This window comes from Panthera onca, chromosome E2, assembly GCF_046562875.1.
Source record: "Panthera onca isolate mPanOnc1 chromosome E2, mPanOnc1 haplotype 2, whole genome shotgun sequence".
NCBI classification, from domain to species: domain Eukaryota; kingdom Metazoa; phylum Chordata; class Mammalia; order Carnivora; family Felidae; genus Panthera; species Panthera onca.
The window spans coordinates 12,248,603-12,320,348 of record NC_138353.1 but is presented as its reverse complement, the minus strand read 5'-3'; the positions used below and the strand labels follow the sequence as shown (position 1 = coordinate 12,320,348).

Here is a 71,746-nt window from a genome sequence, read left to right as displayed (position 1 = left end):
GCTCCTCTCATTCCTGTCCTATATCCAATACATACTATATGGCCACCCAATTGAACTTTCTAAGACACAAGGCTAGTGTAACTGAGAAATTGATTTAAACTTTATCTAATTGTAGTTAATTTAAATATACAAACAAAAGCAGTGTAGGGGCAACTGGCTGGCTCAAAGAGTGTGCAACTCTTGATCTCTGGGTCATAAGGTCAAGCCCCACGTTGGGTGTAGAGATTACTTAAATGAATGAATAAATAAAACTTTTTTAAAAAGCAGTGTTGACATATTTTGCCATTACTGACAACTTTATTGTTTTGGAAGGACTACATTTCACTTCAACCACTGCATAGATCTTATTTTTGTATTATAATGTACATGTCCTGTGTAGATGTTGTTTCTAGTGTTACACGTAATCACATCACTGATGTAGCTGATGTCAAGCCATCGATGGGTTTATTTGGGTATCTTATGAAGACAACGTGAGTTGCAGTGATATGAAGGAAATAATAATTGGCAATTAAATATAAATACTTATTACTTTAATCATAATTAAATTATTCTAGGTTAAATAAATATGTACGAATTTTAAATTTTTTTTTTTTCAACTTTTTTTTATTTATTTTTGGGACAGAGAGAGACAGAGCATGAACCGGGGAGGGGCAGAGAGAGAGGGAGACACAGAATCGGAAACAGGCTCCAGGCTCCGAGCCATCAGCCCAGAGCCTGACGCGGGGCTCGAACTCACGGACCGCGAGATCGTGACCTGGCTGAAGTCGGACGCTTAACCGACTGCGCCACCCAGGCGCCCCACGAATTTTAAAAGTTAAAATGAAAGCATACTAACGGCCTGTAGTCAAGAGGAAGCCAGTACTCTGGCCAGAGTAGTAAAAAATAAGAGGCTGGAAGAAGTGCTATGAATTTCACCATAAATGCCAATTGCAATTTGCTGTGAACAGAGCAAACAAACAAAAAATTTTTGAAAATTTTTTGGAAAAAGAATTGATGAAAATTTTCCTTTCAATAACCAAAAAGGAATAGATAAAATCACTTACCTGAAAGCAGCATTAAATGGGCAACCGAAATATTTACATAACTTTGAAACATAATCTGAGCTTATAACTGTGTGTAGCTATAAAATGGCTTTGTGTCTTACACACAAAATATCAATTTTCAGATGGAAATATAGAAAGATAAATTATTTTAGTTATGGAGTTTTGTTAGGATATGAAGACTAAACATTGTATTTTATAAAAAAAGGGGCACCTGAGTGGCTCAGTTGGTTAAGCATCAACTTCTGCTTAGGTCATGATCTCACAGTTCGTAGGTTTGAGCCCCATGTTGGGCTCTGTGCTGACAGCTCAGAGCCTGGAGCCTGCTTCGGATTCTGTGTGTCCCCCTCTTTGCCCCTCCCTGGCTCACACTCTGTCTCTCTCTCAATAATAAATAAAAACATTTAAAAAAATTTTAAGTAAAAAAAAATTTTTTTAATTAAGCCACCAGTCAACTGCTCATAAAAGATCTTTCTAACAATATTAAAGATTAATTCAAAATTAGTAAAGCTACATATATTCTTCGTTAGTATTTAGGTGAGTTGTACAATATGAAATATTGCCAAATTAACACTCTGGGTACATTTTGTTTCAAAGACTTCCAAATCAAATAGAAATGTTGTCAATTTTCAGCCTACAAAATTAGATTCATACCATAGATAATTAAAAATCTTCTATATATGTCAAAAAAAGAATTTCCTCTAGACATGAAAAAAAAAATTTTCTATTACAATAGGTGGTGCTCCAGCCATGCTGTTAAAATGTGGATTCCTTGGAATTTTAAGGTAAGAGCCTAATGTCTCCCTAATTGACTTGCTTTCCAGTATGGAAAGTATGATGGCTTGGTATATACATGTAAATGTTATGAATCATTGTCATTTATGGAGCTGTTGAAAGAAACAGAAAACAATGAATTTATTTATGTTTTTTGCCAGTGCTCATTGGTTGAATGGTGGAAGAGTTATACAAAGATTTACGGTACTTTCAACTCTGAGGCTTTCTTAAAAACAAAAACAAAAACAAAAACCTTGGGGCGCCTGGGTGGCTCAGTCGGTTAAGCATCCGACTTCAGCTCAGGTCAGGATCTCGCGGTCCGCGAGTTCGAGCCCCGCGTCGGGCTCTGGGCTGATGGCTCAGAGCCTGGAGCCTGCTTCCGATTCTGTGTCTCCCTCTCTCTCTCTGCCCCTCCCCCGTTCATGCTCTGTCTCTTTCTGTCTCAAAAATAAATAAAAACGTTAAAAAAAAAAAAAACTTGGTGGGGTGCCTGGGTGGCTTAGTCGGTTAAGTGTCTGACTTTGGCTCAGGTCATGATCTTGTGGTTTGTGACTTTGAGCCCCTCGTCGGGCTCTGTGCTCTCTCGGTCTCTCTCTCTCTCTCTGCCCCTTCCCCACTTGTGCTCTTTCTCTCTCTCAAAAATAAATATTTAAAAAAATTTAAAAATACTTGGCAAATATTTCATAATCAAGACCCCCAAAATGACAGTGTGATTTGCTTTCTCACAAGTATCACACTGCATTTGAACAAACAAAATCTGAAATTCCAAGGAAAGGAAAAACTGTTTTTATGACTTAGCTAAAAGGGTAGGAATATTTCCTGAAAGTGACACTTTTCATAAGTTAATACTAATTTTACTAATTTTCCTATCATGAATCGATATATGAAAGATTTTCTTCAGAATCAAAAGCATTGTCAAAATATGCAATTAAGAAACAGGAAATCTTAGTAAGGAAATAGAAGCTATAAAAAAAGCACTAAATGAGGACTATAGGACTAAAAAGTGCAACATCTCAAATTTAAGACTTGATAGATAAGCTTAACAGCATAATTGAAATGACGGGAAAAAGAATCAGTGAATTTGAAGATAGAGTAATAGAAATTATCCAATCTGAAAAACAGAAAAACAGTTGAAGAAAACAGAACAAGTGACCTGTGGAATAATATCAAAAGATTTAACATGAGTACTTGGAATCCCAGAAGGAGAGGCCAGGGCAGAAAAAAAAATCTGAATATGGATAAAAGTTTCTGGAATTTGGGGAAAGGCATACAGATTTCAGAGGCTCAGAGAACTCCAAACAGGATTAACATAAAACCACACCTAGACCAGCAGAGTCAAACAGATGAAAAACAGAGATAATGACAAAATCTTGAAAACATGCAAAGAGAAATGACACAGAAGGAAAATAATTCAAATGACTTCTCATCATAATCTATGGAGGCCAGAAGTCAGCGTTACAATATCTTTTTCAAAATACACAATAAAACCCATAAGTCTATTTTAAGAAAAATACTCCCTTCAAGAACAAAGGCATTCAGTAAAAGAAACTGAAAATTCATCACCGGCAGATGTGCACTCCAAGAAATGCTAAAGTTCTTTAAGGTGAAGGAAAATGATACCACATGGAAATTCAGACCATTGGGAATTGGTAACTGGGAATAATGAAGAGCATGGGGAAAAGTAAATATATGGATAAATATAAAATATGAGGAGTTTTGGGGGGGGTCTTAATTTCTTTAAAATAATAACCAATTTAAATTTCAAGTGGAATGCCAATGTGACTTTCCGTGGATTACTAATTGCAAAGAAAAAATGTACCAGTACAACGGAGAGAAATGGTGATCAATACATGAACCAAGAGACCAAACATAGTTTCACTGGTATGCCAACTGATATTGTATAATATTAAGTACACTATTACCTATGAAGTTGTCTTGTAAAAAATATGTAATCTGAAACCTAATCAAGCCTCTAGACATAACCTTCAGTTCAAAATAAATACAAAGGAAAGAGGAAAAGTTAAGCCCACCTTGAGAAAAAGGACAAATATGGAATTAACAATATTATGTAGGTTACTTCTTCTGAGTCTTCAAAAAAGGTAAGGAGGTGGAGAGTAAATTCTTGACCAATTCTTATCAGACTCAATAAGCCAGTCATATAACATATATGAGCTTAGTTTGGTTTTTGACTTTTTAAAAATCCAGCACTTTTAGAAGATGTTCATTAAACAATCAGAGAAATTTGTAAATGGGCTGAATACTGTAAAACAATATAGGGTTATTGTTAATGTCTTTTTAGGTAACAGTGGGTTAATGGTCATCTAGAAGATTATCCTTAATTCTAAGAATTGTATGTTGACTTTTTAGAGGTGAAGTGATATCTAAAACATTCACTGAAAAACACAGCAAAATGATATATGTAAAATACATTCAATATGCAATAAGAATGATATATGGTATTTGTGCATCTGTATATATACATGTTCATACATAGAGAGAGAAATATTAGATATTGAATTTAGGTGGAGGGCAAAAAAACATCATTGTAACACTGCTGTACCTTTTACGTAAGTTTGGAAACTTTCAAAAACTTGAGGAAAACTTTTCCAAGTCAACGTATGTCTTTGGCTACCAAATTATTAGTTTTTAATTTATTTCAATTGTAGGGAATGTGGATTGTATGTTATCTGTATTACAGAATTTATTGTAAGAAAAGTTTCTGCAAACTACTTTTTAATTTTTCAACAGCTAAATTCTCAATATTCAATAAAGGCACAGGGTTTCTTCTTATTAACCTTCAAGGGTTGAGCTTTGAATAAAAAAGGGACTTGTTTAATATAGTCTATGGGATTTTGTCCAGAATGAATTATCTGAAAAAAATATGCTTATAGAGTCCTCCTTCCACATGAATTTATATACAGTAATACTAGTGATTATCATTTAAAAACCACAATACTTAGTAAACAAACACTATGTGCCAAATGCCTTTCTAAGCATTTATATTTTTATGTTAAATAACTTAATCTTTACCATAACATCATTAGGTGGTGGAATAGTGATAATGGTAAAGGATGTGCCATGGCTAAAAGGCTTTCTGACTCTCACTACATCAAGAGTTTCTCACCACTATGAAATCTTTGATGTTGGGTAAGTTGATAGCAATGAGTAAAGGCCTTTCCACAGTCCTTACATTTGTGTGGTTTCACACCAGTATGAATTCTCTGATGCTGAGTCAGACGATCACTACGATTAAAGGCCTTACCACATTCTTTACACTCATAGGGTTTTTCACCAGTATGAATTCTCTTATGTTGAGAAAGACCTGAGATAGAACGAAAGGCCTTTTTACATTCTTTACATACATATGGTTTCAAACCAGTATGAACTGTCTGATGATAAATCAGTTGAGAATTAAGTCTAAAGGTTTTTCCACATTCCTTACATTCGTATGGTTTCTCCCCTGCATGAATTGACTGATGTGTTTTAAGGTCTCCAACACGACTGAAGGCTTTCCCACATTGTTTACATTCATGTGGTTTCAAATTAGTATGAATTATCTGATGTTGAATAAGGTATGAATGAAGCTTAAATGTCTTCCCACATTCTTTGCATTCATGTGGCTTCTCACCAGTATGAATTCTTTGATGTTGTGTAAGTTGAGAGCCTCTACAGAAGGCCTTCCCGCATTCCTTACAATCATAGAGCTTCTCACTACTATGAATTCTCTTATGTTTAAGAAGGCTTGAGCCCCTACTAAAGGCCTTTCCACAGTCCTTACATTCATGAGGCTTCTCGCCAGTATGACTTCTCTGATGTTCAATAAGTAGATAGCTGCGAACAAAGGCCTTTCCGCATTGTTTACATTTATATGGTTTCTCACCAGAATGAATTTTCTTATGTTGATAAAGACTTGAGCGATGACCAAAAGCCTTCCCACATTCCTTGCATATATAGGGTTTCACACCATGATGCATTTTCTGATGTAGGCACATATGTCGGTACAATCTAAAAGTTTCCCCACATTCATTACATTCATAGGGTTTCAAACCAATATGAATTTTCTGATGTTCAGTAACGTGAGAATAACGTCTAAAAGACTTCCCACATTGCTTACATTCATAAGGTTTTACACCAGTATGAATTATCTGATGTTGAATAAGCTGTGAATAAAACCTAAAGGCCTTCTCACATCCATTACATCCATAGGGTTTCAAATCAGTGTGCATTTTTTTATGTCTAATAAAATGCTGGAGAACTATAAAGGCCTTTCCACATTCTTTACATTCATATGGTCTCACACCCTTATGGTCTCTCAAATGTTCAGTAAAGTGTGATTTTTTTCTAAAGCCCCTCCTACATTCCTTACATTCATAGGATTTCTCTCTAGAGTGAATTCTCTGATGTAGAGGAAGAGATATATGTTTTATAAATGTCATTTGACTAAAACATCCCATGTTGGGTCCCTGTTCTCTCCCAAATTCAATTCTGCACTGTGGGTCATTTCTGAAAATAAACCTCATTAGGTTGAAGGTTTTACTTCTTTTCATTGTCTCCCGATGGTATGAATTTACTTCATAACTGCTTTTTTCTGAAGATAACTTGTTGGTCTCAGTTGTAAAATCAAAGTCTGAAAGAAAATGAGAAAATAAATGCTATTTTCCTGTACTGGGGGTGAGGAGGGGCCTTCTAGAGTAAAAATAGGGATAAATTGAGAAGTATACTCACTGGAAGTAAAAGGGTTATAAAATCCTAAAATCGTGTCATTAAATTTTTAAGAGGCAAGAAGGCCTCAGGAAATTGTAAAAGTTCATACGAGAATTTTAAGGTTTGTGAGAAGACAAAGAGAAAAAGTCAGTAGTTCTCACATTTAGTGTGGGTCAAAATTACAGAGAGAGCTTTTTATATATAGTGCCTTTTAGAGATCCACTGAGACTGAATCAGATTCTGTAGGAGTAGGTTCTGGTTATCTACACTTCTAACATTATCTATCAGAGGCTCTATGTAATTTTTTCGGTGGGTTGTCTTTATCTTAGCATGAAACCTAAATACACAATCATGAATAAGAGGGATGTCTTATTTACACAAATTCATTTCAAGCCCTTGGCATCTTCGTTCCCCATATACTATCCCAACGCATCTCTTCAGCTACTAAGATGTCCCATGACCTTTCCCATTCCCTGGGGCTCCACCTTTCAGAAATCCTCTCACCTCACCCCTTTAAATTACTATCTTCAGGTGTTGCAGGTTAGAAATCACTTCTTCAGAAAGGCTGCCTCCGCTAACTCTAAGTAAATTCATATCCTTTATCCTGTACTCCAACACCTAACTTTTTGTCTTCAAAATACTTTTCTCTATTACATACTTATTTTCTCATTTGTTTTACTACTTAGTTTCTTACTGTAAAACTCAAAAATTCTTGCAACTATTACTGCAAAACAAGTCCTTACTTGTAGAATAAAGTACTGAATTTTAAAAAATAACTTGGATGAAAATAAAGGTAAATAAGGATGAAAATCAAGGTCACTGGGGAAGACAGCCAAGCAAAATAACCATTTAGTTTCTGAAAATGATGCAACAGTTATCAACTATCTCTCGCTGATCCTAATCTCTCATGCCTTATTATAGTAAAGCATGCTTTCCTCTATCATTTACCTTACAGGTGAGAAAAATGTACATCCAAACTAGCTTAGTCAAAAATATAAATGGAAAGAGGTGATACCTGATCGTTCTCCACCTGCTTATCCCCTTAAATTGACGTACATTGTTCCATCCTTCCTGTGCCGAGTCATGATTGTTTTTCTGCTTTATCTCAATCAAGATAATCAGATGGTGTATTAGCTTCGTCAGTAGAACTTTAACATTGTTTATCCATCCTACTGATGCTAACTGTGTTTTGTTTCTCTAATGACTTTCCCAAATCCTCCCTTCCATTCCTTTATAGGCAAGGCAAATTGTCCTTGAATTTCACAGAAATGCATTTCAGGAATTGCAACAGTTAATATTATTTTTAAATGCTTATGAACATCTGAGAAATTAAACTTGAGGATGTCGGGGAAAAATAAAGTAACTAAATACCATGGGAACAGACCCTGGGAAACCAAATGCCTGGGACTCTGCAACAAAGACTACGTTGAATGTAGGCTAAAAATGGGCTGTCTGGATGGTGGAGCAGCCTGAAAGACTCTCATGTGCTAAATGGGTCGAGTATGAGGTGAAGACAAGTGGGATTCTTCTATGAATGAAGTACGATATGTTCACAAAGTTGAAGTAAAGCAAACAATATTCTCTGAATCAATGAAAAATGAGTAGCAATCTCAAAAAGCCAAAGCCCTTTCTCTGGATAAATAAAAACCAACAACTACTGTTAGAGAATGATAACATACAAACTGAAACCACAGAACATCTTGAAAAGAATGATAGTAAAGATACAACACATCAGAATCTATGGCCTTCAACTGTATTGCTGCAAACACATGGACCAAAAGGCGTACATCTAATGAAAAATTAAAGAATTAAAATGAATAAATTAAATATGAAATCCAAAATTAGGAAAAGACAAAAATTAGAAAAAGAATGATAAAATATATTGAAGGAAAGCAGAAAAGGAAAATCAACAAAAACAAATTTTAAATAAAAGTGTACAATTAACACATACGAACAAACCACTAGCCTACCTATTCAAGGAACAAAAGATAGGAGGACAATCCAAACGCAATGACAACGGGCAGTCAGTCATCAATAAAGAAATAGAGAATGTTTAAGAAATCCTTAAAGACAACTATGCAAATACATTTGAGATGTACATGATGACGTTTTTTTCTGAAAATATTATTTATAAAAACTGACCCCAGTGAGATTTACTGACTTGGTCCTAACAAATAGAATATGAAAAGGAAACAAAAATAATAACTTTTCAGTGAAGAAAACTGACAGACACCACTTTATACAAGTTTTTAAGGTTAACAGCACACTGATAAATCATATCGATATCATGTACTCCCGTTATACAATGAGAAGGGTACTTCTCTGGTATTCTTCCCCCAAATCCATAATCTCAGTTTGATCATAAGAAAACAAACAGCCCAAAATGTGGAGGCACTCTACTAAATACCTGACCAAACTGTATCTTCAAAAGTATCAAGGTCAAGAAAGAGAAGGAAAAACTGAGAAACTGTCACATTTGGAGGAAACTAAGGACACGTGATGACTAAAAGTAATGTGGTATCCTGGATTGGATCCTGAAACAGAAAAAAAGACATTAGTGCAAAAACTGGTGAAATCTACATAAAATATTTAGTTTATAGTAATTGTAAAATGTTAATTTGGTAGTTTTCACAAATGTACCATGGTTATGTAAGATGTTCTCATCATTATGGGAATGGTATACTAGAACTCTTTGTACCACATTTATAACTCTTCTGTGAATCTAAAATTATTTCAAAATAAAACGTAAGACAATAACAGAAATAGACCCCAGAAGAGATGGAAAATCTAAACAAACCAATTTCCATAGAAGAAATAATTTTAAAAATGTGTATTTATGCCCACAAAAAGGTGATTACAATTAGCTTCCCTGTTGGCCAGGTTTCAGTCTCTGTAAACTATTTCCCACTAATGTGAACTAGGGTGCCTTGGAGAAATAGCTAATTCCTGGTCCAGGGCAGGGAAGATATAAGGTGAGTCTAAAACCTCTTGTATTAAAGTGCAAAGAAGCTCTCAAAGACAGAGTGAATAATTTGTGATTTTGGTCATGTAACATTAAGAGGGATCAAATTTACCCTCCTACCTTAAATAACTAGAAAACCCACCAAAACAGATGAAACAATATCTTTCAAATATTGGAAAACAGCACCAGACAGAAATCTCCTGAGAGAAGGGAAACAAATGAAGTGTGCCCCACAAGTACCACATCTGACTGCCTAAAGAGAATTTCCAGAACAAAGCACAAGGAGGGGAAACTAAAACAGTGCAGCTATATCCCTGAGTTGAGAAGACAGAGTAGAGAATGAAGGGAAAGAAAGAGATGCAGAATTTGCAAGCTGGAGTACTAGAAAGGAGGAAGAGAGATCTCTAGAGATCTGCAGAGGAATCTCCTTGAAGCTGGATGAGTATGAATCTGGACATCTGTGAGGAAACAAATAACAAAGAATGTACTACCAGATAGAAGTAGGCAGAACATCCCCTGGAAGTCAGAAAGGGCCTGGGAAGTTCCTGTTTCCACCAACCAGAATGGAAAGACCCCATAACACATGAGGCCTCAAACAGAGTCCACAGAAGGATATGGCCTCAGTGGGGTGGGGGTGAGGGTGGGGCAAGTTATCCCTAGACTGAAAGCTGTTCTGGACCCACCCTAACAAAACTTAAAAGCAAACCACAAAAGGATCAACAGATTCCAAATTACATAACTGTGTCCCAGACCAAAGCCCAAAAATGTGTAAAAGAATATTAGAAATCCAGCATCCCAACACAGTCAACTTCACAATGTCTGGCATCTAATAAAAAATGATCAGGCATGCAAATAGCAGGAAAATGTGACCCTTACTAGGAGAAAAATGAATCAAAAGAAACAGACCAAGGAATGATGCAGATAATATAATTAGTAGGCAAGGATACTGGAAAAAGCTATTGTAAGTATATCCCATGTTTTAAAAAGATGGCTACTCTTCTCATCTTTTAATGTTCTTTTTTTTTTTTGTTTCAAGTTTTTATTTAAATGCTAGCTAGTCAACATACAGTGAAATATTACAGGAACAGAAAGTGATGCATCAGTTACCTACAACACCCAGTGCTTATCACAGCCAGTGCCCTCCTTAATACCCATCACCCATTGAGCCCATCCCCCACCTCCCTCCTCCCCTCAACCCTGTTTGTTCTCTGTCGTTAAGAGTCTATTTTATGGTTTGTCCCTCTCTCCATAGTTTATTCTTTGTTAGACTCAACATGCAAAAGCATTTATGGGGAATATTTTCCCAAAATTCTTACATGTTCAAACTGTTGCACCTATACTTTAATGACAGATGATTTAGGCCTGAATCTTCTAATTTTGGGGGAGACTCTTGATGACTGATTCAGTTCCTTTAGTGCTTATGAGACTTTTCAGGTTTTTTTCTTGAGTGGAAATTTTTGTAGATTAAATTTTTGTAATCATTTATTTCATTTGATTTTTCGTTTCTTTTTGGCAGGATGATTTTCAAAATACTGTATTTCACGGCTTCAAGGTTTGTAATGAGGTGGCTTTTTTCCTTACACAGATTTTTTTTTCTGGATTCATGTTGAGAGAGAAGCAAATTGATTTGACTTGCTCTTTTGTGTTTGGCTTTCATTTCATTACTTTCTACTTTCTTTTACTATTTCCTTTCTTCTACTTTCTTTAAGTCTGTCATGCTCTTCTTTTCCTGGCATGCCAAGCGGATGATTCACTTATTAATTCTCAACAATTCTTCTGGAATCAAAAAAATCCATTCAGAGGGGCACTTGGGTGACTCAGTCGGTTGAACGTCTGACTCTCGATTTTGGTTCAGGTCATGATCTCACAGCCGTGAGATTGAACCCTGCATCAGGCTCTATGATTGGGATTCTCTCTCTCTGCTCCTCCCCTGCTCCCTCTCTCTCTCATATAAATAAACATTAAAAAGAATTTTTTTTTTTAAAGATCGTTTGGGAGAAGCAGCTTAAAATCGAAACAGATAAGCAATAAGAGCCATGAAGAAGTGATGATTTGGTCCTGAGGATCCACTACTCTTCCCCTGTAGAAACTCATTGATTCCGAGTGCAGCTAGCAGTAAAGTGATAAAAAAGAGGTAGCTGACCATTACCCAAACTGAAAACTAGCACTGACCCAGCTCATTCCCTGATTGTATTATAGTGATCAGCCTGCCATCCTATCAATTAATAGAGGAAAATGTAAATACTCTGGTGGAAGATCCCATCATATGGAAACTGTTCAGTTCTTGTGAACACGATGTCCAGCATACAATCACAATTCCAGGTGACTTAAAGAGGAATTACCAGATGACGAATAATGAGAGAAAAAAAGAAAGAGAATCATACCCAAGGATAGTACAAAAAATGAAGGCCTTCAAGAATTCCATAATAACTTTGATTAAAATGTTTAAGAAAACAGATGAGAAAACAGTAATGAAAAGAAAGTAAATAAAAGGATGAAGAATTTCAACAGATAATTAGATGCCATAAAAGACCACCAAATTGAATTTCTAGAACTGAAAAAGACCACATCTGATATGAAAAATCCATCTTTAAGAGCAGACTCATCATAGCAGAATATGGGATAAATGAGCTGAAATACACGTCAACAGAAAATAATAGAAAGGGAAATGAATACATGATACAACTGTGCGATACACTCAAAATATCTAACATCACCATAACTGGCATCCCAGGAGAAATAACGGTCAAGCATTTTCCAAAAACTGAACAAAGCCTTTCACTTCTCAGTAGAATCTATAAAAGCACTGCAAACCAACTTTTCTCCTGCTGTAAATGCAAAAATAATACGAAGCAGATAATACTCTTGATTCATTCTACACTGTAGAAATTACCATGGTTCTTTTGTAGCAAAGAGAAAACCAGGACCCTATGTTATCTGTTCTCCATGTAGGTGGACCAGCAACTAAAGTGGAATATTTGTAGATATTCTGGACATACACCTAATATGAAATTTGTTTCCTTTGCATTGGTTATGCAGGAAAAAGTCCAATAATTCAAACCTTTATTGATTTAGAAAAAGAAGGAATTGTAGGATGGGGCGGAGGGAGGTAAATGAAAGACAGAAAAGATTCAGCTGCTGAAGAGAGATGCCCATTTCCACCTAATAAAGGTCAAACTAGGCCTTGGAGAATATGAATATGGAGACATTTATCTGGTTTCTCGCTATAGAACATAAAATACACAGTGGAGAAAGCAGCTATTTCAGACAGCAGATTCTACATCACTTCAGGCAGATGTCCTTACCCAGTGAGACCAAGTTAGTATAATTCTCCAACATCACATCTCTGTACAAATCCCTCTGATCAGAATTTAGGCATTCCCACTCCTCCTGAGAAAAGTCTATGGCAACATCACTGAATGTCAATGGCACCTGAAATGACAAACCCACGTATTATTTGTAACAGTAAAGAAAAATGTTCAAGATGGAATGACTGAATTGCAGTAAGGGGGCAATACAGAAAAACAAGTAAGCTGAGTTACAAGGTCATGACACGATCAGACGAAGATAAATAAATTAGCTTCTGAAGTAGAGTGCCAACACAGTCTTGAAGAATCCTGTTGGAGTGCAACAAATTTCTTTAAAAATAGAGGAAAACTTTAAATGTACAAAAATGAATTAAGTAACCAAGACTTTCCCAATTAAACGAAACAGTATATATAAGCACATTACCTACTATGTACCTAAATCAGACACTATTAGTAAATGCACGTTCTGACATTTTTTCTCCTCGGTGTATATGTAAGGAGCATTGTTCACTTTCTTCCCCAAAATGAATTAAAAAATCTATCCCAGCAAAAATGGAGTAACAGGGATTGGATTTACCTTCCCATGTGAAATAACCAAAAACATGGACAAAATGTATGAGACAATAGTTTTCAAAACAGAAAATATTAGGTAGTGATCCTTGAGAGATAAGTAACAAATGAAGTGAACTCTATGATTGCCCTAGCTTACTGCTAGGAGACAGTATTCTACATAATTATTAGAATGGCTAAAATTTAATAGACTGTGGTAGGTGTTGCCAGGGATGTGGAAAGAAATGGAACTCTCAAATACTGATGGTGGGAATGTAAAATGGTACAATCACTTTGAAAAACGGCTTACTTCTTTTAAAAAAATTGTTTTAATGTTTACTTATTTTTGAGAGAGAGACAGCGCAAGTGGGGGAGGGACATAGAGAGAGGGAGACACAGAATCTGAAGCAGTCAGCACAGAGCCTGATGCGGGGCTCGAACTCATGGACTGCGAGATCATGACCTGAGTCGAAGTCAGACACTTAACTGACTGAGCCACCCAGGTGTCCCAGTTTATTTCTTAAAAAGTTAAACATCCACGTTACCCAGTCATTCCACTCCTGGTGTTCACCCAAGATAAATGAAAGCATATGTCCACACAAAGATTTTGGCATGAAGCATTTTGGCATAGCAGCTTTACTTGTAGTAGTCAAAAAGTGGAAAGAACTTAGGGGCACCTGTGTGGCTCAGTCGGTTAAGCCTCCGACTTCAGCTCAGGTCACGATCTCACGGTTTGTGGGTTCAGGCCCCGCATCGGGCTCTGGGCTGACAGCTCAGAGCCTGGAGACTGCTTTGGATTCTGTGTCTCCCACTCTCTCTGCTCCTCCCCTGCTCACGCTCTGTCTCTCTCTCTCAAAAGTAAAATAAAATAAAATAAAAATTTGTTTTTAAGTGGAAAGAACTCAAATATCCATCAACAGAAGAATGGATGGAAAATTTTGGTATATCCTGAGACGAGAATACTAATCAGTAATTAAATGGAATATACTACTGGAATGGAATATATACTGGAATAAGATATGCAACAATATGGATGAATCTCAACATAAATATGCTGAATGAAATAAGCTAATGAAAGAGCACATGATGTAGGATTACATTTATACAAAATTCTAGAAAAATGCAAACTAACCTATAGTGACAGAAAGGAAGACAGCAGTTGCCTGGACACAAAGCGCAAGGTTGGGAGCAGGTAAGGAGGGGGCGATTATAAAGGGACATGAGAAAAATTTTTATTATCTTGATAATGGTAAGAGTTTCACAGGTATATACATAGGTCAAAACTCATTAAATTCCACACTTTAGATATGAGCAATTTATTGTAAATCAAATTTCAATAAAGCTACTCTAAAGAGACAAAATACACTCAATTATATGTCAGTTATACTTCAAAAAGCTGATAAAGTTTCTATCTTCGGAAATAGTTTCTATAAAATTAAGTAATTTTATCAAGATGTAATATATGTCAGGTTGTGTATCATAAGCATCTCCTTTATTTTCACAAGTTAAAGTTTTCATTTAGTCCCTCTTAAAGACATCAGATACAATTTTTCTTAAAGTCTTAAGGTGTTATTAATGTTATTAAAATAATATTAAATGTAAAGTATTATGCTATTATGATATTTAGAGTGGACCCAAATCCTAAGCTCTTCCCCACTGTTCAGTATCATCTAGGACATGTAGTTCTAGATGATCTTCCTTTCTACAATCCCTTACTGAATTCCTGTTCCTGAGTTAGAACACACTAATATAGGATGATCAGACCAACACTGATTGACTCAAGACCAGCTATTTATCTTCCAATACAAAATGGACCTTACTACCTTATTCAGTTCTCAGTGATTCCTTAGCCAGGGCCCTGATGTCTGTCTGTCTGTCTGTCTGTCTGTCTGTCTCTCGGCACCAATACCATTTCTACCCAAACTGAAAAGCTTTTCAAAGCTGAGGTTTCATCTCACACCTGACCCTGAGAACATTCATCACCCAATTCTCCCTTACCTCCCTGGAAAACTATGGAGAAAGTGTACCCTCCTGTGATCAAATAGGACCATCACTTCTATCTCATGAAACCACAAACCTGATAAGGGAAGCTCAAATACTTCCTTCCAGGTACTTTACTCTTTCACTCCTTTAACAATGCTCTCGAGAGAAGACTGAACGCATAGAAGATAAATGAATTATTTGATGAATAACTGAAAATCAGTTCTAAAAAAACAAGGAGCAAATGAGGAGGAACATCATCCTTCTCTGTAAGGGGAGAAACCATGAAATAGGGTCAGAGATACAACCTTCCTAGATAGGGGGCTTGGGGATAAAGAATGAAAGTTTTATATGAGCTAAAAATCACAGTATTTCGGGATAGAGACACCTACCTGGGCCATGGTTTTCAAACCACCTGTCTTCCTCAGGTTTCCTCTATTAGGGAAGCTGAGTTCAGAGAAGCCAGAGCTGAGAGAGGAAAAAGAGGCCTTGAGACCTTGTGTATCTCGGAACTCCAAAAATTATTTAAGGTAGGAGAAACCTTTCTTTTTTCTTCTTTATTTCTGCTTCCCACTGTTCTCTCCCACTCTCCACCCTCCCAAACACATTAACGCACATCAGGGGATATGAGAAGTCCAGAGAAACCCAAGCCCTTCCCCATACCTACAGATACAAGCCACACAAGAGTGGATACAGAACAGGGGCACTCTTGCACCAAAGCTCGATCCAGGCACCCACGGTGCCTTATTTTTCATTCTTACCAAGCCAACTGAACCCTGCCTGGGTTGTTCAGTGATACCGAATAGATCCTCCCCCATCCAGGCCTATGTTCCAGGGTAAAGACCAAGTCATACAACACAAACTGCAACAACCTTTATCCTTCATGGACCTGGACATAAAATCTTTTGCACCAAAGACAGAAAACAGTAGAGACAAACCTGGAAACCTTGACCACCGTAAAACTGCCTGCCCATGTGAAGTCTTTCCCCTAAGCCAAAACTTTGACTTCTAAGATCCTCTGGGTTAACCAACCTGGATTTCCCTATCAGGATCTACTTTGCTGGCACGAGTCCTTGCCTGTGCCCGCAGCTCCCAACCCACCCAGTACCCACAAGAGAGGAGTGAATTCCTGCTTACTGAAACCACACAGCAACATACAGATGTTTGCAACCTTACGTGATAGGTAGTGTATACACATTAACATTTAATTAAAGACTTTTCCCTATATCACGAACAATAAGTAGAAGTGATATGTTTTGAATTTAATTTCTATAATTATAGGGCCAACTTTTTCCCCCAACTATTGCCTTTGAGACCCAGATTTTTTGTTCCCTTGTGTGAAACCTAAGAATAGGTAATTAAAACTTCACCTATCAAAAGACTTACTAAAGAGATGTTTTTTAAGCAATAAGGTACTAACATTTACAGGTATTCAATTGTTGGATTTCAAAGGTTGATGATGTACCACATACAGTAAGGTTGTGGGGAAAAGAACATTTTTTTTTTTAATTAGAGAGAGAGAGAGCGAGAGAGAGAGAGAGAACGTGCAAGCACAGGAGAGGAGCAGAGGAAGAGAGAGAGAATCCCAAGCAGGGATTCTCTGTTCAGTGAGGAGCCTGATATAGCACTCAATCCCATGACAGTGGGATCATAACCTGAGCCGAAATCAAGAGTCAGATGCTCAATAGCCACCCAGGTGCCCCAAGAACATTCTTATGGTGTCCTGTGGACTTCTGAAAACATAGTGCAGTTGAGACATGTAAGTAGAATTTTCCATAAGAATTTAGCCATGAAAGACCATTTCTGAGTTTCCATCCAAAGGAAATAACTGTAAAATTTGCCTAGAGATGTATAAAGGAATATTATAGATACTAGTTAAAATTAAAAGAAAAAACTGGAGAGAAATCTAAAAGTACTAAATCTAAAGGTACTTAGATAGATGGTCAATTAAATAAATTATAGTGCGTTCATGCAATGGAAAGTGAAGCAGACTTTGAAAATGACTGTACAGACCATTGGTTCTCAACAGGGGAACATTTAGCAATGTCTGAAGACATATTTGGTTGTCAAAATATGGAAAGGGCTGCTATTGTTTCTAGTGAGTAGAGAACCAGAGGTGCTGTGAAACATCCTGTAATGTACAGGAAAGCCCCCTCCTCCCCACAACAAAGAATTATCTAGCTGAAAATATCAACAGCATTAAGACTGAGAAACCCTTGGGGCACCTGGATGGCTTAGTCGGTTAAGTGTCTGACTTAGGCTCAGGTCATGATCTTGTGGTCCGTGAGTTCAAGCCCTGCATCGGGCTCTGTGCTGACAGCTCAGAGCCTGGAGCCTGTTTTAGATTCTGTGTCTCCCTCTCTCTCTGCCCCTCCCCTGCTCATGCTCTGTCCCCCTCTGTCTCAAAAATAAATAAACAGTAAAAAAAAAATTTTTAATGAGAAACCCTTAAGTAAACTCATTAAAGGAAGATAACCTAATCCAGAATCTGTATATTATCCACAATGCCAGCATACAATAAAAATTATTAAACATGCAAAGAAACAGGAGAAGGCTACTGATAATCAACAGAAAAAAATCTCAGTATAAACAGATCCAGAGATTATCTACATAGTGAAGCTAATAGACAAGGACTTAAAAACATATTAAGATGCTCAAAAAAATAAAGAAAAATATGGGCAAAATGGGATGCAAAATGGGTTCAACTGGTAGATCACATGACTACTGATATCAGGGTTGTGAATTCAAGCTCCATGTTGAGTGTAGAGCTTACTTAAAAAAAGTGGGGGAGGGGGGTTCACCTGGCTGGCTCAGTCAGACTGCAAAATGAAGCATATCAATAGAGATTTAGAATCTTAAGAGATTCACACGAACATTTTATAAGAATAGAATACTGAAAATTAAGAATGTATTGAATTGTCAATGTAAAGTCAAATTAACAATAATCTTACGCAGAGAGAAAAAAGGAAAGAACAGAGCAGAACGTAAGAGAAATACAAGAGATAGTCAAGACATGAGATTGAACACCTAAAAAACTAAGACAGGAAATTTACTTGAAGAAGCAATGGACAAAAACATCACAAATCTCGTGAAATGCTTTGATGTATGAATCAAAAAACTCATCAAACCTAACCAGATAAAATGCGCAAATCCATACCTAGGCACAGCATGGCCAAACAACTGAAAAACAAAGTTTAAAAACATATCTTAATAGTATGTTGTTACAGGATATCAGTTATAAGAACACAACAAGAGAAAGAGTTCATTTCTCAACAGAAATTATACTAGCCTAAGAATGGAATCAGATCTTTAAAGTGTTGAAAGAAAAATATGACAACTGTGAATTTTATACCCGAAGAAAATACTGTTCAGAAATGAAAGTGAGGGGCGCCTAGGTGGATCAGTCAATTAAGCATCTAACTCTTGATTCTGGCTCAGATCATGATCTCATGGTTCGTGGGATGGAGCCCTGCATGGGGCTCTGCGCTCACAGCGTGGAGCCTGCTTGGGATTTTTCTCTCTCCCTCTCTTCTGCCCCTTCCCCCTTGCTTGTTCTCTCTCTCTCAAAATAAATAGATAAACAGTTAAAAAAGAAATGAAAGTGAAAGAAAGAACTTTTCTAACAAAAGCTTGCAGAATTTCTTATTAACAGACCCACAATACAAGAAATACTAAAGGACAGCAATCGGGCTAAAGGCAAGTAATCCCGGATGGAAGTGGGGATGTACAAAAAGTTAGGACAGTATATATATGAATAATATGACTAAACAGATGGACCGTTTTAAAGCAACAAAAATAATAACACTTGTGGGGCTTGTGATGAAGAAGAAATGACAGTAACACCATAAATGGAGTTAAACTTAAAATGGTCTCACATTATTTGGTATGTAGTAAAAGCCCTAATCTAAAGGAGACTATGTTAAAGATGCAGTCAAAAATAGCTCAGTTAAAGAATTATAGAATTATACAAAGAATTAAAGAATTATACAAAGATGTACAACCAGAAAAACCTAACAGAGAGATAAAATGAAATAATAAAAAATACTTGATTAATTGAAAATAAGACAGGAAATGAGAATGAATAGGACAAACAAAATATATCCCAAGATTACAGACTTAAATCAAACTCTGTCAGTAATTACAGTGAAATATAAATGTACTAAACATTGCATTTAAAAGCTAAGATTGTCAGATTAGATTGAAAAGAACAACAGGATCAATTATGCTGCTTATAAGAGATACATTTGAAACATAAAGACACAGACATATTAAAGATAAAAGAGTGGAAAAATGTATTAGACATTAATTAGAAGAATGCTGATGTTAGTATATTAATAACAGATACAATGGGCTTCAATGCAAGCAGCATTATAAGTGACATGTTGTACAATTCAACAAGAACAAAATGGGAGTCTTACATTTCTTATGTACCTAATAACACAGCTTTAAAATATATAAAGCGAGGGGCGCCTGGGTGGCTCAGTCGGTAAGTGTTCAACTCTTCGTTTCAGCTCAGGTCATGATCTCACGGTTTGTGAGTTCGAGCCCCACATTGGGCTCTGTGCTGACAGTGCAGAGCCTGCCTGTGGTTCTCTCTCTCCCTCTCTCTCTGCCCCTCCCTTGCTCGCTCACTCTCTCAAAATAAATAAATAAACTTAAAAGATTAAAATAAATAAAATATGTATAGGAAAGCCAACAGAATTAAAGGATAGTTTAAGATTTTAATACCCTTTCAAAAGTTTGAGATTTTAATACCCTCCATTGGTAACCAATGACAGGAAGAGAAAAAAAATAAACAAGGCCGTAAAACTTTGAACAGGAGTAATCAAATTGACCTAATTGAACATTGTACTCCCAAACTATAGACTATATACACATTCTTTTCAAATGCTCACAGTGTATTTATCAGAATATTCTGGGCCATAAAACAAGCATCTATAAATTTCAAATGATTAATATCAAAAAAGAATGCATATATTCTGAAGCCTCTGGAATTAACTTAGAACTTAAAAACAGGTATTTCTCAAATGTTTCCAAATATAAAAAGTTCACTTCTAAATAAATACAGGTCAAAAAACAAATCATAATGGAAACCAGACCTGAATGACCCTGAGAGTATGATATAACACAACTTGTCAGATGCAACCAAACCAATACTTACAAAGATATTTTTTACCTTAAAAATATTTTTTTAATGTTTATTTATTTTTTTTTTTTTAAATTTTTTTTTCAACGTTTTTTATTTATTTTTGGGACAGAGAGAGACAGAGCATGAATGGGGGAGGGGCAGAGAGAGAGGGAGACACAGAATCGGAAACAGGCTCCAGGCTCCGAGCCATCAGCCCAGAGCCTGACGCGGGGCTCGAACTCACGGACCGTGAGATCGTGACCTGGCTGAAGTCGGACGCTTAACCGACTGCGCCACCCAGGCGCCCCAATGTTTATTTATTTTTAAGAGAGAGAGAGAGAGAGAGAGAGAGAGACAGAGCGTGAATGGGGGAGGGGCAGGGAGAGGGAGACACAGAATCCAAAGCAGGCTCCAGGCTCTGGGTTGTCAGCATAGAGCCTGATGCGAGGTTTCGAACCCACGAACCATGAGATCGTGACCTAAGTGAGCTGAGGTCAGACATTTAACTGACTGAGCCACCCAGACGCCCAACATTTTTTACCTATAGTTTTTTTTTTTAATAAATGCTGCAGATAAATGCCACTCATTGTTTAATCTCCATCATAGTTGTTAGATGTACTACAGATATGTTGACAAAGCAAGTAAATTAGTAGTGAAATTACGATGGAAACCCTGTGTCAAATTATGTCAATGCTAATAAATCTGGAATTTATTTTCTCCCAGTGGACAGAGTGAGCATTTGTAATAATTGTCCACTTAGCTTATTCCTTCTTTACACTCTTTGACCCCCTTCAGCTAAACATAAATGTATGTATTATCAAAGTATAAAGGTTAAAAATCAATGATCTACCTTTGGAAGCTAGAAAAAGAAAAGCAAATTTAGAAACCAGTGACATAAAAAACCCACATATACAATAGAGAAAAATGAATAAAGCCAAAAACTATTTCATTGAAGAGATAATATTGATAAGCCTCTAGCTATACTGGTCTAGAATATAAATGCCAATATCAGGAATATGAAAGGAGGTATCACTACATATATTATAGACATTAAATTGATGACAGAATTTCATGAACAACTTTATGCCAATAAACTTGAAAATGTAGATGACATTTTAAAATTCCTTGAAATAAATTTAACTGAACTGATATAGGAAATGGAAATTCTGAATATTGTTGTATTTACTAAAGAAAGAAAATCTTTGGGGCACCTGGCTGGCTCAGTCAGTCAAGCGTCCGACTTTGGCTCAGGTCATGATCTCACTGGGTTCATGAGTTTGAGCCCCGTGTTGGGCTCTGTACTGACAGCTCAGACCCTGGAGCCTGCTTCGGATTCTGTGTCTCCCTCTCTCTCTGTCCCTCCCCAGAGAGAGTATCTCTCTCTCTCTCTCTCTCTCTCAGAAATAAACAAACATTAAAAAAAAAAAAGAAATAAAACCTTTATTAAGGAACTTCCCATAAAATGTCAGGCCCAGAGGCTTCAGTGGCAAATTCTCCCAAACACTGAAGGAATTAAAAATACTAGTAAAACTCAGTATCTTCTAGAAAACAGAAAAAAAATGGACCATATCATGAGGCATAACTGTAGTATCAAAACCTGACAGGGATATTAATCACAAGAAATGAAAATTACAGCATATCTCTCTCATGAACATAGATGGAAGCATATTAAACCAAATATTAGGAAGCATAGTAAACCAAATAGTACCAGTGATAATAGATGATGATAAGGATTTAATGTAGAAATACAAAGGTCACTTAATTTTCAAAAAATCAATGCAACCTTCCAAACTTAAAAAATAAAGGAGGAAGCCATTCATACATTTTGTCAGATGGAGAATCTTTGATAATATTCAACCACAGTTCACGATAAAAAGTCTCGGCAAACTAGAAAAAGAAGGGAACTTCTTTAATTTGATAAAGGGAATCTACAGAATAAAACTACAGCTACCATTACAGGAGAGGTGAAATATGGGTCGCTGGCCTTCTGAGTTCAGAAACAAGGTAAGGTTGTCCATTCTTACCAGTTCCATTAAATTTTATACTATAAGACCTATCCAGTACCGTAAAGAAAAAAAAAAGTGAAATGAAAGGTAAGATTGGGAAAAAAAAGTAAAGCCATCTTTATTTGCAGATAACATGATTTTGAACACTGAAAAAAAAATTCAGTTCTACAAACTGTTAGGATAAATGAATTCATTAGCAAGATCGTTGAATAAAAGGTCAAAGTATAAAACAATTAATTGTATTAAAGCAAAGTTACTGGAAAATGAAATTTCAAAATCCCAACAGTTTATGAAAAACACTAAAAAATACAACACTTTGGAAAAACCTAACAAAAGAGGTACAAGACTTTTAGACTGAAAACAACAAAACATTGAGACATTAACAATTAAACAAATGGACACATATTCTATGTTCAAGAATTGCAAGACTCAATTTTAACTTTTAATTCTCTCTAAATTGATCTAATGATTCAATGCAACTCCAACAATATCAGCAGGATATTTTTTTAAAGAAAATTAACAGCCAATTTGACAAGTTATATTAAAAAAAAAAAAGACAGAAAATGAACAAACTTGTTCTACATTTATATGGAAATGCAAAGAACCCAGAATAGTCCAGGCAATTCTGAAGAACAAAGTTGTCAAAACCACATTACTAGATATCAAGACATGACAGAAAGCTACTGTAATTAAAACAGTGATAGTGACACAGGATTGACAAACAGACCAATAGAACAGATTCCAGACAGAGACTTGCACATATATAGTCACATTTTTCAAAAAAGTCTGATTGCAATATAAGTCAGAAAGGATAGTCTTTTTCAACAAATGGTGCCTGAGCAATTGAGTGTCTGTGTGCAAAAAAATGATTTTGACCCTGATTCTACTACATAGAGATATAAATTCAAGATGGATCATACGCCTAAGTTTGAAAACTGAAACAATAGCCCTTCTGGAAGAATAGGAAAATATCTTCAAGATTATGGATGTGCAAAATTTCCCCCGTTTTTAGTTTAATTTCTATTTTTACTTATTTTAGACTTAGCGAAAAGTTCCAATAGTACAGAGTGTTCTTTTTACCCCTCACCCCAATGTTAACGTCTTACATAGGACAGTAATCAAAACCGGGAGACTAACAGTGGGACAATACTAGAAATGGCACATCTTATTCAAATATCACCAGTTTTTCACACTATTGTCCTTTTCTTTTCCAGGATCCTATACGTGATCCCACATTGCATTTAGCTACTATTTGTCCTTAGTCTCTTCAAATCTCCATGGTCTCCTCACGGTAATAGTTTTCAACTGCTGCCATAACAAACCACCACAAGTTTAGCTTACAACAACACATATTTGTCATCTCACAATTTCTGTGGACCCAGAGTTTGCACACAGTTTAGCAGGATGCTCTCCTTAGGCTGATCTCATAAATTGCAAACAAGGTGTTGGCTGGGCTGTGTTCTCATTCAGAGGTTCACCTGGGGAAGAACCCACTTCAGAGTTCATTCGGATTGTTGGCCGAATTCATTTCTTTGCAGCTATACGACTGAGGGCCCCAGCTTTTTGCTGGCTGTCACCTGGTGGACACCCTCAGGTCCTAGAGGCCACCTGCAGTTTCTGGCAATATGGGCTTCTCCCGCATGGCCGCTTACTACATCAAGCCCTCAAGGAGAGTCTAGCTCTAGTCTGCTATAACGGAGTCTTCCACGACACAATATAACCACAACAGTGACATACCATGACTTTGACCATAATGTAACTTTATCACAGGAGTGACATCCCCTCACATTTGCCATTTTCTCTTGGTTGAAAGCAAGTCAGACGCTCAGCTTGTACTCCCGGGGTGGGGATTATGCAATGGCACAGACACCAGCAGGCAGGAATCGAGCGGTCACCATGGAGTCTGTCTACCGCACTTATCTTCATGACCTTGCCATCTTGGGGGGGATACCAGTCATTTTGTCAAATGTCCCCCCACTTGGTTTTTCTAATATTTTCATGATTGGAGTGAGGTCACGTATTTTTGGCAGTACCACAATGATGTTGTGTCCTTCTCTTCGCACCATGAGAAAGGGCCCATGATGCCAATGCCTTATTACTGGTGAGGTTAACCTTGAACACTTGATTAGACTGCTTTCTGCTGGGCTTCCCCACTGTAAAGTTACTATCTTTCCCTTTGTAGTCAATAGGCAGCGTGGGGAATATTTTGACACTACAAATCCTTTCTCTCCTCAAATTTTCACCCACTAGTTTCAGCATCTATCAGTTGATTGTGTCTGAAACAACTATTTCTCTGGTGTTTGCCTAATTGCCATTTTCTATCTCCCTCTTCCCTTCTACACTCAACACCTGGAATTCTACCATAAGGAAGAGCTGTCCCTTCTTTCCCAGGAAAAGATGTTTTAAACAGAACAAAGATGTTGGGGCGCCTGGGTGGCTCAGTCGGTTAAGCGTCCGACTTCGGCTCAGGTCACGATCTCGCGGTCCGTGAGTTCCAGCCCCGCGTCGGGCTCTGTGCTGACTGCTCAGAGCCTGGAGCCTGTTTCAGATTCTGTGTCTCCCTCTCTCTCTCTGACCCTCCCCCGTTCATGCTCTGGCTCTGTCTCAAAAATAAGTAAATGTTAAAAAAAAAAAAAATTAAAAAAAAAAAAAAAAAACAGAACAAAGATGCAATAACCGTAAAGAAAAAGACTGGTTAAAATTAAGAACTTCTCTTCGTTATAAGATATCATTAATAAAGTGAGTAAGAAGCTCTAGGCTAATGAAAGATATTCTTTCTTTTTCTGTCTCTGTACACACACACACACACACACAGGCATGCATATGCTTACATACACACACAAAGGACTTGTATTCAATATGTATATAATTCCTACAAATCAACAGGAAAATGGCAAAAAAACAGACCAAAAAATGGACAAAAGATTTGAATACTTAATAAGAGTATATCAAAATGGACAGTATCATATGAAAAGATATTACATAACCACTTATCAGAAAATGCTAATTAAAATCACAATGAGATACTACTGTGCATCTATCAGAATGGACTAAAATGAAAACGATTAACAATATCAAGTGATGGCCAGTTTGAAAAGTAACTATACTTTGCAGTGGAGAGTAAATGAAGTCAATCACTTCCGCCCATAAGCACATACCCAGGAAAACCAAGAACAGATGTCCACGTGAAGCCTTGTACAAGAGTGTTCATAGAAGGTTTACTCCTAACAGTCAAATGCGGAGAACGACCCATTGTCACAAGAAAGAATAAACAAAGTGTGGTATGGTGACACAAGGGAGTTGGCATAATGTGATCATATTGTGACAGGGCTGCTAGAGACAGAATGGTGTCTCTTCCTGTGAACTCCTAAAGCAGATCACCTGAATTTCTCCTAGTGGCCTCTCACATAGTCTATCTTATTCCTACTTTGATTTCATTTCCTTACTGGATGACAAGTAATTTGAGGATAGCAACTATATCTTTTTGTCATTGTATTCCAACGAGTACAAGCATATGGATATATTGCAAATATCTGGTATCTGACTCAAATTTCAAAACTAGAAATTTATCCTTAGGGAATGACTGTAAAAGGACATAAAGATCTATGCATAATGATGTTCACTATAGACTAATCTAGTTGGTGATCAAAAATTAGAAACATAATAGCTAACGGTAGGCAACAGATTAAATTATGGGAGAAGGGCTGGGGGGTCCCGAGAAGGATGATTCACCTGCATGACCTCACACACAATTCACAGATAATGTCACTGGTAGGCAGGACATTTCAGAAGAAGGAAAAGAAAGGGTCTCATAACTTTACAATTAAAGTGCATTTTATGAATAATGAGGCTATACAAACTCACCTGAACTTTAACTTTTACATGTGTAACAAAAATTCTTTTTGTTCTCAGTATCTTTTTTTTTTTTTTTTTAAGAGACTGGCAGCCCTGGGAAAAGAGAAAGCAATCATGAGACATCAGGATTTTCTTGGATAGCACAGTAACTTCTAACACCAGTCCCCCCCACACAACCAGACTGGGAGTAGAAAGGCCACTAGAGCAGTGTTGACCTTCCCGGTATGAGAGAGGCCAGGATCACTGACGTCTCGGGTGGAATCTATCTCCAATTCACAGCATGTTCCTGGGGCCGGAGTTCTGGAAACGCTGTGGTTAGGAAACATGTAGGTGACCTCTAGGAGCTTCCAGGGGGGGATCCTACTCCTACTCCTGGGGCCTCATCAGGTCTTCCCAAAAGCCTGCCTTGGGGCCACATCGAGCTTCCAAAAAAAAAAAAAAAAAAAAAAATCTCATCTCAAGATCAAGTCTGTGTGATCTTGCTATAATTCTCCATTCTTCCATTCTAAGGCCCCGAATCTGGCTTCCCTCTTTTATCTGCGGCCGTCCCCAAGTGGCTGTGAGGACACAGGGCGGAGGATCCGCGGAGCCTAGAGCCGCGCGTTCCAATGACAACCCACACGGCCACACAACCGTCGGTCACCCATAAGCCATGAAGTTAAATAGGCACAAATCAAGTATCTGTCACTGGCATACAAACGCAGACGACGTCACGGAGACACGCTGTCACAACACACACACACACGCACGCACGCATGCATCTCGGGGGCACACAAATCTCTGCTGCTCGCGCAGACACAGGCCTGAGACTCCTGGCTCTACACGCCCTGTCATCTCCCGGATTGTTCTCTTCCAGAGTGCCTCTCATCCCCTCCGCGGGTTGCGTCCCGCTCTGGTCAGACTGCGGAAGCCTCCGCTGATTTTTATCTTTGGATAGGTCTTACTCACCACGTAGGGACCACAGCTGCTTGGACACCGGAAAAGGACTCAGGGGTCGAGGGGGAATGCGAGCCCGGTGGCTTCTGGGAAATGCAGTCCAGCGGGAGCAGCCCAGGCAGCAGGGAGCGGGCGGTGCCGGCGCCTGTGCTCAGAGTGCGCAGGCGCAGGCGTGCGCCTGCGCGCGGCGGAAGAGAAGGGGACCCGTGGAGGGCGGTGATCTCAGGTGGTCCCGCGTGGGTGGAGAAGGCGAGTGGGATGCAAGTCCAGGCTGTAGGACGCGGAGCAAGGGCATGCGGACTCCGGGGCCTCGACCCTGCAGGCGGGAAGTGGAGGTAGCAGGCTCCTGGGTACCGTAGTTCCCTAGGTGCGAGCTCTGTGAGGGGGCCTGGACTTTCGTCCTTCGCGCCCCAAGGGTGGCACCTGCGCCTGCAGTAGAGCCAGGACCACCGCGGGTGTTAAGTATGCGTTTGTTTTAAAGAAACGATGCCTCGGTGTATGTAGGTGTGTTTGGGTTTTCATTCTCCGTGACACTGGGGAACCCACTGTGCGTCTGTACCGTGTGTGTGTGTGTGTGTGTGTGTGTGTGCGCGCGCGCGCGCGCGCGGTGCTTGTGTTTCTGTGTGTGTTTCAGACCTTGTTACTTTGGATGCGAAAGTGGTTTGTTTTTCAGATTTTAAGGCTGTATAAAATTTATTAAGCCCTGTTCTTCCTTACGCCTACATCTCCGTCCCAAAATTCCTCGTGCCCAGTAAGTTGTCTTTCTATTAACGTCGACTCTGACTGACTTCTGTCCAAGAAGTGTCCTAGCAGGGCCAACTCATCCATGAGGCAAGGTGGCAAAATGCCTAGGGCCCACAATACTTTTGGAGGCCCACAAAAAAAAAAAAAAATTCTTTTAAAATCAGAATTAAAAATGAACGTTTAGGTCAAAGCGGCCCTATTTCTTTCCATTTTTAAATACAATACTAAATACTTAAGTATGCATCTCCTATAGGGTATAGCTCCTATAGTGGCTGTACCTGTCCGTTGTGAGTTGGGTTCTCTCAGACTCACTAAGTCCTAACATTGTAGATGAAAATGGTACATCTGGAATCAAGTATGATCAGGACCAGAGTGCACAAGCAAGCTACCTCAGTATGTAACCCTCTCCCTCAGCTCATGTGTGTACATGGCTTCCTGGGGGATCATTTATGACCAGCAGACAGAGGAGGAGAAATCCTGAGTTTGATTTCATGTATGTGTTCATTCAATATGCAAGCCAGGAATAGATGGGCAGGATACCATCACCCCATTCAGGAGTGGCCCTGAAGAACAGTGACAAATGAAAATTCCCCCTGTGGAGTAAGAAATGTATCGGTCTGTCTGGTGACCCACGTCGTGTGAAAGGATAAGTGACCTAAAGTTAGAACGTATATAAACTCATGTGCATTGGTACATGGATTGTCAATTGGTAAGATATTTGAGAAGAAAGTATTAGAAGACCAAGGAAAAGGAGGTCTGAGGAAGAGGGATGTGGAGAGACATGGTAGTAGGCATGAAGTGTATGTAAACAACCTTGTATTTCATGTTAGTACCCACCAGAGAGCATGTGTGAGCGACACCAGATCAGGTAGACAAAATGTTGCGGTCAGTTAATACCATTTAGTCTTGTCATGTTTTACTAATTGTGGCACTATGGTGGCAGGGATAGAAGCTACCTCTGGGCCAAACAACATGGGCTTTCATTTACCAAAAATGATGTGACTATTAATACCACCAAATATTCAACTTGCTAGCAACAGAGACAAATTCGGAATCCCAGATATGACACAGTCCCTCAGGGAGACCAATCAACCATTTGGTGGCAAAGCAGAACTGCTTCCACACTGGACAGGAATTAACACATATTCTGATTATGGGTTTACCTTTCCTGTCCACAAAGTCTTCAGCTAGCCCTAGCATATGAAGGCTTACAGAGCTTTTGACCGTTGTCATGGATCCCAATAACATTCCATCCAACCAGGAACCTGCTTTTCTCTAAAGGAGATGCAGGAGTGGGCTCATGACCGTATGTTCCATGGTATTATATATTATACCAACCAAAAACTGCCAACCGGATAAAGCATCAAAAGGCCCTTTGAAGACACAGCTAACATGCCAGGTTGGAGGCCATACTTTGCAAGGCTGGAATGCCATCCTCTAGGATACAGTAATCCTTTGAATAAAAATTAAGTGAAAAATATAAATTTATAAATCCCAGAAGTTCAGTGAACTCTAAGAAGGATGAATAACAAAGAAAACTACAGGGAGGCACAACATAATAAAACTGTCTTAAAGCAAGTATAAAGAGAGATTTGTGAAAGAAGATGTATAAATGACAAAAACGATTGCCGACTTGTCATTAAAAAATTGAAAGACTGAAGACAATTGAACAACATACTTACAGGCCTGAAAGAAAAGAAATAAGAAAGAGTAACCCCAAATTATTCATCCAGTAAAAAATCCTTCAATAACGAGAGCCAAATGAAGATATTTTTAGATTAAAAAGAGAGTTTATCATCAGAAGACCTTAACTACAAAGAATGCCAAAGGAATTTCTGCAGGCCGAAGGGAAAGATATCAAATGAAAACATTTTTAGGAAGAAAAGAAGTATGCACAAAACAGTAACTGTGTGGGTTATCTTTTTTTTCCCCAGTGCCTTTAAAACACATGACTGTTTAAACAAAACTATAACTTTTTGTTGTGTAATTTAAAACATATGTAAATGTAACATATTTAATAAGTTCAATATAAAGTATAAAAATAAATGGAACATTACAGGTGCAGCTAAGATAGATTAAGTCCACTACAGCCTATATTCCCCATGGATTACAATCAAACTCTGAGAAAAATACACAGAGCAACTACCTGAGGGCTTTGAAAAGCAAATAATAGCAGGAAGATTAAGGAGGGAAGTCAAAACTTCAAGATCGATTAGTGTGGCATGGTGAATCCATTTATTATTATTATTATTATTATTATTATTATTATTATTATCATTATTACTATTCCCCCCTTTTATCTCCTGGCTTTAAACTAATGGTTGGCCAAACTGGGAAACACCTGAGAACAGAGAGGTAAAAATTCTGAGAGAAGCTTATCTTCTGACCCAAGCACTAGAAAAGAGGGCCCCTGTGATTCTTGAGAGTATGGGCGGGGGGGGGTGGTGTAATCCCCTTTTTTTCTTTTTTTCCGCCCCTTTCATGGTGCCTGCCCAAGGCCAACACCATTGGTGGAACTGCACTAACGTGAGTGCATATGAAGTCCTGAGTTAAAACCCATTTCTCTAGATACAGGAACTGAGAAAAGAGCTTTTCTTATGTAGAGTGTGGGAGTAATGGCCAATGTATGTTTCACTTTCACCACTGTAACCCCACCATTGTCATCTGGTAGTGTAGAAATATGTGATAGGGTATGAGGCTAAAACTCTGATAGAATCTAATCTTTTGGTTCAAATAAACTTGAAAGAGGGCCTTTAGGATCCAAAGTTCAAGAGGAAATTGAGAAGAGGACATTGCTGAAGGAGACACTTTAGTTCTGTGGATGAACTGATAAAATTTGAGGGTCACCCATAAGCTGCACATTCACAGAATATACCCAAAAAAGTGCAGAAAAGACATTGCTCAGAACTCAACTAATTTCTAAGTGGCTTAGTGAATGACCGACCCAAACAGTATATTCAATGTTTTGGAACCAACACATACAGAAAGTGAGGCAGACTTTGTGATTTGAACCTAATCCAGTTGATTGCCTGCTAAAACAAACAAAACAAAAAAAAAAAAAAAAAAAAAACAAAAAAAAAATCAATATACTCCAGAGATTTTAATAGGAACCACAGTCTCTTAATGTTTCATTAAAAATGTCTGGGAGGGCACCTGGGTGACTCAGTCGGTTGGGCGTCCAACTTTGGCTCAGGTCATGATCTTGTGGTTTGTGGGTTCGAGCCCTGCGTCGGGCTCTGTGCTGACTGCTCAGAGCCTGGAGCCTGTTTCGGATTCTGTGTCTCCCTCTCTCTCTGCCCCTCCCCTGTTCACGCTCTGTCTCTGTCTCAAGAAAAAAAAAATTTTTTTTAATGTCTGGGATACAATCCAAAATTACCTGATACACAAGACCCAGGAATATCTGACCAACTTCAAGGGAAAAGACAATTAAGAGATGCCAACCCCTAAATGTTCCAGATGTTTGAATTACCAAAGATTATTTTGTTACAATAATAAATATTATAACCATTTTCCATGAAGCAGAAGTAAACACTCTTGAAATGAATGGAAATATAAAAGTTCTCAGGAGAGAAATAACAACCATATTGAAATTTTAGAACTTTAAAATACAATGACAAACTTAAAAATTCAACCAAAGAGCATCATGGCAGATAGAGATGACGAAGGCAGCTCAGTAAACTTTAAAAGTGATCAGTAGAAAGTATCCAATTTGAAGTAGGAAAAGAAAAATTAGAAAAATCTCAACTGAGCCATAGTGACCTTTGGACCCGTATAAAAAAGCCTAATATACGTGTTGTTGGAATTGCAGGAGAGAAGAAAGAGGTATAAGATAAATTTTGGAGGAATCATAGTTGAAAACTTACCCAGTTTTTCAGATTCAAAAGGACATTTTTCATATTCAAACAGCTCAATAAAACCCAAACATGTTATAATAAAAGAAAGTCACTGGACTTATAATAGTTAAACTATAAGAGAAGAGACCAAAGATAGATTTTGAAATTCGTAAAAGCTAGTAGAAAAAAATTTCACATTATAAATAAGAGAACAATGTTTCACATCACTGCATATTTCTGATTAAAAACTATGTATGTGAGAAGACAGTAGAACAACATTTTAAATATGCTGGAAGTAATGAATTGTCAATCCAAAATTCTATATCTGGGAAAAAAATTCAAATGTGAAGACAAAATGATGAAGGAAAACTAAGAATTAATCACCAGCAGACCTACTGTAAAAGAAATGCAGATGAGAAATGATACTAGATGAAAAATCTCAGGAAGGAAAGCAAAGCAACAGAAATGGTAAATATTTAAGTAAATATAATATGGTATTTCTCCATTTAAGTTCTTTAAAATATGCATGATGATTGAATAAGAAAATCATAATGTCTGGTACGATTTTTTTAAATAATAAGTTTTTTTTCATTGAATTTTAGAGAGCATGAGTGGGGGAGAGGGACAGAGGCAGAGAGAGAGAGAGAGAGAGAGAGAGAGAATCTCAAGCAGGCTCCATGCTCAGTGTGGAGCCCAAGGTGGGGGTCAATCCCATGACCCTGGGATCACAACACAAGCTGAAATCAAGAATTGGATGCTCAACTGACTGAGCCACCCAGATGCCCCCTGGTATGATTTTTCAATGTAGATACATATAATACATATGGCTGCTATAACATAAAGAGAGATGACAGAAGGACCTGAAGGAAAGTTGTAAAGTTTCCATGTTTTATGTCAAGTCGTCAAATATTTACTCAAAGTAGTATGCAAAAGTTTATACACACACACATGAGTTTGTGATTATATATATATATATATATATTTTTTTTTTCCCAGACCAACACTGAAACAAGTGAACAAAACAATAAAACACCAAACCAAAGTAATAGACTAAAAAGACAATATATAAATAAAAATGGAATACCCAAAAATACGCAAACAATGCAGAAGAAGATAGAAAACGTGGAGCATAGAAACAGAAAAGGACAGAGAATAATAAAATGGTAACCCAAATCAAACCATATCAATAATTAAAGTCTAAATATACTGAGTAAAAGGAATGTTTGTCATATGGTACATAAAACCATGACTCAACTGTGCTGTCTTCAGAAAAATCACTTTAAGGGGAGCTAAGATGGCAGCATAGTAGGAGGAACCTAGGCTTGCTTCTTCCCTCGAACATAGCTAGATAACTACAAATCATTCTGAAAACCCGGAGTGCCTGCGTGGCTCAGTCAGTTTAGTGTTAGGCTCAGGTCATGATCTCATGGTTTGTGAGATCAAGCCACACATGTCGGGATTCTTTTGGGATTCTCTCTCTCCCTCTCTGCCCCTCTCCTGCGTTCTCTCTCTCTCTCTCTCTCTCTCTCTCTCAAAATAAATAAATAAACTTTTAAAAAATCATTCTGAATACCCAAGAGATCAACCCGAGGACTGATAGAACAAACTGCACAACTAGAGGGAGAGAAGAGACCACATCAAGGAAGATAGGAAGTGTGGAGACATAGTTTGAGGTGGGGGGAATTGGATCATGGGTGCTGCGGAGGGGAAGGAACCCTGGCTGCAGAGGAAGGTGAGAGAAAGTGGAGTGCACAGAGGTAGGCACAAAGAGAACACTTCCCCAAAGCCATTGGCTAGGAAAATTAGAAGGGCTGATTTTCCTGAGTTTTTGCAATAAGCAGAGCTCAAATACTGGAATTTTAGAGGTCTGTGGCTAGAATTCTAGGCTGGGATGGAGGCCTGAGGCCACTGCCCTACTCCGGAAGAAAAGGCAGACAAGCAACCCCAGGGCAGATGGTGCTATCTGAGGATCACCTAAGGCGCATGGGAGAGACTGTTCCCTCTCCTTGGAGTGCATCTGTGAGAAGTCGCATTGCCTCTCCAGGGACAAAAGAGCCGGTGGGTGGCATTTCCCTCCTCCACCCCTCAGCATAGGTGCAAAGACACCTACTTAGGATGGCTAACCTGGACACTGGCTGTTTAGCCTGCTTTGCTCCAAATCTCATAGCCCTGCACTCTGGCATGACTGCCCTTCTGAGTCAAACCTCCATCAGTCCCAGCCTGGTGAGAACCTCTCCTGGAAGACCAGTGCAAGTCCCTGCCACACCAGGTCCCTAAAGTTTGGAGTTATAAAAGTCAGCAGGCTTGGGGCACCTAGGTGGCTCAGTTGGTTAAGCATCCAACTCTTGATTTTGGCTCAGGTCATGATCTCACAGTTCATGGGTTCCAGCCCTGAGCTGGGCTCTGTGATACTGCATGGAGCCTGCTTGGGATTCTCTCTCTCTCTCTCTCTCTCTCTCTCTCTCTCTCTCTCTCTCTCTGCCTCCCCCGAGCTTTTGCTCTCTCTCAGTATAAATAAATAAACTTAAAACAAAAACAAAAACAAAGCAGGCTTGGCTGGGAGAGAGCCCAAAGTGTATTGACCTGCCTCAGGCAAGGCAAGCAACCCAGAGACAGTGTGAAAACGGCGATCTGAAAAATGCCTAGGATGCACAAGGGGAAATCATTTGCTCTTCTGGGAGGGCTTTCTTGAGAGCAGCAAGCACAGTCATCCATCTCCAGACACAAAGGAGCTGGCTGGTGCCATTTCCCTCCACTGCATAAACAAACCAGTAAACAGCACAGCACCAACACTGGCTGCCTAATCTGCTTACCCCAAGTCCTTCCCCTCTGTGTTCTGCTGGCACTGCTTTTCTACAGCAAGTGTGACTTAGGACAAGCACAGTGGGTCCCTTCCCAAGAAGACCAGCACAAACCCCTGCACACACCATGTCTGCTGACCACAGGGTTTTGTAAAGTTTCAGTTCTAGTGGAAATAACATCAGGTATCATTTAACAAGCAGATGAGAGCACACCTAGTTAAAAGTCACCACATTCTGGCCAAGGTCCAAACACTCCCCACTGTAGGCAAGCAGACCTGAGGGAGTGGCCAAAACACAGCAGCAGAGTGCATGCGGTATATACACCAGAGACACTTCCTGAAGTGCCAGGACCTAGAAATTATATGACCTCTTCTTCATAAAGCCATTACTCTCAGGAGCAGGAGGCATAACAGAATTTTCTAACACAGGGAAGAAGACAGAGACCTAGACAAAATGCCAAGATGGAGGAATTCATCCCAAAAGAAAGAATAAGGAAAGGTCATAGCCAGAGACGTACCAAACAGATACAAGTAATATGCCTGACACAGATTTTAAAACAACAATCATAAGGATACTTGCTGGTTTTGAGAAGATCATGGAAGACATCGGGGACAGTCTTACTGCAGAGATAAAAGAGCTAAAAACCAATGAGGCATAGGGGTGCCTGGGTGGCTCAATTGGTTAAGCATCTGACTCTTGGTTTCAGCTCAGGTTATGATCTCATGGCTCGTGAGTTCAAGGCCTGCATCGAGCTCCGCATTGACAGCGCAGAGCCTGCTAGGGATTCTCTCTTTCCCTCTCTCTCTGCCCCTCCCCCACTCGTGCTGTCCCTCTCCCTCTCTCAAAATAAATAGCCATTAAGAAAAACCAATCAGGCAGAAATGAAAAATGCAATAACTGATATTTGAAACCAGCTGGATGTAATGACCACTAGGATGGAAGAAGCTGAAGAACAAATAAATGATATAGAAGATAGAATTATGGAAAATAATAAAGCTGAACCGAAGAGAGAAAGAATGATGGATCATGAGAGTAGACATAGAACTCCATGACTCCATCAAACATAACAGCATTCAGATCATAGGAGTCCCAGAAGAAGAAGAAAAGAGAAAGGGGACAGAAGGTTTTCTTTGAAGAGATTATAGCTGAAAAATCCCCTAATCTCAGGAAAGAAACAGACATACAAATCCAGGAGGCACAGAGAACTCCCATCAAAATAAACAAAAATAGGCCAAGACATACTGTAGTTAAATTTGCAAAATATAGTGATAAATAAAAATTCCTAAGAGCAACAAGACAAAAGAAGTCCCCAACTTATAAGCAAAGACCCAGAAGGCTTTGCCAAATCTCTCTACAGAAACTTGGCAAGCCAGAAGGAAGTGGCATGATATATTCAGCATGCTGAATGGGAAAAATCTACTGCCAAGAGTACTCTAGCCATCAAGGCTATCATTCAGAATAGAAAGAGAGATAAAGAATTTCCCAAAGAAAAACTGAAGGAGTTCCTGACCACTAAGCCAGCCCTGCAAGAAATACTAAAGGGGACTCTTTGAGTGGGAAGGAAAGACCCAAAGTGACAAAGACTGGAAAGGAATAGAGAAAATCTCCAGAAACAATGACAAAATAAGAAATAAAATGGCACTAAATACGTATCTATCAATAATTACTCTGAATGTAAATTGACTGAATGCTCCAATTAAAAGACATAGGGTATCAGAATAGGTAAAAAACAAAAAGCAAAAACAAGACCCATCTATATGTTCCCACAGGAGACTCATTTTAGACCTAAAAACACCTGCAAATTGAAAGTGAGAGGATAGAGAAATATTTATCATGAAAATGGTTGTCAATAGAAAGCCAGAGTACCAATACTTCTATCAAACAAACTAGATTTTATTTTAAAAAAATTTTAATGTTTATTTATTTTTGAGAGCAAGACAGAGCATGAGAGCAATACCCCAGATATATAAAGAACTCATACAACACAACAACCACAACAACAATAACTAATATGATTTATAAAAATGGACAGAGGAACTAAACAGACGTTTTTCCAAAGAAGACATCCAAATGGCCAACATGTACATGAAAAGATGCTCAACATTGCTAATCATCTGGAAAGTGCAGATCAAAACCACAGAGATATCATCTCACACATGTTAGAAGGGCTATCACAAAGAAGACAAGAGATAACAGGTGTTGGTAAAGATGTGGAGGTAAGGGAACCCTTGTACACTGTTGGTGAGAATATAAATTGGTTCAGCCACTATGGAAAACAATATGAGGTTCCTAAAAAATTATAAATAGAAGTACCATATGATACAGCAATTTTACTTCTGGAGATTTAACCAAAGGAAATGAAAAAAGGAGTTTTAAGAGATACATGCACTCCCATGTTTCTTGCAGCCAAAGTATGGAAACAATCCAAGTGTCTGTCAACAAATAATTTGTGGTATATATACAGTGGAATATTATTCAGCCATGAGAAAGAAGGAAACGCTGCTGTTTGGGACAACATGGATGGACCTTTAGGGCATTATGCTGAGTGAGATATGTCAGAGAAAGACAAATACTGTATGATATATGTGGAATCTAAAAAGGGCAAATTCATAAAAGCAGCGAATTTGATGGTTACCTCTGATGGTTACCAGAGGCTGGGGGGGTGGGTGGGGTGGGAGAACTGGGGATATGCTGTTTGGAATATACAAACTTGGAAATAGTAGGTGAAGAAATCCTATAGAGCGAATGCACAGCATAGTGATTATAGTTAACAATAACTGTATTATAAACTTCAAAGTTGCTAAAAGATTAGATATTAATTGTTTTCATCACAAAAAAGAAATGACTAAGGGAGGTAACAAGTGTTAGCTAAGGCTAAGGTGGTAATCACATTACAATAGGTAAATGTATCAAATCAACATGTTTTACACCTTAAACTTATACAATATATATGTCAGTTACATTTCAATTAAATAGAGCAAAAATTATATATGATTCCTTAATTTGAATTCAAAGAGTTTTTAAAAAGACATTGTATAGGGTGGACCCTATTCTATATTTCCTCCAATTCCCTGCCAATGCAAGAAAAAATTCCTAACGTCTTTCCTAAAGCGAAGGTAAAGTGGAAAAGTTTGCTGCTTCTGTTTTATATCCTGTTGGATGGTTGCATCCCCTTTTTAATGGTTTCTTGGTCACAGGTGAATCCAGGCCCATGTAATAACGACTTGTTGAGTGCAGCTCAGGCGTCACTTTTCTGATCTGTTTTTACCTAACCCATAGCACGCCTTTGCAATTATTTTTTTGTTTCTCATATTTCCAACTATGTCACGTATGATAGGGAGGAGTGAGGGAAAAAATAGGCCAACAAAGTTCCACAAACACCGAAGGGCTTATTTAGACTTCACCTGCTAATTCAAAAGGAAATTGCAGGCAGGCGGGAAGCCCAGCCCTTCAGAGGATTCTGGGATGTGTAGTCCACACGCTTTCTGGGATTGGGACACTTCCGCTCCGGGAAAGCGCGGATGTCTTTGCTCCGCTCGAGAAATAAGAGCGTATAAAACAGTGCTCCGCATTTTCGGAGGCATTTCTGCGACCGGGGGTTAAGAATGAGAAGCCCTTTCCTTTCGTGGACTCTGGGAATTGGATTCAGGCTGTGGGTCTCGGAGCCGGCTTCTCAGTCTCACACGGAGGCGGGACAGGGCCTCCGGTTGCTCTCGGGGATGCTGGGAAATGTAGTCCAGGAGCTCCGCGTTGTTGGAGGTATTTCCGCTGCGGGAGGTTAAGATCGCGGCCTTCATTTCTCTCGGGGAGGTGAGTGATACCCGCGACCCCGCGACTTCTTTTAACTTTTGATCTGGTAGTGGAGTCAGCCGCGCCACGCCCTCGGGCCCGGGGGAGGAAAAGCCTCGGCCAACGGCAGAGAGCAAGGTTAAGGGACGGGGGCGGCCGCTTGCCTTCCCCTCCCCTCGCCCTAGCCTGTGCGTTTGGGGCGGTTCGCGAGTCCCCCCCCCGGTCTGGAGGCGGACCTAGATCCGCAGGGTTTGAGGGTCTTCCAGCTCTCCGCTGCCCTGCCTGGCTCACCTTCCGCACGCTGTGTCACTTCCTAGAACTTAATCTTTCTGTGCCTCAGTTTGCTTTTTTTTTTTTTTAAGAAAAAAAAATTTTTAATGTTTATTTTTGAGACAGAGACAGAGCATGAACGGGGGAGGGGCAGAGAGAGAGGGAGACACAGAATCGGAAGCAGGCTCCAGGCTCTGAGCCATCAGCCCAGAGCCGGATGCGGGGCTCGAACTCACGGACCGTGAGATCATGACCTGAGTTGAAGTCGGAGGCTCAACTGACTGAGCCACCCAGGCGCCCCTCAGTTTGCTTTTTTTGCAAACGGTGATATTACCAGCACCTACTTTACACATTTGTTTTGAGAATTAATGGTATAATACAAGTAACAGGTTTAGAGCTATTCAGCCGTGTGGCAAGGTGTTAGCTGTCAATATACACTCTGTGATAGTGATCAGGAAGGTATGTCTCTGGAAGCTTTTCGAAGTGGCCCTGGCCCTTCCTTCTGATCCGTATGGGAAAGGAGGCTGAGCCTGGACTACTTCTGACTCGTTTAATAAGAAAGTGCGTCACCCCCGGATTATCTTCTGCGGTTTTAACAGGGCCACAGACAACATCATAGTATCTCGGCCTCCTTTCTTTCCGCTTTCTTGACTTCTAAAAGAGGGCTCCTGGCAGCAAAGTCCCACGGAGACGGAACTTAACATTCCTCTTCCTTTTCTGCGGTGGGAGAAGATACTTCATTCATTAACAAAATGTTTCCGTTACAAGGGTGCTCAGTTAAACAGTTGGGAAAATCTATAGAATACGTACAGGGCACGAATAATGGTCATAATGATTAAACGTTGAGCGCTAAGTGTCATCCTAAGGGCTTTATAAAAATTAACACATACAGTTTCCACAAAGCCGTTATGAAGTGAATACTGTTATAACCTGTATTTTACAGCTGAGGAGATGGAGGCAGAGGAGCATAAGTTACTTATCATATGTCACACTGCTAGTAGGAACAGTGGGATTTGAGCGCAAGGTGTGTGTTCCTTATGTCTGCGGATAGATATCCTTGGTCCCAAAGTGTAAAGTCCCCAAGTTGGAATTAGGACACAAAATAGAAATATATGCTACGTAAGTATTTAACTATAGGAAACTGCCTGCAGAAGAGTCATTCGGGATCAAGTTGTGGAGTTTCGTTGGACTTTTATTGCAGTGGAATTTGAAATCAGCATTTGTGAGTTTGGACTTCTTTATAAAATTTTGGAAGCATTCTCATTTAGTTTTATTTCAGAGAGTATTTCTAATTCATGTTCTCATTATGGGAGATATGCACACTCAAGGGCGCCTGGGTGGCTCAGCGTGTTAAGCTTCTGACTTTGGCTCTGGTCATGATCTCACAGTTGGTGAGTTCGAGCCCCACCTCAGGCTCTCTGCTGTCAGCACCCAGCCTGCTTTGGATCCTCTGTCTCCCTCTCTCTCTGCCCCTCCTCTGCTCATTCTCTGTCTCAAAATGAATAAATAAATACATAAAGAAGATAGGCACACTTACTGTAGGGAATTCAGAAATTATAGAATATATAAAGCATTAAGAAGAACTCAAAAAAAACACCTCATAGTACTACAAAATAGACAGTGTTTAACATTTTAATGCACTTCTGTTTAGTAGTTTTTAATTGTGTATTTTATGAAATTGTTATCGCACTATTCATAGTTACTACCTTAAGTCTTTACTATGAAAATTTCCAAACATACCCAAAGTGTAATGTAATGAACTCCTGTGTAACCATCCCCCTGATTCAGTCCTTGCTAATTTTGTTGCTTCTCTGTTTCCCATGTACACATTTTGTTCTTCGTGAGTATTTAAAAAAAATTTTTTTAATGTTTATTTTTGAGAGACAGAGCAGGAGCAGGGGAGGGGCAGAGAGGGAGGGGGAGACAGAGTCAGAAGCAGGCTCCAGGCTCTGAGCTGTCAGCACAGAGCCTGATGTGGGGCCCAAACTCACAAACCACGAGAGATCATGAGCTGAGCCACCCAGGCGCCCCTCTCCTTGAGTATTTTATTTTATTTATTTATTTTAAAATATATAACTCTTGATTTATTTTCTGTCTCCTGTTGGCTGTAGGGACCACTGTTTCCTGGACCTCATCATACTTTATTCAGAGTGCCTAGCATGAGGTGATCAGAGAAGAGTTATTCAGTGAGTGTGATTCACATAGCATTCCAAAAGCGAGCCGCAGCCTGGGATTAGAGGACAAAATAGATAATCTGGGCAGTTGGGTGACTCAGTCAGTTAAGCGTCCGACTTTGGCTCAGGTCATGATCTCACAGGTCATGAGTTCAAGCCCTGCATGGGGCTCCACGCTGTCAGCTTCGGATTCTGCCTCCCTCTCTCTCTGTGCCCCTCCCCCACTCATGCTCTCTAATGTTCTCAAAAATAAACGTTAAAAAAAAAAAAGAAAGATAATCTCTATCCACATTCATTGTCTTTTATCTCACTTGGGGTGGGCTATAGAAATCATCAGTGCAGAAGTTGATGTACAATTATGCATAATATGTCATGATCTAAAACAGATGTCCTTAGAAACAAATCGGTGTTGATGTTTCGGTTTTTGTTTGTTGCGTGGAGATCATTAGGGGGACGATTAGAATAGCTAACATTTGTTGGGCAGTTCTCATGACTTGGAGAATTTCTAACGCTTTACACGTGTTAAGTCACTTATTTTTCACTACAATGCCATCATTATTATTCGCATTTTAATGGTGAATAGACAGGCAGAGACAATTGAATAAATGACCTGGTGGCACAGTTGGCGGGAAGCAGAACCAGGGTCAAACTTCAGCAGCTAGGTTTGAAACCCAGCTCAAGCACTCCGTGACTGGATAACCTTGGGCACATTATTTAACTTCTGCGTGCCTCACTTTTCTAACCGGTCCAGTAGGGATAGCAGTACCTCCCTCCTAAGGCTTTTGTGAAAATTAAAAGAGCCATCTATGTGGGGTCCCTGGGTGGCTCAGTTGGTTGGGTGTCAGACTCTCGATTTCAGCTCAGATCATGATTCCAGGGTTGTGGGATCGAGCCCCGTGTTGGGGTCCATGCGGAGTATGAAGCCTGCTTGAGATTCTCTTTCTCTCTCCCTCTGTCCCCCTTTCCCCTGCTTGTTCTCTCTCATGCTCTTTCTCTCTAAAATTAAAAAAAAAAAGGGGGGGCGCCTGGGTGGTTCAGTCAGTTGAGCATCTGACTTCGGCTCAGGTGATGATCTCACGGTTGAAGAGTTTGAGCCCCGCATCAGGCTTTGCGCTGCCAGCGCGGAACCTGCTTCAGATTCTCTGTCTCCCGCTCTCCGTGCCCCTCCCCTGCTAATGCTTTCTCTCTCTCTCTAAATAAACATTAAAAAATTATTTTAGGGGCGCCTGGGTGGCTCCGTTGGTTGAGCGCCGCACTTCGGCTCAGGTCATGATCTCATGGTTCGTGGGTTCGAGCCCCGTGTGGGGCTCTGTGCTGACAGCTCGGAGCCTGGGGCCAGCTTCAGATTCTGTGTCTCCCTCTCTCTCTGCCCCTTCTAGGCTCGCACTCTGTCTCTCTCTCTCAAAAATAAACAGACATTAAAAAATTTTTTTTTAATTATTTTAATTAAAGATTTAAAAGAGCTATGCTACGTAAAGTGCTTGAAATAGTGCTTGGCATGTTGTAAATCCTCCATGTGTTACAGACTGAAGTTATCTTACCATTATAGATGACTTTACAACATGGAGAATGCAGCCAGTTATTGAAAGGGCAAAAGGAGATTTTAAGGTATTCGTTTTTTTCATGCACCTTCTGCTTTCACTACTTCGGTTCTATCATTCAGCTGAACAGAAATGGTTAGTTTCTGTAATAACCACTGGTTAAACTTGCAACTGACATGAATCTGCTGTCTTTTGAACCCAGAGAGTCCCTGGGAGATGGTTATATGGGCTCTGTTGCTTTAAAAAGGTTCAAGTCTGCACTATCCAATATGGCAGCCGTCAGGCACATGTGACAGTTGAGCACTAGAAATATGTCTGGTGCTGAGATGTGCTGTAACCATAAATGTAACTATAAAATGGCTCAGGAATTTTTATAGCAATTGCAGATTCAAGTGGTAATATTTTGGGTATATTGGGTTAAATAAAACATATTGTTTAAATTGAGCCCATTTGGGGGCACCTGGGTGGCTCAGTCAATTGAGTGTCCGACTTCGGCTCAGGTCATGATCTCGCGGTCTGTGAGTTTGAGCCCCGTGTCGGGCTCTGTGCTGAAGGCTTGGAGCCTGGAGCCTGCTTCGGATTCTGGGTCTCCTTCTCTCTCTGCCCCTCCCCCACTCGCGCTCTGTCTCTGTCTCAGAAATCAATAAACATTAAAAAAAAATTAAATAAATAAATTAAGCCCATTTGCTTCTTACATTTTTTTAACATGGCTACTAGAAACATTTAAATTACACGTGGGGGCACCCGGGTGGCTCAGTCGGTTAAGCTTCTGACTCTTGATTTGAAGAGTCATGATCCCACAGTTTGTGAGTTCAGGCCCGCATCGGGCTCTGCGCTGACAGTGTGCAGCATGCTTGGGATTCTGCCTCCCTCTCTCTCTGCCTCTCCCCTGTTCTCTCTCTCTCTTCTCTCTCTCTCTCTCTCTCTCTCTGTCTCTCTCTCAAAAATAAATAAATAAATATTTTAAAAATAAAAAAATAAATTACACGTGGAGCTTGGATTACGTTTCTATTGGGCGGCGCTGATTTCAATAGAACCTCCATTTTCACTCTGGGGATCTGCCTGCAGGGGCATCTTACAACGGAGAGAAGCAGGGATTTGGGAAAGCAGGAGGCCTGGGTGCCAGGTCTCACCCTGCCCTTGACTTTCTGGGTGCCCTTGGGCAGTACAGAGAACTCCATGAGAGGCAGAATAGAATAACACAGTGGTTCTCAAACTTTGGTCATAGCAAAATCACGTTAGGGAACTCGATGCTGTTCTGCTCACTCCCTGTTTACGCTGTGTAGGAAGGAGAGTCCTTGTCCTATGTAGGGTGAGATGCTGAATGGGTGACACGTGACAGCAGGGAGGCGAGATGGGCAGCAGCTTACCCGCAGCCTTGTGGGGAGCACACTGCGTGTCCTACAGGGCCATCCAGGGGCCGGCACTCAGGAACAGAGCGAACCAGCAGGGGCCAGGGAGGTGGGTTTTGTAGTGACGAGGTACGGTGACCCTGGGCTCCTGCAGGAAGGTGTGGCCAGCCTGTCTGGCAGGGAGGTGAGACCTGTTAGGTTGATGACTGAGTAGTGTGCAGCTGGTCCGGTTAGTAGGGGGAATTGTGTCAGGTCTTAAGTTATAAAGGTGATTGAGTGACAACATGGAGAGGTCGATGCCATTGAGAAAGAAGGTTTTTAATTCAGTTCCGCCAGAAACGAGAGAGACAGCCTGCCACACAGGACCACATGAAGCCTGTCACACGCAGGGTCGGGAAGCAGAGAGGGCCTGGGCTCTGCCTTTATGACGATCGTGACAGGAAGTAACTCGGTGGAGACACCCACCTGGGGTACTAGTGAAAATAGGCTGGGCTCAGTGGTTGGGGGAATTCTATGACTCCTGCGTGCCCTCAGGAAGCTGGCTTTGGTTGACAGGCTGGCCTTGCGATTCAGCAGACTTATGCAGAGGTTAGGAATACCAGATGTCAAATAGCCAGTATAGAACCTAAAACCCTGGCTGATACATAGGGGGAGTAGCTGGGGTGGGAGCCTTTCCTCCCAGGGTCAGGGCCGTATCTGGAGACAGCAGAGGAACTCCTGGCTAGGCCTTTGGGCCCCAGGAAGCTCAAAGATGTCCAGGCAGCACCTGGAATTTCAGGCCCTACAATTCAGTTGCACACTGGAGTTTGAGAACCACTACACAAATAGGACAAGGGCCTGGGCCTAGGCGACCTGCTGCCTGGGTTCTTTAGTGCCTGGTTCAGTGTCCTGACTGGCCAATGAAACTGTGGCCTGGGACAATGGGAGGGGTGTAGAAATGCACTTGTCAGCCGCCCATGCCAGACCCGAGTTGATTAGTTGTGGCTGAGGCCTGAACCTTTTTGTTTGTTTCTTTTAAAGTTCCTTCTGAGTCTACTATGCTGCCTGAGTTGAGAACCAAGGTCTTAGTAGTAGATGAGGCTCTGGGTGAAAATCTTGACCCTTCCGTAGGGCACTGGTTAATCATGAGCCAAGCTACTTCTCTGTGCTCCATGTTCTTTATCTGTGAAATGGGGATCATCATTGTCTCAATTTCTAGATTTGTGAAGATCAAATGACGTAGTGCATGTAAAGCATTCATGTAAGTAGCGCCTTGGTAGGTAGTAGGTCAGTTGCTGTGTCAGTTGCTGGAACTATTACTGGGAGTATTTTTATGAATGGTGTGGGGTTTCCTTGTGGGTAAAATTAGGTGCTTAGAGTTGCTCTTGGAGTGCTTTCTGATCTTAACAAATTCTAATCTTGTTGTTAGAACCCTAGAGAAAGAGAAGTTTGCAATTTGTGTTTACTTCCTTTAACTTTTTTGCTCTTAGGCAACAGGGCAGTCTGTTGTAGTTAGTAGAAAAGGTGGAGGTGAAAACCTCGAGTCCTGAATCTGATGGAAAATATCTGGAGGGCTGGGTTTGTTTGTTTTGTTTGTTTTTTGTTTTTTTAAATGTTTTATTTATTTTTGAGAGAGAGACACAGAGTGCAAGGTCGGGGGGATGCAGAGAGAGAGGGACACACAGAATCCAAAGCAGGCTCCAGGCTCTGAGCTGTCAGCCCAGAGCTCCACGCGGGGTCAAATTCACGAACGGAACCGTGAGATCATGACCTGAGCCAAAGCCGGACGCTTAACTGACTGAGTCACCCAGGCACCCCTGGAAGGCGGTTTTTGACTGCTACTACTCAAATAGTGACCCAGAAACCAACGGCATCAGCATCACCTGGGATATTGCTAAAAATGTAGATTCTCAGTCCAAATCCGTGATCTCCTGATTTAGAATTTCTGGGGTGAGACACAAGTACCTGTGCCTTCCCAGAGTCCCCCAGGTGATTCATGGGACATTAAAATCTGAGAGGCACTGGTAGAGAGAACAGACTTGTGGCTTTTTAATGAAAACAATTTTGTTTCTCTCTGGCTGAATTCCGCATCCTTCAGATACCAGATAGCCACATGGCTCTCTCTCTCTCTCATGATTCAAGTCTCTGCTCAAATGTGGGAGAAGCCTCCATGACAGAAACTTATTCTGTAACGGCCCCTCCTTTCATCTCTTCTTCTCTCTCTTTAAAAATGATCATATGGTTTTTATTGATTGATTTTCAAATATCAAACCACCTGTGTAACAGGAATAAATGCCACTTGATCGTGGTGAATGACTTTTTAAATGTATTGTTGGATTTGGTTTGCTGATATATGCTGAGGATTTTTTGCATCTGTGTTCATCAGAGAGATTGGCCTGTAGTTCTCTCTTTTTTTGTGATGTCTTTGTCTGGTTTTGGTATTGGGGTAATGCTGTCCTAATAGAATAAATTTGGAAGTTTTCCTTCCTTTTCTGTTTTTTTTTTTGTTTGTTTTTTGTTTTTGGAGTAGTTTGAGAAGAAGAAGTATTAACTCTTCTTTAGATGTTTAGTAGAATTCAGGGTGCCTGAGTGGCTCAGTTGGTTAGGCATTTGACTCTCGGTTTCAGCTCAGGTCTTGACCTCACGGTTTGTGGGTTCAAGCCCTGTGTCAGGCTCTGCCGACGGCATGGAGCCTGCATAAGATTATTTCTTTCCTTCTCTCTCTGCCCCTCCCACACTCTCTCCCAAAAATAAACATTAAAAAAAAAAAAATGTTTAGTAGAATTCACCTGTGAAGCCCTCTAGTCCTGAACTTTTGTTTTTTGAGAGTTGGTTACTGATTCAATTTCTTTGCTGGTGATAGGTTTGTTCAAATGTTCTGTTTCTTCCTGTTTCAGTTTTGGTAGGTGATATGTTTCTAGGGGTTTGTCTATTTCTTCTGGGTTGTTCAATTTGTTGGCATATAGTTTTTCATAATATTCTCATATAATTGTTCATATTTCTGTGGTTTTGGCCATTTCTCCTATGTCATTTGTGATTTTATTTGAGTCCTTTCCCCCACTTTTTTCTTTATAAGTCTGCTAGACATTTATCAATTTTATTGATTTTTTTCCAAAGAACCAGCTACTGGTTTTATTGATCAGTTGTTTTCTTTTTCTATCATTTAGTTCTACTCTGATCTTTAATATTTCCTTTCTTCTGCTGGTTTTAGGTTTTATTTGTTGTTCTGTTTCTAGCTCCATTAGATGTAGATCTAAGTTGTTTGAGATTTTTCTTGCTTCTTTTTTAAAAAAATTATATATATTTTTTTACCATTTATTAATTTTTTGATAGAGACAGAGAGTGAGTGGGGGAGGGGTAGAGAGAGAGGGAGACAGAATCTGAAGCAAGCTCCAGGCTCTGAACTGAGAGCACAAAGCCCGATTCGGGGCTCGAACTCACGGACCGTGACATCATGCATGACCTGAGCTGAAGTCGGAAGCTTAACCGACTGAGCCACCCAGGTGCCCCAGAGATTTTTCTTGCCTCTTGAGGTAGGCCTGTATTTCTTTAAGCTTCCCTCTTGGGGGCGCCTGAGTGGCTCAGTCGGTTTAGTGTCCGACTTCGGCTTACGTCATGATCTCAGGGTTCATGGGTGCAAGCCCAATGTCGGGCTCTGTGCTGAAAGCTCAGCCTGGAGCCTGGTTGGGATTCTATGTCTCCCTCTCTCTCTGCCCCTCCCCTGCTCACGCTCTGTCTCTCTCTCTCTCAGAAATAAATAAACATTAAAAAAAAATTAAAAAAAAAAGACTTTTAAACTTCCTCTTGAACTGCTTTTGCTGCATCCCAAAGGTTCTGAACAGTCGTGTTTCCATTTTCATTTGTTTCCATGTACTTTTGGATTTCTTCTTTTATTTCCTGTTTGACCCGTTCATTGTTCAGTAGCATGTTATTTAACCTCCCATGTATTTGTGGTCTTTCCAGGTTTTTCCTTGTGGTTGACTTCTGGTTTCATAGAGTTGTGGTCAGAAAGATGCATGGTATGACTTACTGAATTTATTAAGGTTTGTTTTGTGGCCTTAAATCTGATCTCTTCTGGAGAATGTCCCACGTGCACTTGAAAAGAATGTGTATTCTGCTGTTTTAGGATAGAATGTTTTGAATATATCTGTTAAATCCATCTGTTCCAGTGTGTCATTCAATGCTATTGTATCCTTGTTGATTTTCTGTTGGGATGATCTATTCATTGATGTAAGTAGGGTGTTCAAGTCCCCTAGTATTATTGTATTATTACGGATTAGTGCCTTTATGTTTGCTAACATAAAGTTTTAGGTATTTAGGTATTTAGGTATTTAGGTACTTTCATATTGGGTGCATAAATATTTACAATTGTTATATTTTCTTGTTGGATTATCCCCTTTATTATTATATAGTATCCTCCTTTGTCCCTTGTTACAGTCTTTGTTTTAAAAGCCATTTTGTATTTAGGGTATTGCAATTCCAGTTTTCTTTTGACATCCATTTGCATGATAAAGGTTTCTCCATCCCCTCACTTTTTAAAACATTAATTAATTAATTATTTTTATTTTTTAAGTAAGCTTCATGCCCAGCATGGAGTCCAACACAGGACTTGAACTCATGACCCTGAGATCAAGACCTGAGCTGAGATAGTCAGACATTTAACCAACTGAGCCACCCAGGGGCTCCACCATCCCCTCACTTTCAGTCTGCAGGTGTCCCCTCACTTTCAGTGTTTAGGTGTCGGTCCCTGTAAGCAGCATATAAATGGGTCTTATTTTTTTTTTTTTTTTTTTTTAAATTTTTTTTTTTTTTTCAACGTTTTTTATTCATTTTTGGGACAGAGAGAGACAGAGCATGAACAGGGGAGGGGCAGAGAGAGAGGGAGACACAGAATCGGAAACAGGCTCCAGGCTCCGAGCCATCAGCCCAGAGCCTGACGCGGGGCTCGAACTCACGGACCGCGAGATCGTGACCTGGCTGAAGTCGGACGCTTAACCGACTGCGCCACCCAGGCGCCCCGGGTCTTATTTTTTTTAACTTTTCTGTCACCCTGTGTCTTTTGATTGGAGCATTGAGTCCATTTACATTCAGAGTAAATATATATTTATTGCCATTTTATTACCTGTTTTGTTATTGTTTCTTAAGGTTTTCTCTGATCCTTTCTTGTCTTTCTCCCTTTTGTGGTTTGGTCATTTTCTTTAGTGCTATATTTGGATTGCTCTGTCTTTATTCTTTGCATATTTATTAGTGGTTTTTCATTTGTGGTTACCATTAGGTTTGTATATGATCTCTTTTGCATATAGCAGTCTGTATTAAGTCGATGGCCTTTTATGTTTGAACCCATTCTTTTCTCTCCTCCCCACATTTTAGGTCTATGGTGTCATGTTTTACATCCTTTTCTTTTGTGAGCTCCTTTTTTTACCTTTATTTTACAGAAGTAGTCAATTTTTACTGCTTTTGTGTTCCTACCTTCTTACTGTCACTTTTGGTACTTCCTTTCCACTCAGAGAGTCCCCTTTAATGTTTCTTGCAGGGCTGGTTTAGTGCTCATGAACTTCTTTAGTGTTTGTCTGGAAACCTCCTTATCTCTCCTCCTGTCCTTTTTTTTTTTTTTCTTTTTAAAGAGCGAGAGAGAGTATGTGGATGGGGGAGGGACAGAAAGAGAGGGAGAGAGAGAATCTTAAGCAGGTTCAGTCCCCTGCGGTGGGCTCCACGACCCTGAGATCATGACCTGAACCAAAATCCAGAGTTGGACGCTCCACCGACTGAGCCACCTAGGTGTCCCTCTCCTTCTATTCTGAATGACAACCTTGCTAGATAGAATATTCTTGGCTGTAGGTTTTCTCCAGTCAGCATGTTGAATATAGAACGTCACTCCCTTCTGGCTTGGAAAGTTTTGTTTTGTTTTGTTTTCTTTTCTTTTCTTTTCTTTTTTCTTTTCTTTTCTCGTCTTTCTTTTCTTTTTTAAACTTTTAACATTTATTTATTTTTGAGACAGAGAGAGACAGAGCATGAACGAGGGAGGGGCAGAGAGAGAGGGAGACACAGAATCCGAAGTAGGCTCCAGGCTCCGAGCCGCCAGCACAGAGCCCGACGCGGGGCTCGAACTCACGGACCGTGAGATCATGACCTGAGCCGAAGTCAGACGCTCAACCGGCTGAGCCACCCAGGTGCCCCTCTTTTCTTTTTTTAAAGTTTATTTTGAGAGAGAGAAAGAGAGAGACAGAATCCGAAGCAGAGTCCACGAGGTCAGTGCAGAGCCCGACACGGGGCTTTGACCCACAAACTGTGAGATCATGACCTGAGCTGAGATCGAGAGTCAGATGCTTAACCAACTGAGCCACTCAGGTGCCCCGGGCTTGGAAAATTTCTGCTGAAAATCCCTTGATAGCCTTATGGGGTTTCCCTTGTTCATAACGGTCTTCTTTTGTCCTGCTGCTTAAAATTTTTTTTTTTAATTTTGTATGTTTTGCCATTTTAGTTACAACATGTCTTGGTATGGATCTGCTCTTGTTGATTTTGTTGGGCATTCTCTGTGCCTCCTGGTTCTGGATATCTGTTTCCTTCCCCAGATGAGGGAAGTTTTCAGCTATTATCTCTTCAAATAAATTTTCGGCCCCCTTTTCTCTTCTTCTGGAACGCCTATAATGCAAATGTTGCTAATGTGTGACGGAGTCGTAGAGTTCCCTAAGTGTATTCTTGTTTTGCATGATTCTTTTTTCTCTCTTTTGTTCAGCTTGATTGCTTTCCATTACTCTTTTAGGTCATTAATTCGTTGCTCTGCTTCTTCCAGCCTGCTCTTCCTTCCATTAAGCGTGTTTCTCATTTCATTCATTGAGCCCTTAATCTCCATGTTATTCTTTATCTCTGTGATAATGGTCTTACTGAAGTCTTTCACTCTTTTCTCAAGTCCAGTGAGTATCTATATGATCATTACTGTAAATTCTCTATTAGGCATGTTACTTGAATCTGTGTCACTTCTATTGCTGGCCATGGGCTTGTTCTGGTCTTTCGTTTGGAACAGATTCCTCCGTGTTCTCATTTTGTCTGAGTCTCTGCGCCTGTTTCTCGGTGTTAGGAAAGTCAGCTACGTCTCCTGTAGTTGATGGTTATGGGCTCACGAAGAAGAGGTCCTCCAGTTCCTGCAACGTAGTGTCCTCTGTTTTCCCAGGGCCTGGTGCTTCCGGAGTGTCTCCAGTGTGTGCTGTGTGCACTCTGCTTGGTTTAAGCAAGAGCTTAAATTTAAAGAGTGTCAGTGCTGCTCTGGTTCCTGCAGGTGGCTCTGTGTTTATGCTAAGGGGCGGGGGATGAAAATGGCACCTGCCAGCTTCTTTGTTCCGGGAGGGCCTCTCCGTGAATGCTGCCTCTCTGGAACACACTCCGAGATGAGCTAATAACCTCCCCACTGTGTGTGCCCCAGGCGCGCTTCAGATCGCTGTTGCCACGTTGTGTGTCTGTGGTCTGGTTCTGTGCTGCCTTCTCTCCGAGAGCAGTCCCGGTGTCTCCCGGCTGTCCCGAAGCCAAGCCTGCTGACCTTTAATACTCCAGGCTTTCAGGGCGCCTGGGTGGCTCAGTCAGTTAGGCGTCCGACTTTGGCTCAGGTCGTGATCTTGTGGTTCATGGGTCCGGGCCCCCGTGGGGCTCTGTGCTGACAGCTCAGAGCCTGCAGCCTGCTTCGGGTTCTGTGTCTCCCTCTGTCTGCCCCTCCCATGCTTACTCACCATCTCTGTGTGTGTGTTTCTCTGTATCAAAAGCAAATAAACACTGAAACGAAACAAAACAAAAAAAAACCCCACCAGGCTTTCAGCCTCGCTGGTTGCAAGAACTCACGAAATTCAGCTTCTCTTTCTTTCCAAGCCCACGGCTCTGGGGATTCATTGTCCCTGTGCGCTCCCCTGCGTGCCAGTCTGTCCCTCGCCTTCTGTGCAACTGTGGCTCCCCCTTCACCGCTGAGGCCATCATCTGTTTCTCTCCAAAACTGCATCTCCACACTTCCTAACGTCTTCAGCCGGGCTTCTCCTCCACCCTTAGTGGAGTTTGTGCTACCATTGTTCAGGTTGATTTCTGGGGTATTTACGATGGTTTCGTAGTTACCTAGTTGTGTTCGTGGGAGGAGGCGAGCTTAGGGTCCTCCTACTCCGCCCCCATCTCCCCCTCTCCAAGAAGGAGGTGATTCTTGACGTGGCTCTCCTAACAGTGCTCTCTGGCCCCAGCCACTTCCCCCTCGAGTCTCTCTGCTGAAAGAGTAATCTGTTTCCAACACAGAAGCAATCTTTTTACCCTCCCTTCCTCAAGGCCTTTGCTGCTTTCCTGCTGAAATGCAGATAAAACTGGGACGCACCTCACCAGAGTTTGTTTTTTTATGTTTACTTTTGAGAGACAGAGGCAGAGTGTGAGCAGGGGAGGGGCAGTGAGCGAGGGAGACCCAGAATCCGAAGCAGGCTCCAGGCTCTGAGCTGTCAGCACGGGGCTTGAACCCACAAACCGTGAGATCATGACCTGAGCCGAAGACAGACGTCTAACTGAGCCACCGAGGCGCCCCACATCACCATAATTTGAATCCTGCTTACCTGCTTATCTGTTGCTGCCTCTTGTTTGTATTCACTCCCATCATAACATATGTTCTCATGAGGTTTTCTAGCGATTCTGCTTCTTTTGGGCTAACAGAACTCCATCGTCCCCCACAGCTCAGCTAAAGCCATGTTTATGTAGGACCTGCTGTGTGGGCCGTGGGGCACCAGACCCTGTGCCCTACTCTGCCCTGTGGCAGTGTGTGATCACCAGACCGTGAGCCAGTTGGCACTGGGTAATTGTCTTCCTTTCAGGGAGGTTTCCCTGAGTGTTCAGTGAATTAATAAACTCAGTTCTTTAATGAAGAGTTTATAAATTAGCCTGTCTAATGCTTAACTATGTAGGCAGTGGGTTGGTGGTTCTGAATATTTTGATGGACACATTCTGTGGATTTTGTATCAGAAGTTCATGTAGGCACTGACTGTGAAGAGCAGACGTCACCTTCTAAGATGGCATTTAAGAAAATTCAGAGGCTCTTTTCCTTCCACAGATGACCTTGGTCTTGCAAATATCGTGAAAGAGCCGGAGGAAAGAGTTAGAAATAAAACCCCCACTCTCCAAATCCTCCCAACTGGGATCAGCCTCAAAATTTTACAACTCAAAAAAAAAAAAAAAAAAAAAAATCTTAGACCAATGAGTCTTGTCTTCCGTGTGCCTCCGCCTGTCTGCCTGGTGGCAGGTTCATTCGTCAAGACACTGACGCTGACTGCTGAGTGACTCCTGAGCAGTTTCTGTTACAAGCGCTGTTTCAGGTGCTTGAGCTGTAAAGCTGGGTAGGTGTTAATGACGAGGTTGATTTACCCATTATGTTCCTCTCCCCAATAGGTGATGGAAAGATCTCCCCACGGAGCCCTCTTAATGAACAGAAGTTGTTGGGCAAGCAGTCAGAACCAAGTGAATCACAAATCCCGAAAGGGTATTTCTTCCAAGATTAGGAAGTTTTCCACTGCCCTTTTCCATACTAGCGTTCTTGTATCTAAAGATGGAGCAGTCACTAATAGTAATTAATAAATTGTCCAGCAGTGAACCAGTAATAATCCTTTAACCTGAGTACTTTCAGCTTCCACCCTCCCCAGAATCAGAATCCTACCCTGAGAGCTACAAGGAGAACTTGAATTCAGGCCACCAGTGTGGTTGGGTGGGTCGTTCACTGCCGGGGGGGCTCTCGCCTGGAAGGGGAGTGGTCTCTGGAATCTAGCCCACACACTGCTCAGCAAACAGTGCTCAGCTGCATCCACCCTGAGGAAAGGGATGGGGGGGGAGGGGTCCTTGACGGTTCCATGTAAAGCGGCTATATGGGTAACCCGTATTGAATGTTTTAGCTGCAGACTCTGTTTCAAATTTTTTTTTTTTTTTTTAATTTTTTTTTTTTTAACATTTATTTATTTATTTATTTTTTTTTTTTTTAAATTTTTTTTTTCAACGTTTTTTATTTATTTTTGGGACAGAGAGAGACAGAGCATGAACGGGGGAGGGGCAGAGAGAGAGAGGGAGACACAGAATCGGAAACAGGCTCCAGGCTCCGAGCCATCAGCCCAGAGCCTGACGCGGGGCTCGAACTCACGGACCGCGAGATCGTGACCTGGCTGAAGTCGGACGCTTAACCGACTGCGCCACCCAGGCGCCCCAACATTTATTTATTTTTGAGACAGAGAGAGACAGAGCATGAACGGGGGAGGGTCAGAGAGAGAGGGAGACACAGAATCGGAAGCAGGCTCCAGGCTCTGAGCCATCAGCCCAGAGCCTGATGCGGGGCTTGAACTCACGGACCGCGAGATCGTGACCTGAGCCGAAGTCAGCCGCTCAACCGACTGAGCCACCCAGGCACCCCTCTGTTTCAAATGTTTGATGGATAGTCACGTAGGCTGAGTACCCTTCCCCTGAGGTTGGTAGTATTATTGTTGTCATTATCATTATTGTTTCCAATTTATAGATTGGAATTTGAGGCACAAAGTAGTAGCAAGTTGGGGATGCCACTGTTCCCGTCCTGGTCGTCTGATTCCAGAGCCTACGCCCTTCACGACTCTGTTCTCTTCTCCCTCAACTAGATCCTGTGGCTTCAGAGTCCTCCCCCTGTTTCTGTGTCTATCATCCCCAGCTCTCAGGCTCTCGTGTCCCTTTCTGTGAGACCTTAGAGTCCCGTCTGCTTGTTTTTGTCTTTACAAACCACAGAGGGACAAGACCTAGAATGCTGGTTCTGCGGTGAGAGCTGGATTCCGATTCCGCCCCTGCATCTTGACCTTACCAAGCCTCAGCTTCCTCGTCTGTTAAATAGGAGCGACTGTCCTCATCATCAGCGTTGATTGAGAACTTCCTAAAATGCCAGGTACAAAGCCAAGGGCATTGCGTGGATCTGCTTATTTATTCTCCCACAATACTCCTATGACTGAAATTCTGTTTTTATCTCCTTGTTAATAGCTGAGGATGGGCTCAGACGTGTAGGTGATTGGACCACAGTCACACGACTTGTACAAGAGTAGCTTCCTCACAGGTACGTGGGTGGCACCTCGGTGAAACTGCGCATACCAAGCACTCTGCCAGGTCCCTGACGTGTACTCGGCGCCTATGTAATGTCACACATTGCCATTTTTGTTGTTTCTAACCATTTTCTACGATTACTGTAGCTTGTGAGTTCGAATGACCTATTGATTGCCTAACTTACAGTTAAACGAATCTTGCAGGGTCATAGGCTTTTATTAATTTGTCTTCCATCTTCGTGATAGTTTATACATATATATGTGTGTGTGTATATATTTTAATTAATTTATTTATTTTAAGAGAGGGAGAACGTGAGCAGGGGAGGGGCAGAGAGAGAAGGAGAGAGAGAGAACCCCAAGCAGGCTCCAAGCGGTCAGCACAGAGCTCGACACGGGGCTCGAACCCGCGAACGTGAGCTCACAACCTGAGTCGAAACCAAGAATGGGACGCTTAACTGACTGAGCTGCACAGACGCCCCTTGATATGGAGTCCTTTTTAAGGCCCTACTGTGAAACAGAGTCAACTTTACAAGATCTCATATCTTTCAAAAAACAGTCGTCCATAAAAACAAAACAAAACAGTTGTCTGCATAGTCAAATTCACAGAGAGAAAGTAGAATAGTGGTGACCAAGGGTAGAGGGGAGGGGTGATGGGGAGCTGCTGTTTAATGGATACAGAGGTTTAGTGGAGGATGGTGAAAAAATTCTTGAGTTGGATGGTGGTGCTGGTTCACAACAAGAGGAATGCATGTAATGAACTGTACAGTACTTTAAAATGGTTGAAAATGGTAAATTTGGTGTTATGTATATTTTACACATGGAAAAAAGTCATCCACGTAGTCTTAAATATTATTGCAAAGACATCGTGTTAAGAATGACCGACCAAGACGGGCGCCTGGGTGGCTCAGTCAGTTGAGCATCCGACTTCGGCTCAGGTCATGATCTCGTGGTTTGTGGGTTCGAGCCCCACGTCGGGCTCTGTGCTGACAGTTCAGAGCCTGGAGCCTGCTTCGGAGTCTGTGTCTCTCTCTCTCTCTTTCTGCCCCTCCCCCACTCATGCTCTGTATCTCTGTCTCAGAAATAAATAAACATTAAACAAAAATTAAATCAATAAAAAAAGAATGACCGACCAAGAGAGAATACCATATTTCAGAGGTTACAGCTGGTTTTCATAGGACAGAACAACAGCCTCTAAAGACACCATTGATAGAAGCCATTTATGAGGACAGGTGTTTTTGTTTTGTTTTGTTTTTTTAAGTTTTTTTTTTTTTTTTTTAACGTTTATTTATTTTTGAGACAGAGAGAGACAAAACATGAACGGGGGAGGGTCAGAGAGAGGGAGACACAGAATCTGAAACAGGCTCCAGGCTCTGAGCTGTCAGCACAGAGCCCGACGCGGGGCTTGAACTCACGGACCGCAAGATCATGACCCGAGCCGAAGTCGGCCGCTTAACCGACTGAGCCACCCAGGCGCCCCGGTGTTTTTTTTTTTTTAATGTTTTTATTTATTTTTGAGAGAGATAGTGTGCGAGTGGGGGAGGGGCAGAGAGAGAGGGAGACACAGAATCTGAAGCACGCTCCAGGCTCTGAGCTGTCAGCACAGAGCCCAGTGCTGGGCTCGATCCCACAAACTGCAAGATCATGACCTGAGCCACAGTCAGACGCTTAACCGACTGACCCACCCAGGCGCTTTGGAGACAGGTTTTACGTTAGCGAATATTACCTGCTTTTCTGCAGCTACTAAGAAATAAGGTACTCTGAAAGGGTTCTGTGTGCTTTGTGCCTGCTGGTTTAATTCTTAAAACAGTCCTATGAGGTAGGCATTGTTAATCCCTCCATTTTTGCAGGTGAAGGAATTCAGGCACGGAGATATTAATAATTTGTCCAAGATTTCACAACTAATAAGTAGCAGTACCATGAGCCTAAAACATTTGGCCCCAGAGACTGCTCTCTTAACTTGACTGTCAATTTCCACCTTCCCTAGAATCAGATTCATACCCTGAGAGTGACAAGGAGAACTTACATTAGGACCACCGTGTGTGCTTAGGTGGTTGTCCATTGTGCAGGGGCTCTCGGCTGAGGGGGTGGGTGAGTGGTCTCTGGAACCCAACCCACGCTCTGCTCATCGAGCCCCCTGAGGAAACGGCGCTTTTGCAAGTTCATATAAAGCATGAAACCTAGGTAGTGATGTATGTTAGCCATATGGGTTAGCGACAGTCTTGGCCAGACTCTGATGGTTTTGTTTTCTCCTTCCTCTTCCCTTTTTTTGCCTTCTCAGGACTCAGCCCTTCCCTAGAAGTAGAAGGAGGACAAAATGACCAAGTTCAAGGTGAGTTGGGCTTCCTTTCTAGATTTGAAATTACTGTCTCATTTCTCAATGAATAGTTGCATCCTTGAAAACAATAGATTAATAGGCATTTCAAAACCTCTTCTGTGCCAGAGGATCACTACTTCTTACTTTAGTGTGGTTTAATTTTTTTTTTAATGTTATTTATTCTTGAGAGACAGCAAGCCAGGGAGGGGCAGAGAGAGAGAGAGAGACAGGATGCGAAGCAGGCTCCACGTTGTCAGTGCAGAGCCCAGCGTGGGACTCAAACTCACGAACTGCCAGATCATGATCTGAGCTCAAGTTGGATGTTTAACTGACTGAGCCACCCAAGAGCCGCTAATACAGTTTAATTTTTGTTACTTTATTTTATCTTTCATAATTTCACGAATAAAATAGAGGAGAAAAGTGAATAGCAGTGAAAAAAGCCTCCCTAATTTACTACTATTTTCCTTATAAAAACTGTTTCCATTTTCCCATGTCCTTTCCCTCATAGGCATCGGTAACTGTATATATATTTTTTTAATTATTATTTTTTTAACAATTATTTATTTATTTCTGAGACAGAGAGAGACAGAGCATGAACGGGGGAGGGTCAGAGAGAGAGGGAGACACAGAATCTGAAACAGGCTCCAGGCTCTGAGCTGTCAGCACAGAGCCTGACGCAGGGCTTGAACTCATGGACCGCGAGATCATGACCTGAGCCGAAGTTGGATGCTTAACCGACTGAGCCACCCAGGTGCCCTGGTAACTGTATATTTTTAATAGTTACATAAAAATTCTCAGATTATGCCTTTTCTAATTAATACAAATATATTTTCTACATTTTTTTAATTTTATTTTTTTTTTACATTTAGTTATTTTTGAGAGACAGAGAGAGACAGAGCACGAGTAGGGGAGGGGCAGACAAAGAGGGAGACACAGAATCCAAAGCAGTCTCCAGGCTCTGAGCTGTCAGCACAGAGCCTGATGTGGGACTCGAACCCACGAACTGCGAGATCATGACCTGAGCCAAAGTCTGATGCTTAACCGACTGAGCCACCCAGGTGCCCCTATTTCCTACATTTTTAATGGCTACATTATATTCCCTTATATTGATGTAGTCTGTGTGTATGTCTCATAACTTTTACCCCATTCACGGACATTCAGGTAGTTAAGAATTTTTACTATTTTATTTATTTTAATGTTTTATTTATTTTTGAGAGAGAGTGCAAGTCGGGGAGGGGCAGAGAGAGAGGGAGACAGGATCCCAAGCAGTGAGCAGTGACAGCAGTCAGCCTGATGTGGGGCTTGAACTCACGAACCGTCAGATCATGGCCTCAGCCAAAGTTGGATGCTCAACCGACTGAGCCACCCAGGCGCCCCCAGAATTTTTACTATTTCAAAGGACATTGTTATGATGAGCACCAGCTATTGTACAGAAGTGCCGAATCACTGTATCATACACCTGAGACTGATATTACACTGTATGTTAACTAACTGGGATTTAACAAAAATTTAAAAAAATGAAAACTAGGAAAGTAAAATTATAATAAATTCTGATTTTTGACATACTTAAAAAAGAACATTGTAGTAACAGTTGGCCTAACGTAAACCATTTTCCTCAAAAAGGAATTTTGAGGGGTTTGCCATTTTTTGTTCTTAATGTTTTTAGGAATGTAAATTGAAAAAGTACCTTTGATAGGCAAAATCCTCAGGGATATTGTATGTAGAATACTCAGATATGACAGTGCAACCAGGTATAACTGATGCTTTGCACAGAGAGAACATTCTTCCATATTTTCCCATAAGAAAGCTAGATACTTGGGGCGTCTGGGTAGCTCAGTCAGTTAAGCATCCAGCTTCAGCTCAGGTCATGATATTGCGGTTCACGAGTTCAAGCCCCACATCGGGCTCTGTGCTGACAGCTCAGAGCCTGGAGCCTGCTTCGGATTCTATGTCTCCCTCTCTTTCTACCACAACCCTGCTCACGCTCTGTCTCTCTGTTTCTCAAAAATAAATAAACATTAAAAAAAAATTTAAAAAAAAAGAAAGCTAGGTTCTTTCTCATCCATGTCTGAATCCTATCATGTACATGTTTTATTTACTGATTTATATTTTTTTATGTGGGTATTGATTGATTTTTATCAAAGTAATAATGTGCTTTTTTTTCCCCTCCCTCTTTTTTATTCTTTTCAGTTTTTTATTTAAATTTTAGTTAGAATAGTGTTGGTTTCAGAAGTAGAATTCAGTGATTCATCACTTACATACCACACCCAGTGCCTTTCCCAACAAGTGTCCTCCTGTACCCGTCACCCATCCAGCCCATCCCCCTCCCACCTCCCTCCATCAACTGTCAGTGTGTTCTCTATCATGAAGAGTCTTTTATGGTTTGTTTCTTCCTCTTTTTCCTTTTTTTCCCCCTCCCATATGTTCATCTGTTTTGTTTCTTAAATTCCACATATGAGTGAAATCATATGGTATTTGTCTTTCTGCTACTTACTTACTAGCATAACACCCTCTGGCTCCATCTGCGTCGTGGCAGATGGCAAGATGTCATTCTTTTTGATGGCTCAGTAGTATTCCATTAGAAGGTACTTAATTTTATAAAGTCCAATAGCACAGGGAGACATTCCAGATGCTTTTCTTACTGCGTTTAGCTTCCGACTGACCTTAAGAGGCAGTACTTTGTCTCCTCTGCATTTTACTTACAGAGACACAGGATTGTAGAATTTCAGAAAACTGTTTAAGTTCACACAGGAAAGCAAAGGTCTAACTGATCCAAAAAGACTCCGTGGATTTTTATTTGGTAAAGAGGGAGGCAGGGGCAAATAATTCTCCAGTCAGGGTCTTGGCCCTTCTACATGCACTTGGTTGCCCTATGCATGGAAGACAGCACAGATAATACTGCCTCTGCATGGTCACTCTTCAGAGGCTCCTTCTTTAGGATCTCTGATGCTCATTCAGGACGCTTGGATGTGCAGGGCTCCGGCGATGAACACACAATTCTCATATGAAAAGTTAAGACAGGGGGCGCCTGGGTGGCTCAGTCGGTTAATCGTCCAACTTTGGCTCAGGTCATGATCCCAAGACTTGTAACTTCAAACCCCGAGTCAGACTCTGTGCTGACAGCTCACAGCCCGGAGCCTGCTTCGGATTCTGTGTCTCCCTCTCTCTCTGCCCCTCCCCTGCTCTCATGCTGTCTTGCTGTCTCTCAAAAATAAATAGACATTAAAAATTAAAAAAAAAGAAAAGTTAAGACAGTACCGTACATCAGCAATTCTTGACCGTGGGTGATCTTTGCCCCCAGGCAGTGTCTGGAAACATTTCTGGTGTCACCACTTGAGGGAGGCTTCTGGCTCCCAGTGCGTAGAAGCCCGGGATGCTGGTAAACATCCTGCGGTGCGTGAGACAGGCCCCCGCCCCAACAACAAACATTATCTGGCCCAAAATGTGTGTCGTGTCAAGGTCGAGAAACCATGCAGTGCACGAAGCTATACAAGAACAATAGCAAAACGTGGGTGACAGTATTTAAATATGTTTAAAAAAAAAAAAAAGCTTCAAATCTCTAATAGAAATTTTGCAGTCATAAAGTAAAACTCTGGTTGGACTATGAGCAAAGAACATTAACTGGCAATGTACTGAAGCAAAAAATAAAAGATGGCCAGTAAATATATGAAAATACGATAGCTCGTTAATTACCGAATTAGTACCAAAAGAACAAGTTGCTTTTTACTGATCAAATTTCTTAGGACTCAGAAACACTGGTTATATTCAGTGTTGCGTATGATGTGGAGAATCAGGGATATTTATATTCTCTTGGGGGAAGCGTAAAATACAGAGAAAGTTGAAAAGAAAACCTGGCGTTGTACATAGTAGTTTTGAAGTGGCGTATTCTTCGGCACTGCAATTTTTACTCCTTGGAACTTATCCTAGGAAAAGAATTAGACGGGAGGCTAGTATTTATGGAGAAGGTTGTTCTTTTCAGTATTTATTTTGAAAAGAAAAGAATGCCAGGTAAGACAGTATGTATTATTTGAAATGTTTAATCAGATAGTAGTGAAAATCTGTGGTCTCTGAAAATTTGGAACCACTCTGTACCCACCCTTTCCAGTTTTCTCAGTGCTCTTCCTCTGAGTGGCCATCGGGCGCAAGATTGAGCTTATGTGTGCTTGATGTCGTAGGAGGCAGTGACGTTCAAGGACGTGGCTGTGGTCTTCACCGAGGAGGAGCTGGGGCTGCTTGACCCCGCCCAGAAGAAGCTGTATGGAGACGTGATGCTGGAGAACTTCCGGAACCTGCTCTCTCTGGGTGAGGACAGGTGCTCTGTGACTGAATGTCACCCCCTCTGTGTGGTTTATTTACCCTCCGATGTGTGGGGATTTGGAGCTCTTGACCTAGTTTCCAGTGTTCTAATCAGCATAAGACGGAGAGATGGCATTTTTCTGGTCATCCCCCCCCCCCGCCCCCAACAAAGTTTGTGTTTTGTACATGAGCCGTAAATTGACACCATGACTGCTGTATCCACATTTTTGACCTTTCTCCAATTGTGGTCATTTCCAATTAGTGGGTCATAACACACATTTAGGGTATTGTACCAGCATTTTTAAAGTTTATTTATTTATTTTGAGTGACAGAGCATGAGTGGGGGAGGGGCCAAGAGAGAGGGAGACAGAGAATCCCAAGCAGGCTTTGGGCTGTCACACAGAGCCTGATGCGGGGCTTGAACTCACGAACCATGAGATCATGACCTGAGCCAAAAACCAAGAGTCAGGCGCTTAATTGACTGAGCCACCCAGGCTCCCCTATACCAGGATTTTTAATGAAATACAATAGGGTAGGGCACCTGGGTGGCTCAGTCAGTTAAGCATCAGACTTTGGCTCAGGTCACGATCTCACAGTCTGTGGGTTCGAGCCCTGCGTCGGGCTCTGTGCTGACAGCTCGGGGCCTGGAGCCTGTTTCAGATTCTGTGTCTCCCTCTCTTTCTGCCCCTCCCCTGCTCGCACTCTGTCTCTTTCTCTCTCTCTCTCTCTCTCCAAAATAAGTAAACATTAAAAAAATTAAAAAGAAAAAAGAGCTACAATAGGGTAGAAAATGTCAGAGCCCTTGGCAATAACCACACATTGCAGCAGCAAAAACTACAGCCAGTTGCTGAAAATTGTGTGAGCAGTGGCGGAAAAAATCTGAAGCAAACAGACATTTTTTTACCCCAGTAGTTCACGCCTAGATCTACATACCCTGGATTTTTGCAATAAAATGTCCTCCTCTGATGCATCATAATTAACAGTTTGGAAAACACTAATTTTGGTGTCCTAAACATGGTGTGGTGAAAACGCCTGTGTTGTGATTTTGGCCTCTGCTGTATTAATTTAAAATGTTTGTCCTTGCCTTTCCACAGGGCACCAACCCTTCACACCAGATGCAGTACCCCAGTTCAAGAGGGGAGGAAGGCTTTGGATGATAAAGGCAGCAACCCAGAGCCACGGCTCCTCAGGTGAGAGCCATGCGGCTCGGTCTGTCACGTCTCTTGTCACCTCCCCAGCTCTGGAGCAGGTCGCGGTCGGTGCCTTGTCTCTGAATTTCTGCAGCAGTTTTTAGCACTCTCCCTCTCTCCTTTGCTCATTTACAGTTGTTCTCCACTGGAAGTGACTCTTTTTTATTTTTTATTGTAGAGAGAGCGAGAGCAGGGGAGAGGGGCAGACAGACAAGGAACCTTAAGCAGGCTCCACGCTCCACACACAGCCCGACACGGGGCTCCACCCCACGACCCTGGGATCATGACCTGAGCTGAAATCAAGAGTCAGGTGCTCAAGCGGACGGAGCCCCCCAGGAGCCCCTCGAAGTGATTCTTCTGCATGTTTGTCAGGTCTTGTCAGGCCTCTGCTTGAACCTCTGGTAGCTTCTTACCTGATTCAGAGCAGAATCTAAGTACTTACAGTGACTTCTGATGGCCCACCTGTCTGCTCCTTGCTCATCCTCCATCCCTCTGCAGACGTGACCTGTCGCTTTCCCCCATGCCTGTCTGTTCTGTCCAGTTTTGTCGCTCTGCTATGCTACCCGTGGCCCGGCCTTGTCACCCTCTACCTGTTCTTCCTTCTGTCATCCTCTACCTGTTCTTCCTTCTGTCATCCTCTTGGCCCCTCCCTTACCTCGCGTAAGTCCTTCTCAAATCCTAACTAACATCATAAGAAAGACGTTCCGTGAGCACTGTGTTCCTGACCCCTTCTTCTTCCCCCGTTCTCCTTTCCCTTACCCCGACTGATTTGGTGTCTAGGCATTGATCACCGCTTACCATATTAACATATATTTTTGCTTCGCTCACTCTGTTCTCACTAGAATGTAATTATCAGGAGAGAAGAAATTCTGTTGCCTTTATTGCTATATCCTCAGTGTGTAGGTCAGACTTGGCAGAGGACAGGTGTGCTATAAATATTTGTTGTGTGAATGAATGAGCTGATAATGGTTACATGGACTTTTCCCCATTAGTCGTGGACGTCCTTAAAGGGTGTTAAACAGAAATGTGTGGTGAAGGCATCGTCTAGAACAGCCCGTGATTATCGTGATTATCTAATCGAATGTAATTGATTAGGTCCTTTTAGATATGTGTAGATTTGTATCCATTAAACCATATCCGATGACAGCTTAACTTTGCACTTGTAACCACAGTGAATATCATTTCAGCTCTGTGGCTTTCCTGCAGGTTTTAGTAGTTAATCCTACTGTCTGAGTGAAGAACCACTTTTTAGAATGAAGAATCTGATAGCCAATTTGAGGCAGGTCTCCTATTAAGGAAAGTATCAGATATTAACTAGCTTTCACGTTAGTCTTTCCCTTCGTCGGTTTTCCTCATGGCAACCACCAACCTCATCCAAACAGTTAAAGAAAACAATGTCACCCACCACTATCCGTGTGTGTGTGTGTGTGTGTGTGTGTGTAGTTCTAACATGCATTTTATCCAGAGAAACCTTTACTTACAAAGCACTTTTAATATTTTACCATTCTGCTAATGCTTGTCATAAGCCACTAAATTAATTTCAGACTCACTGAGTCCAACCTGTAGCTTGTAAAACAGTGGTGTTGTCCATACAGGAACATGTTTCTGTATCCATCAGAGTGACAGCCTGCTTTCGGAGTCATTATTCCTGAGGCTCTAAATATTGACTCCTATATGAAGAAGGAAAAGTTTTACACACATAGGAAGAGATTACAAAAATTCAGAAGGGGGTGCCTCGGTGGCTCAGTCGGTTAAGCATCTGACTCCTGATGTTGGCTCAGGTCATGATCTCACCGTTTGTGAGTTCAAACCCCATGTCGGGTTCTGCACTGACAGTGTGGAGCCTGCTTGGGATTCTCTCTCCCTCTCTCTCTGCCCCTCCCCCTCGTGTGTGTGTGCTTGTGCCTTCTCTCTCTCAAAAATAGATAAGTAAACATTGAAAAAAATTTTTTCACAAGCAATCGATCCATAGGCCCCACAGCCAATTGTATGCCTTATGCTTTTTTTTTTTTTTCCTTCTTTCCTCTCAAGCGATTCTTGCCATGATTTTATGATCAATGTGATTTTATCATCAGCAACATTCACTTAGGTTAGCCCTGCCTCTGGTGAAGCCTTTCAGCTTCCCAGCAAAGTTGCTGCTTCCATTCCTGTTATGGGTAACTTCCTTGAAAAAGCTCTTTTACTTTTGTAACAGAGCTCAGACTCTCGCAAAGAAGTCAAACTGGGGCTTATTTGTGTGTTCAACATGTACTTACGGAACGCTGCCATCTGGGAGTGCTGATAAAGCAATGAATGATCTAAGTGCTCGTCCTGGTGGATATTGCATTCAGGTGGGAGAAGACATAAAACGATAAAGGGCATAGATAGTGCATCTGATGTAATACGTGCCACATAAAAACAACACAGGGTAAGGTGAATGCCGAGAAGATTGCTGGGGGTGTCAAGGGATAGGGAGAATTTCCTGCTGGATGCTGGATGGTGAAAGAGGCCTCACTGATGAGGTGTTATTTGAAGAGAGAGCTGAAAAGAAGTAGGTAGCAAGCTCTATAGTTTATTGACGGAACAGAGTCCCAAGGAGAACGTAGCTCTTCCTGACTGATCCTGACTTGGAGAATCCACGCCATGCCCTGCTCCTTCTCACAGGTTCTTGGTCTGTTCTAAAAGATGAGCATCTCAGGGGGACCTGGTGGCTCAGTCAGTTAAGTGTCCTACTTCAGCTCACGTCATGGTCTTATGGCTTGTGGGTTCGAGCCCCGCATCGGGCTGTGTGTTGACAGCCCAGAGCCTGGAGCCTGCTCGGATTCTGTGTGTGTGTCTCTCTCTCTCTCTGCCCCTCCTCTGCTCACGCTCTGTCTCTCTCTCTCTCTCAAAAAAATAAATAAACATTAAAAAAATTTTTTTAAATGAATAAAAATAAAAGATGAGCTTCTGATTTTCCACTCTTTTTTCCCCCCCGAGGTGATAGGAACTTTATTGCTATGAGGTTTTAGAATAATGTATGTTAGTACCGTAAACCTCTTCCCCAATTGCCGTCCTGAAGGACATTTTCCTGCTTATACTCTGAATTTCAGGCACTTGGGTGATAAGATCTGTTCTCCCAAACACCTGTCTTTCCAACCAACCCAGCACATCAAGGCTTCTAACATGGAATAAAGTCCAATGAAATAATTTGAAGCAAAGGTTTTCAGATGTGTTTTCAGCACATCTTCTGATCGTCTGTCTGTAAGGGTCCTGCTGGACATTTTGAGCATTTGGTCAGATGTGCATGCAGTAGGCAGAATTATGTGGAGACTATTTATTGGACACCTGGTTTAGCAAAAAAGAGAAAGCTTTTAGGTGGGTGCAGCTTCGTCTTTGGAAAGATTCCCTAGGAAGTGTTTTTCTTGATCTGCAATCACCAAATTTCTAACCTGTTTCTCACATATAAAACTTAGTATGATTCTAACTGGAATCATACTACATACTACATATCTCATTAACGTGTAGTGAATAGGAGCCTGGTGGACCACCTCTAGGTTTTCGATGATAAAAATGGCAGGGTGTCACAGACTTTGAATCTGGGGTTCTCTCTTGTCCAGCAAGAGAGCGGACGCAGACTTGAATATGAGAGAGGCTAATGTCCGGGAGGAGACAAGCGTCCCGAGTAAGGGTCCTTGTTTTGTATCTATTAGGATCGGAAGGCTTACAAGTGTGATGGACATGCAGAAAGCGACAGTGAAACAGTGAACATTAACTCGTGTGTGAGAGAAAGGGAGTTTCAAAGGTATGAAGTGTTAGGGGTTGGGGTTAAGACAAATCAGAGTCCTGGTGCCGAGCAGACAGCCATTTACTGCAGGCACCAGGCACCGTGTCTGTTTATCTTAAATTTCTAGGGGCCAAGATAAATAGAGCATGCTACCTCAGGGCTAACAAGGCATTTTTCTCACCAGTTAGCTCTGGGCACTTCCACCTGGTGGCGGCTTTCCACTCTATGCTTTGTTTTACTTCATGATAAATCCTGGGCACTTTTGCCCTGCTGTGGCGGCTTTCTGCCTCTAACTGTTCCTCTACCTGTTTGTAGACGTTTGCATCCTTTGGAAGCGGCTTTCCGCTCTACGCTTTGTTCTGTGCTTGGCTTTTTCACCCTGTGGCAGCTTTCCACCTCAACCTTGTTAACCCATTGATGCAAGCTCCGGGAATTCTTAAACTTATTCCCTACAGTGTGGCGCCTGGGTGGCTCAGTCAGTTAAGTGTCCCACTTTGGCTCAGGTCATGATCTCATGGTTCATGAGTTTGAGCCCCGCATGGGGCTCACTGCTCTCAGCACAGAGACTGCTTGGGATCCTCTGTCCTCCTCCCACCCCTTCTCTGCTCCCGCTCTCTCTCAAAAATGAATAAACATTTTTTAAAAACGGTACCTTCTCCTGGTTCATGTTAAGCCTTCAGGTGTGGGCCTTAAGTTTATAACCTTGGTACCTCTGACCAAAGCATTTAATGTGCCCCATCTCTAAATTCTCTTTATCCTTTTAGGAGACAGGAATCTAAATGATGCGGAGACTCTTCAGGAAATTGGATTAAAGTACCTGCCACATGAAGAGCTTTTCTGCTCGCAGATCTGGCAACAGGTTACAAAGGAGTTAATCCAGAGCCAAGACGCCATGGTAAATATTCAAGGAACTGGCTCTCAGCTGGAAAAACAGGGTGATGCACTCTATAAAGATGGGGAGTTTGGTAAAGGCTTTAATCAGACTTCGTGTCTTCAAATTCACCACAGAGACCACACAGGAGGAAACCCCTATAAGGAGGGAGAGTGTGAGAATGGTTTCATTGAGCACTCTCATCCTCAGACTCACCAGACAGCCCATGTGGGAGAGAAGCCCTATAAATGTGAAAAATGTGGAAACACCTTCCGCCGACTTTCAAGCCTTGAAGCCCATCAGAGAGTCCACAGCGGGGAGAAATCGTACAAACACGATACGTCGTGTAAGGGTCTCAGACGGAGGTCACGTCTTCGCCATCCGCAGAGAGCCCCCCCTGGAGAGAATCCACACAAGTACGAGGAGTGTGGGAGGAGCGTCCGGAGAAGCTCCCAGTGTCAAGCTCCTCTGGTAGTCCGCACGTTGGAGAAACCTTATAAATGTGAGGAGTGCGGGCAGAGCTTCAGCCAGGGCTCGTATCTTCGAGCCCACCAGAGAGTCCACGTGGGAAAGAAACCCTATAGATGTGAAGAGTGCGGGAAGGGCTTCAGTTGGCGTTCGCGACTGCAGGCTCACCAGCGAATCCACACAGGAGAGAAACCATACAAATGCGAGGCCTGTGGCAAGGGCTTTAGTTACAGCTCACACCTTAACATCCATTGTCGAATCCACACGGGAGAGAAACCCTATAAATGTGAAGAGTGTGGGAAAGGCTTCAGTGTGGGCTCACACCTTCAGGCCCATCAGGTCAGCCACACTGGAGAGAAACCTTACAAATGCGAGGAGTGTGGGAAGGGCTTCTGTCGGGCCTCAAATCTTCTGGACCATCAGAGAGGCCACACTGGTGAGAAACCGTATCAGTGTGATGCCTGTGGAAAGGGCTTCAGTCGTAGCTCGGATTTTAACATTCACTTTAGAGTCCATACGGGAGAGAAACCCTATAAGTGTGAGGAGTGTGGGAAAGGCTTCAGTCAGGCCTCAAATCTTCTGGCCCATCAAAGAGGCCACACTGGAGAGAAACCATACAAGTGTGGTACATGTGGGAAGGGCTTCAGCCGGAGTTCAGATCTTAACGTTCATTGTAGAATCCACACGGGAGAGAAACCCTATAAATGTGAGAAGTGTGGTAAGGCCTTCAGTCAGTTCTCGAGTCTCCAGGTGCACCAGAGAGTCCACACTGGAGAGAAACCGTATCAGTGTGCGGAGTGTGGGAAGGGCTTCAGCGTGGGTTCGCAGCTCCAAGCCCATCAGAGGTGCCACACTGGAGAGAAGCCGTACCAATGTGAGGAGTGCGGGAAAGGATTCTGTCGGGCCTCGAATTTTCTGGCTCATCGTGGCGTCCACACGGGAGAGAAACCGTACCGGTGTGACGTGTGCGGTAAGCGCTTCAGACAGAGATCCTATCTTCAAGCCCACCAGAGGGTCCACACCGGGGAGAAACCATACAAGTGCGAGGAGTGCGGGAAGGTCTTCAGTTGGAGCTCATACCTTCAAGCCCATCAGAGAGTCCACACTGGGGAGAAACCATACAAGTGTGAGGAGTGCGGGAAGGGGTTCAGTTGGAGCTCAAGCCTTATAATTCATCAGCGAGTGCATGCTGACGATGAGGGTGATAAAGACTTTCCCACCTCGGAGGATTCACGCAGGAAGGAAGCTCCAGAAAAGCGATAATGTTCTAATACCTCCAATGGGTGCTGAAACAATCCCGTTACCAGACCTGTCATAGGAGACAAAACATTTGTTGAAAGAGAGTCAGTATTTCAGCCGGAGCTCCACGTGTCCCAGTGGTTGGGCGACCACATAGCAGAGAAGCCTCATGAGAGCGGAGACTTACGTAAGGGCTTCATTTAGAACGTTGACACGTCGCAGATGTGCCACAGAAGAGAGGCTTAGGAGGGATGAGTCCGTCTTCCGCTAGAATATAAGCTCCAGGAGAGTAGAGCTGCGTCGGCTGCCAAATCTATTCAGCCTTTCAGTGCCTCACACGTTGTAGGTGTTCGGTAACGTTCAATCAGTGTAGGGAGAAGAGTCATCGTTGAGATTTTTTTCTTCGGTTCGTCTCGCAAAATGTCTATGAGATGTACTTAGAAGAGGAAATCTGCAAGGCTTAGAGGACGTGTAAATTAGGCATGTGGGCTCATTTCCCCAACCCCACAGGTCCTGTGAACTGGTGTTTCTCAGCCTGTCGGGGGGTCCAAAAATCAATTCAGTGGGTTGTAACCAGCACTTACACGTGTGCGGATTCTTTATTGAGGTATAATTTGCATGCAGTAACATGCATAAATCTCAAGTTTACAGCTTCCTGAAGTTTTGCAAATGTATAACACTTGTGTAATCCTCACCCAAATTGATGTGTGCAGTATTTCTATTAAACCAGACTGTTTCCTTGTGTGCATTTCTAGTCATTCCCACCTCCGGTGGCGACAAGGATGATTTTTATACCTCACGTTGGTTGAGGCTGTTCTTGGACTTCCTGTGGCTTCAGTATGTACTCTTTTATGTCCGGATTCTTTGGATCAAACATGACCATCAAACATGAAAGCAAAGTTGAAAAAATTCAGTATCTATTCATGAGAAAAGTTCCTCAGGGAGATAAGAGCCATCTATGAAAATTCTACAAGTTAGCATTCTTTAAATTTTTTTTTTTTAATGTTTATTTATTTCTGAGACAGAGACAGAGCATGAGCAGGGGAGGGACAGAGAGAGAGGGAGACACAGACTCTGAAGCAGGATCCAGGCTCAGAGCTGTCGCACAGAGCCCAACGCGGGGTTCGAACCCACGAACCCTGAGATCACGACCTGAGCCGAAGTCAGACACTTCACCGACTGAGCCCCCCAGATGCCCCTACAAGTTAGCGTTCTTTTTAAAATTATTATTAAGGATTAATTTATAGGCAGTAAATTGGCTCTTTGGTGTAGGGTTCTTTGTTTTGGCAAATGATTACTATTGTATCACCGCCCCCACAGTCAAGACATTTAACAGTTCCGTGACCCCCTTGCCCTGAAATTCCTTTGTACTCTCGTGGTCAGCCCCTTCCCTATCACCCCTCCCTACCTTTGGCAACCCTCTACCTGCTCTCTGTATGCATAGTTTACTTTTTCTGGAATGTCCTAAAATGGAATCATTCAGACCGTAGTCTTTGGAGTCTGGCTTCTCCCACTTAATGCTTCCGAGATTCATCGATCTTGATGTGCGGATTGCTAGTCATTCCCCTTGTCGCTGAGTCGTGTTCTGTTACAGGGATGTACCACGTTTGGTTTATCCATTTATCACTTCAAGGATATTTGAGTTTCCAGTTGTTAGTGGTGATAAAGAAAACGGTGACTAGTGTTTGCATACAGGGCCGTGTATCAACACAAGTTTTCTTTGTCTTCGTAAATAACTTAAGAGGGGGGTTGTATGCATGTTCAACTGTATGGAAAAGCTCACGGCTCTAAAATGGATGTACCATTTTGTCTTCCCACCATCAGTGCGTATCAAAGTTTTGTTTTGTTTTCAGCATTTTGCTAGGTTCATAGTGGCATCTTTCTTTGGTTTTAATTTACATTTCCCGGGGCACCTGGGTGTCTTAGTCGGTTGGGCATCTGACTTCGGCTCGGGTCATGATCTCATGGTTTGTGGGTTCGAGCCTTGCGTTGGGCTCTGTGCTGACAGCTCAGAGCCTGGACCCTGTTTCCAATTCTGTGTCTCCCTCTCTCTGACCCTCCCCCGCTCACACTCACTCTCTCTCTCAAAAATAAATAAACAATAAAAAAATTTTTTTAATTTACATTTCCCTGATGACTATGTTAGGCATCTTTCATATCTGAATGTTTGCTATACATGTATCTTTTCTTTGGGGGACTGTTCTCGAATTTTGAAAGTTTGTATGTTCTGGATGTATGTCCTTCTGTGTTTTGCAAATGTTTTATCTCTGCGTGTGGTTTATGTTTTTATTCCATTATCAGTATTTTTTAAATTATTTTTTTAATGTTTATTTATTTTTGAGAGAGAGGAAGACAGTAAGTGACAGGGGAAGGGGCAGAGAGAGAGGGAGACACAGAATCCGAAGCAGGCTCCAGGCTCTGAGCTGTCAGCACAGAGCCTGATGTGGGGTTTAAACCCATGAACAGTGAGATCATGACCTGAGCCAAAAGTTGGACGCTTAACTGACTTAGCCACCCAGGCGCCCCCATTATCAGTATTTTTCACGAAGCAGGTGTTTTGTTTTTGATGAAGTTCAGTTTTCATCTTCCGTGGATTCTGCTTTTGGATTCAGATCTGAGAACTCTGCCTAATCCAAGGTCACAAAGATTTTTCTCCTTTTTTTTTCTTAAGTTTATTTATTTTGAGAGAGTGAGACACGTGTGTGCACGTGGGTGGGGGAGGGGCAGAGAGAGGGGAAGAGAGAATCCCACGCAGGCTCCATCTCATGAACCATGAGATCGTGACCTGAGCTGAGATCAAGAGTCTGGTATTTAACCAACTGAGCCACCCAGGTGCCCCTCTCCTCTTTT

The 71,746-nt window shown here is 41.5% G+C and overlaps 2 protein-coding genes across 7 annotated transcripts; one reads left to right on the top strand and one right to left on the bottom strand.

The window, feature by feature from the left end:
• Positions 1–4,336: 4,336 nt before the first annotated feature.
• ZNF404 (zinc finger protein 404) lies at positions 4,337–27,830 on the bottom strand. 3 transcript variants are annotated; one of them, XM_060651350.3, is made up of 5 exons: positions 27,255–27,830; positions 26,316–26,399; positions 15,710–15,785; positions 12,786–12,912; positions 4,337–6,441 (listed from the first exon to the last, which is right to left on the bottom strand). In XM_060651350.3, exons 3-5 carry the CDS (start codon positions 15,716–15,718, stop codon positions 4,919–4,921), a joined length of 1,659 nt encoding a protein of 552 aa, XP_060507333.1. In that variant the 5' UTR covers positions 15,719–15,785; positions 26,316–26,399; positions 27,255–27,830; the 3' UTR covers positions 4,337–4,918. The 3 variants fall into 3 exon arrangements, with proteins under 3 accessions (XP_060507333.1, XP_060507335.1, XP_081647628.1); XM_060651352.3 differs by lacking the exon at positions 15,710–15,785; XM_081791502.1 differs by lacking the exons at positions 15,710–15,785; positions 26,316–26,399; positions 27,255–27,830 and having other exon boundaries at positions 4,337–9,052; positions 12,786–12,898.
• Positions 27,831–38,143: 10,313 nt separating this feature from the next.
• LOC132690644 (uncharacterized) lies at positions 38,144–69,638 on the top strand. Of its 4 annotated transcripts, XM_078438339.2 has the most exons (8): positions 38,145–38,430; positions 52,787–53,069; positions 54,469–54,622; positions 54,715–54,787; positions 57,052–57,102; positions 61,263–61,389; positions 62,478–62,573; positions 67,083–69,638. In XM_078438339.2, the coding sequence occupies exons 5-8, from the start codon at positions 57,088–57,090 to the stop codon at positions 68,918–68,920; spliced, it is 2,076 nt and encodes a 691-aa protein (XP_078294465.1). In that variant the 5' UTR covers positions 38,145–38,430; positions 52,787–53,069; positions 54,469–54,622; positions 54,715–54,787; positions 57,052–57,087; the 3' UTR covers positions 68,921–69,638. The 4 variants fall into 4 exon arrangements, with proteins under 4 accessions (XP_078294466.1, XP_078294465.1, XP_078294464.1 ...); XM_078438338.2 differs by lacking the exon at positions 52,787–53,069; XM_060651343.3 differs by lacking the exons at positions 52,787–53,069; positions 54,469–54,622.
• The last annotated feature ends 2,108 nt before the right edge of the window (positions 69,639–71,746 follow it).

Bases quoted from the DNA above. Each gene is read 5' to 3' on its own strand.
- ZNF404 (XM_060651350.3), bottom strand. The intron at 6,442-12,785 runs GTAAGGACATCT...ATTTTCTTTCAG, and splicing joins TACTAACTTGGTCTCACTGG to ACTTTGATTTTACAACTGAG.
- LOC132690644 (XM_078438340.2), top strand. The intron at 61,390-62,477 runs GTGAGGACAGGT...GCCTTTCCACAG, and splicing joins CCGGAACCTGCTCTCTCTGG to GGCACCAACCCTTCACACCA. The intron at 62,574-67,082 runs GTGAGAGCCATG...TTATCCTTTTAG, and splicing joins CCAGAGCCACGGCTCCTCAG to GAGACAGGAATCTAAATGAT.